The sequence below is a fragment of the Adiantum capillus-veneris genome, unplaced genomic scaffold, assembly GCF_014529385.1.
Source record: "Adiantum capillus-veneris isolate H3 unplaced genomic scaffold, ASM1452938v2 Hic_scaffold_454, whole genome shotgun sequence".
Taxonomy (NCBI): Eukaryota; Viridiplantae; Streptophyta; class Polypodiopsida; order Polypodiales; family Pteridaceae; genus Adiantum; species Adiantum capillus-veneris.
The window spans coordinates 36,800-108,888 of NW_028221540.1; the positions used below are offsets into that span (position 1 = coordinate 36,800).

Sequence of the window (72,089 nt, forward strand, 5' to 3'; positions counted from 1 at the left end):
TTGAATCCAACACCTGCTTTAGTCTCCGTTTGTGGCGACATGAGTTTGTTCCTCCCTATGACTGAAATAGTAAATCTTGTAATGAGGAGATCTGCTCGGCATAGGTAGAGTATTTCGACGTAAGACGTGAGGTGGGTTTGGGAATTCAACCTCCACACAATACGTATACCTGTGAAGAATCCACTTTGGAAATGGAACATTATTATTTTATACCGCGTCCGATGCGGGGTGCAACTAATCATCACGGTTTCCCACATAAACTGCTAAACGAGGGTCATTTCGTTCTACCCCGAGACATTGACTCGGGAATCCGTTCGTGGTTAGACTGGTGCGTGGATTACAAACTAACTAAGGATTGGTCCCCCTTACGTCTGGAAGATCCGGAAAGAGAAAAAACAAATGAACCCATAGTAAAAATTTGCTAGATGGAGCACTAATTTCGCGGGTATTTAGGTCGTGAAAAAACAAAAAACTCTTTTCAATCCCAGACTCCTTTTATCGCTTCATCTTATTTTTTTGTAGACCCATTCCCAAATTGGGGGGGGGGGGGCAAGTAAAGGTAAAATGAGTGGACCTCTATTCTTATCAACGACCAATTGGCGGCGAAATACCACATACTTCTATCGATTCAGCAACTAAATAAAGAATAAAGGAAACACACCGAAACAGTTATGAAAATCAGTTCTCCCCTTTTCGAAATTTCTGAATTGGTGGAAAAAAACGTGGGCTACATCACCCAGATCATTGGACCAGTATTGGATGTAGCTTTTTCCCCTGGGGAAATGCCTAGCATCTACAACTCACTAGTAGTCAAAGGACGAAACTCGGCGGGCCAGGAGATTAATGTTACTTGTGAAGTTCAACAATTGTTAGGTAACAATGAAGTAAGAGCCGTAGCCACGAGTGCCACAGATGGTTTAATGAGAGGTATGGGCGCTGTTGATACGGGAGCTCCTCTAAGTGTTCCCGTTGGTGAAACTACTCTCGGCCGAATATTCAATGTCCTCGGTGAACCCGTAGACAATTTGGGTCCCGTTCAAAATAGTGCAACATTTCCAATTCACAGATCCGCTCCGGCATTTACCCAATTGGATACCAAGCTATCGATTTTTGAAACGGGGATTAAAGTTGTAGATCTTTTGGCCCCCTATCGTCGAGGTGGAAAAATTGGTTTATTTGGCGGAGCCGGAGTTGGGAAGACAGTTCTTATCACGGAATCAATCAACAATATTGCGAAAGCTCATGGAGGTGTATCTGTATTCGGCGGGGTGGGGGAACGTACACGTGAGGGTAATGACCTCTACATGGAAACGAAAGAGTCAAAAGTTATTAATGAACAAAATATATCGGAATCAAAAGTGGCTTTGGTTTATGGTCAGATGAATGAACCACCGGGAGCTCGTATGAGAGTTGGCTCAACTGCTCTAACAATGGCGGAATATTTCCGAGATATCAATAAGCGAGATGTACTTCTGTTCATTGACAACATTTTTCGCTTCGTTCAGGCGGGGTCGGAGGTCTCAGCATTACTTGGTAGAATGCCTTCGGCCGTGGGTTATCAGCCGACCCTTGGGACAGAAATGGGATCTTTACAGGAAAGAATTACTTCTACTAAGGAAGGGTCAATAACTTCCATTCAAGCTGTTTACGTACCTGCAGATGATCTAACTGACCCAGCCCCCGCTACAACATTTGCACATCTAGATGCTACAACTGTGCTTTCGAGGGGCTTAGCGGCAAAAGGTATCTATCCGGCCGTAGATCCGTTAGATTCGACTTCAACTATGTTGCAGCCTTGGATTGTAGGTGAGGAGCATTATGAGACGGCACAAGGGGTTAAGCAAACTTTGCAGCGTTACAAGGAACTTCAAGATATTATAGCTATTCTCGGACTAGACGAGTTATCCGAAGAGGACCGTTTGACTGTAGCTAGAGCTCGAAAAATAGAGCGTTTCCTATCACAACCTTTTTTGTAGCGGAAGTATTCACGGGTTCTCCGGGTAAATATGTTAGTTTACCAGAAACAATTAAGGGATTTCAAATGATTCTTCCTGGAGAGTTGGATAATCTCCCCGAGCAAGCTTTTTATTTAGTTGGCAATATTGATGAAGCCGCCGCAAAAGCCGCGGCTTTGCAAGCGGGGGGTCAATAAGAGGTATGGTATCAAGTCTTTGTGTAATGGCTCCTAATCGAATAGTTTGGAATTCTGAGGTATGGGAAATTATTTTATCCACCAATAGTGGTCAGATTGGCATACTACCTAATCATGCACCCCTCCTTGCAGCTTTGGATATGGGGGTTTTAAAAATACGTAGTGATAAGCAATGGTCTGCAATGGCACCGATGGGTGGCTTCGCCATGATAGATAATAATCGAGTGATAATATTAGTCAACGAGGCAGAGAGAGCTAGCGAAATTGATCCTGAGGAAGCTCGAAAAAGTTTTCAAACGGCTCAAGCCGAGTTAGCTGAAGCAGAAGGCAGGAGAAAGCTAATAGAAGCCAACTTGACATTTAAAAGAGCTAAAGCCAGATTGGAAGCTTCAACTATCGTTTAGTTTGTCTTTTCTTTTGTAAACCTAATATGATATTCCCAATTCGGTGCAAGAATCCCGTATTTTAATAGTGTTACGGTGCTCCGCGTTCAACAAATCTTGCAAACAGTGAAAACTTATCTTATTAGGTACCGACTAATCTTATTAGGTACCGATTCGATGCCTATTTAGTAGTCGCGGTATCTAATAAGTGTTACCTACTATTGGATTCGAACCAATGACTCTCGCCGTATGAAAGCGATACTCTCACCGCTGAGTTAAGTAGGCCGATGTCAAATATCTATGCGTTCAAGTTACGATTTTTGGGTCTGTCACTAGATAGTTTTTTTTTGCATATCTCAGTATCTATACATAGATAGACACATATTCACATGCGTGAATTCATTATACCCGCGAGAAGTGGCTCGAAGCAAGTTCTAGTTCTAGAACTAGAAAAAAAAAATACTGGTTATACACTTTATCGCTTACCGTCCATTAATTTACTTGACAAAGGTGAGTTGTTACAAGTAACATGATTGTTACCCAAGTGGTTTTGTCAAGGGCTATAGCTCAGCGGTAGAGCGCCTCGCTTACACGTGCGCCGACGTTTTTTTGGAAGATTGGTCGAAACCCAACGACTCATGCAAAAACAAGACAATGCATGACCTATCTCTGCCTTACTTTTTTTTTTCCACAAAGGAACAGTAGCATGACAGACAAATCAATTGCAAATCGATTTCAGAAAGTTGATATGGTGGATAATTGGTTTCTCCAATGCTACAAATGGTTGGACAATGTGAGGACCACACGAAATCTCTTCCTCGTTTCACGAACTTTCGGGTGTAGGAGGTTTCGCGAAGCTAGCTTCTCCAAGCGACAGAGACTATTTAGGCTTGCGAGCTGGATTTCTGCCCAGCAGAGACAAACCTGTGTCAACACATAACTTATAATCTTATCAAAATACTTCGGGATTGCTTAATTCAGTTCTTATTCATCATGTAGTTCTTCCCAATTTTCTAATTTGAAGGAATATCTGTAAAAGAAAAGGATTAATCGAGCATCCGGAACCATCTCTCCTCACTTATCTGTGAAACGAAGGTTGGTATATCAGCGCTTGTTTGCCCTCCAATTAGGTTGGGGAACAGTTGGTTAAAGAGCCCGATGCCGCGAAAGTGGCATGTTGGGTTCAACAAGCAGTTTAAGAATTTGTTTTTCTATTCCGATCTGCATAACCGAGAATGTCTACGGTTCAAATCCGTATAGCCCTAATCTGTTTGGAAAGAGAAAAGCTGGGTATAAAGAATGATTGGTAGGTCAGGATCCGCTCAATCAGTTTAAGTTATATGCCTAATTAATTAAATTAATCAACTTCATACATTAAACCAATGTTACCCATAAAGGGTAATTTGGATCAATTCCTGCTTGTAGCAGGTAATTAATTCGATGTGCATGTCACGCAATCGACTCGGAGTACTTACTATACTAATAGTAAGTAGCCTTCATTTTTTTTTTTCAAAAAAAAAAAAAAAAAAGAAAATCGAAATAATGAAACTACATCTCCTGCTTATCTTCAATTTCAATGTGGTAATTACTAGCTCTAGTAGTGACCAACAGAAGCGGACTGTACACCTAACCCACTTCTCTGGAGAGGTTGTAGGTGGTAAACCTGCCTAGATGGATCAAAGAGCGGTAATTATCGGGAAGAAAGGAGTATGTGGATGTTTTTATCTCACCAATATGACTCTTTCCGGATTTTTCTATTAGTCTGTATATCTATTCCACTTTTGGCTTTTTCTATTACCAGGTTTGCCGCCCCCCCCGGGAGGGGCCAGAAAAGTCAACAAGTTACGAGTCAGGTATTGAACCAAAGGGAGACACTTGGATTCGATTTCAGATACGTCATTACATGTTTGCCTTGGTATTTACGGTCTCCGATGTCGAAACCGTATTTCTTTATCCCTGGGCTACATCTTTCGAGGAATTGGGCTTATTTGCATTCGTCGAAGCAATTGTATTCATATTTATACTAATCGTCGGCTTGGTTTATGCTTGGCGAAAAGGAGCATCGGAATGGTGTTAACTTCCGACCATTTAGATAAAAAGAACATAAGGAAAATTGAATACAAAGGTGAAGACTCTTTCTCAAATTCGATGTCAAAGCTGCCTCTTCAGGGGGGTATGTCAGACTCAATTTTTATGGCTAGTATTAGTGATTTTTCTAACTGGTCCAGACTCTCAAGCTTATGGCCCCTTTTATATGGTACCAGTTGTTGCTTCATTGAATTTGCTTCCCTAATAGGTTCGCGATTTGATTTTGACCGGTATGGTCTGGTACCTAGATCTAGTCCTAGACAGGCGGATCTAATTGTCACCGCTGGTACCATAACAATGAAGATGGCCCCATCTCCGATAAGACTTTATGAACAAATGCCCGAACCAAAGTATGTAATTGCTATGGGAGCTTGCACTATTACGGGAGGGATGTTTAGTACGGATTCCTACAGTACCGTTCGCGGGGTAGATAAATTAATTCCTGTCGATATTCATTTGCCGGGTTGCCCGCCCAAACCCGAAGCTATCATGGATGCCGTAACGAAACTCCGCAAGAAAATTGCTCGAAACAGATTTGTGAACCGGGCGTCTCGCCCCATCCGAACGAAGTACTTTAGTATAAGCCACCAACTTAATCTCGTACCGGGCACCTGTGCCGGAAAATACAATTGGGATAGAGAAAATTGTGGTACGAAATTGGCGCCAGCCAATTTTTCGGAAAATTGTCAAAAGTTTGCAAATGAACACGATGAATTAAAATCAGCAATTTAATGATTAATTCTACTCTTTTTGGAGGGATCAGCAGAACATAAAGAGGTGCTAACTAACATGAACACCGTTGATAAAGAGAAGTTTAATCTAAAAACGCGAGGTCGATTATCTGCCTGGTTAACCAAACACAATTTCTCACATCGACCTTTGGGTTACGACTACAGAGGTGTCGAGATTTTGGAAGTCAAGTCGGAAGAGTGGTTGTCTACAGCTGTTGCCCCATATGCTTACGGATTCAACTATCTACGGTCTCAATGTGCTTACGACGCAACGCCGGGGGGGTCTCTAGTTAGTGTGTATCACTTGACTCAGATGCAAGACCAGTCGGATCAACCCGAGGAAATATGTGCAAAAGTCTTTGTTTCAAGAACAAATCCTCAAATACCTTCGGTTTATTGGGTTTGGAAAAGTGCCGAATTCCAGGAACGTGAATCTTATGACATGTTAGGAATAATTTATCAAGGACATCCGTACCTTAGGCGTATACTAATGCCTGAAAGTTGGATTGGCTGGCCGCTCCGTAAGGATTACGTGGTACCCAATTTCTACGAGTTACAAGATGCCTACTAAATTGAATAGAAACGGAGAAACTCAGTATTAAAACTTTTTTCTACCCAACCTATTACGCAATTTCAGGCAAAATTGGAGCTCAAATGATTCATCCAGTTATTCAAAAATATCTCAGTTTCTAACTAGCTTTTCCCAGGAGGATTTCGTTCCTATAATATAGGTTCAAACCAGTTTTCTCAACTTGGGAAAAAAATTCTCTCTTAGTTGCCAAGAACCAGATTTGAACTGGTGACACGAGGATTTTCAGTCCTCTGCTCTACCAACTGAGCTATCCCGGCCAACTTGTATAGGTTTCGTTTTCAAAACAGTTTAGATTAGGCAACTTTGCTTTCGGGTCTTTGCCCAACTCATCAAATTTGCAATTTTGTTTCTGCCGATTTGTTTAACGCTGTCTGTAAGACCCGAAGACTCGGGTTTGATCAAGCCATTCAGGGATTTGAACTGCCTGAATGGCTGATCTGCAAAATGCGTTGATGGGTAAAACAAGCGGGTTTAAATTGATTTCCCAAATTTTGATTGCAATTAGATCAATCGGATTTGATGCTAATGAAAATGAAAAAACCATACGTTTCACTGCTGGGGATAGAGGGAATCGAACCCTCACGGCCAAAGCCAACGGATTTTCCTTCTACTGCAACTTGCGTCACTCCTATATTATAGGTAACTTTGTAGAATGGGGCTCTACCTTTATTCGCGAAAAAAAAAAATTAGATTTGTTGCCGGTTCATCCGTTGAGGGGGGAAGAGTAGTCGTAGAAATGTGATGAGATCTTAGGTAGGACGGGTGGGGGGGAGATGTCAGAACTGGCGGCACCAATATGAGATAGTAGGTATACTTAGTGCTTTTGAGACTGAATATTGGCCCGATTCCGCGTATGACTGCTTTTTTTAAGCTCATTAAAATGAGCTTGCTTCCGAAGACTGAAATCCTTTTTCCCAACTCCACTTCAATCTTTCTATCTGCTTTACCTCATGCGGCCAACCACATCGAACATTTCAATATTTGAAAACTAGTTATTAATAGTTCGCCCGCTAGAATAACCCCCTTCGAGTCTCTGTACCTATCCCGCTTTTTTAGCGATCTGATCACTACTCCACAACGTGGAACGGGATTTGGCTCAGGATTGCCTGCTGAATAATCCCAGGTTTCCCTGAATCTGGGAGTTGCCACTTGATACGTTTCCATACCTAGGCTCAATCCGATTGAGTCCGCTGCGTCTACCATTTCGCCATATCCCCACCTTTAGGCCCCAAGGAACCGCGAAGGAAAATACCTAGATATTTCCTCATTATCGAAAGTTCAAAGTAATTTTGGTGCACTTTCCTTTTATTTGTCAACTTGCTTCCATTCTATCCAGGTGAAAAGTCATCAAGTGGGAAAGATTAGCACATATGTACAAATATGCGCATGTCTAATCTAAACATTCTACTTTTTTCGCTTCTGTTCTACAGCGCTCTTTCCCAACCTTGCCTCCCGTTCGCTAAGAATGGGAATACGCACGAGAAACTCTGTCTATCAATTGGCAACAATTGACTTATCCTCCACTTTTTTTTTTCTCTTCAGCACTAAAGTAAGTATATATGGACACAGTACTCGAAGCAATACACCTGTCACATTACTATATGCAAGTTTCCTTTACAGAATCTTTATGTAAATGTATATGCCATAACGTATTCATCTCATTCAGTACAAATTTTTGTATGCACCAGTAATGAATCTCCGTCTACTCCACCCATCTTTCTATTCAAATACTTTTAACAAGTCGAAGTGGATATTTATCAATTTTTTTAACTATATGTTATGATTTCTACAGATACTATTTTCAATTAACTTCTACCAAATTTGGTGGTGGATATGAATAATATTTCCGTGCCGACCCCATAGTTTTTTTTTTGCCACTTGGAAAACATTCATTTTATTTTATAGAAAAGGAGTTTTTACGTCTCGGTATCGAGGACCTCGTCTAAAATTGATGCGTCGTCTAAAAAATTTGCCAGGACTTACGGGTACGGGTAAGAGTAATACGTCTAACTTGGGGGAATTTCGACTTGCTGTTGACCAATCAACGTCGAGAAAGATTTCTCAATTCTGCGTGCGTTTGGAAGCCAAACAGAGATTACGTCTTAACTATGGATTGACAGAACGCCAATTACTAAGATATGTTCGCATTGCTAGAAGAACTAGGGGTTCGACAGGTCAAGTTCCGTTGCAACTGCTTGAGATGCGTCTGGATAATATTATTTTTCAGTTAGGCATGGCTTCCACAATTCCCGCTGCCCGACAGCTGGTTTGTCACAGACATATTTTGGTAAACCATCGCGTTGTGGATATACCAAGCTATCGATGTAAACCTAGGGATATTATCAGTATTCGGAACCGACCAACTTCTGCCAATGCTCCGAAGAGTGAGTCTCTCAGTGGGAACGAAGTACCAGATCACCTAACTCTGTCTATTTCGAAAACGGGTGAACCAACGGGATTAGTCAACCATCTGGTCAACCGGGAATCCGTCAATTTGGATATCAATGAATTGTTAGTTGTTGAGTATTACTCTCGAAAAGCTTAGTAGAAGAAGCTTTTATTCGATTCAATCAAATACTTTGTAGATATTTGTCCTGAAAATACTTAGTTGGAAAACTCCGAATGATGCAAGTTGGGGGGCGGATTAGCAGAAAGTCATGAAAAGCTATTCCGTCTACCTCTTAATCCTCTAAGTCTTGAAATTTAAAAACCTTCTCTTCTAGTTTCGAGGGTGACGGAATATTTTCCGATTAAAAAAAAAGTTGATTTGGCCCACGACGTTGTTTCCCAGTTATAGTTATGCGCTATTTCGGTCCATTTGATACCGAAGTGAAGAGATAGAGTAGCCCCCATCTATCGTTTTTGTTGAAGTATTCTTTCAACTCCTTTTTATCCGTATCCGGAAACAGATTAAAACTCTTATTCCGACTTCATCTTTTCCAAGATAATTGTTCAACTACATTTCAAGGAATAGACAAAAGTATCCCGAGAAAGTAATAATAGAAATAGGAAAGGGAGGGATTCGAACCCTCGGTAGCTAGAAATCTACATAGCATTTCCGGTGCCACACCTTAAACCACTCGGCCACCTTTCCCCGAGCTGCGATATTTCACCAGTGAAACCTCTGATTTTATTTTATGACTTTAGGCGATGAAGTGGCAAGTAATTTGCGGGTATCCGTTTCACTAAGTACCCCTCGAAATAGGGGTGAAACGTGACGGAAGTTTCCGACACCAATTAAAATCTCATTCCACTTATCACTCGACTACTTCTCTCTTCCAAGTTATTCTCCAAATAGATTTCTTACCTTTCTTCCGTAATTTCAACTGACGGATTAGTAATAGGTGAAGTAATAAAAAGAAAACAAGGAGTAATTTTGATTATGCCTAGGTCGCAGAGAAATGATAATTTTATTGATAAAACTTTCACAATTCTAGCGGATATTCTCATACGAATTCTACCTACTACTAAGAGGGAGAGGGAAGCTTCTATATACTACAGGGATGGTGCGATTCGAGAAGGGAGGTAATTTAGCACTATTCCCACTTAATTGGAGAAAACTCTCAATTTGAAAAGCCCACATTTGAGAAAGGTGTTTTTCGAATGCCGAACAAATCCTTCGGTTGCGTATCCACGATTGATGCAGCCCCGCAAGCTACGGCTCCCGTCTCCCGCGGATCGAGGTATCGAGCAAGCAGGAGGTTAAACCTGTTAATTGGTGATACGTGGAAATCTTAGGAGTAAGCGTGGAGGGGGTATACACCACTAGAGAAATCGGCAATACAAACTCTTCGTCAACCTCTTAATTCAAAAGATGTTATGCGTTTTCGACAACTCCGGAGTCGCGATAACGACTAATTGCGATTGGGGTAACAAGCAACCATCCCGTTTGTATTTTGGATATCCCTTAGATCATCGGAGATTGCCGGGGTGAATAATCCTCTGAGAAACAAAGCGTTGGGAACGAAGAAATTGCCAGGGAGTTTAGCTACCACTAATTCATTGACGGCAACGCAATCGATCCAATAAAAAAAGAAACTCCTTGTAAGAAGGATGGTTAGATACCGATTTTGTCATACACTAACCCCCGCCTGGTTAGAAATCTTATCAAGAGCAGGAGTAATGAAACTTCTCAAATTGCTTCCTCGTAAATTAAATTGGGCAGGAGGAGCCGTATGATACAGAAGTTTCACGTGCGGTTTTGAATCGGGGCTTTTCTGCGTAAGCAACCGTAACGGATGTCGGCCCAATCAGAGGGAGAATATGCAGAAGCTTCGGGAAGTTACTACAAAGCCATGCGTTTGGAGATTGATTCTTACGACCGAAGTTACATACCCCACAATATAGGTCCTATTCATACCAGTAATGGTAACCATGCAAAAGCTTTGGAATACTACTTTCAAGCGTCGGAGCGTAATTCCTTTTTGCCACAAGCTTTTAATAATATGGCTGTGATCTGCCACCACGTGCGACTATCTACACCTCGGGACTCCTCGGTTCATGATCAATCAACCGATAAAAAAAAAGGCTTCCCCCAGCATCTTTCTAGACGGGAGTTGCCACGAGCTGCGGGATTTAGCCCCCTTCCAAACAATCCGAGTTCGGAGGAGGTAACCGGCCTAACCTTCCTATGGATAATTTAACTAAATAAGGGGATGCAGCGTCGTAAGGATTTCTCATTGAAAATCTGGATCGATACAATGAAGCTGGCTCATCAAAGATTTATGCAACTCGTTTCTGTAGAAGAGGCAGTTGAAAAAGCACTAAGTGGCGAGACACGGCGTAGTACCAAATCCCAAAGGAAAAAATTTCTCTCATTTTGAAAGATCCATGTTGAGATAGGGTAGTTAGTGACGGGAGAGATTTTTATTCTCTTCCCAATAGCTGTGAGTACGGAAAAGGTTTTATTTGGAACGAATAGAATTGAAAACCTGGCTATTTTTAGTTTTCCCACACCTCACCTCGGAGTAGGATTCATCCCTCACCCAAAGGGTGGGAGTGCAGTCATATGAGCCGTATGGGGTGGGAAACCCCCAAGTTCGGTTCTGAAGGAGGAGATTACTGGGAAAGGAATCATCCATTCTTGTCGAGGGGAACAGGCCATTTATCAAGGAGATTTAGAAATTTCGGAAGCTTGGTTTGATCAGGCTGCTGAGTATTGGCGACGGGCAATAGCACTTTCCCCCGACAATTATGCCGAAGCACAGAATTGGCTGAAAATTACGGGACGCTTCTCCCCGTCTCATCGGTGGGAGAGTTGGAACAACAGTACGAGAGTAGCGTGACTTCCTAAATAGGGAAGTCAAAGTAAGTAAAACTTTTTGTTTCTCAGACGTCGACCCCCCCCCCCCCCGGGGGGGGGGGGCAATTAGTATTACTTATCAAGTCCATCAGGCGCCGCTAAGCCGTGTAATAATACCACCGAAAGCCTATCCCACATGATCTCTTCACTATAGACGTTCAACTTTCAAATTTGGAGGGAAGTAACAGATTCTTGCATGTTAATGAAACCCCCAATTCTCAGAAATTTTATATCTCCTGTTGGTAGGTTGTTGCTATCCCCTGCTCGAAGAGAGGAGAGTCCCAATGACTATTCGTTCGCCAGAACCAGAAGTCAAAATTATGGTAGAGAAGGATCCTGTAAAAACTTCTTTCGAGAAGTGGGCTCAGCCTGGACATTTCGCAAGAAATTTAGCTAAGGGTCCCAGTACCACTACATGGATTTGGAACCTACACGCCGATGCCCATGATTTTGATAGTCATACCAATGACTTGGAGGATATATCCCGTAAGATATTTAGTGCGCATTTTGGCCAACTAGCTATTATTTTCATTCGGTTGAGCGGGATGTATTTTCATGGAGCCCGTTTTTCCAACTATGAGTCATGGCTGAATGATCCCACACACGTAAAACCCAGTGCCCAAGTTGTTTGGCCAATAGTGGGTCAAGAAATACTTAATGGAGATGTGGGCGGGGGGTTTCAGGGCGTGCAAATAACGTCCGGATTCTTCCAACTATGGCGAGCTTCCGGAATAACTAGCGAGTTACAGCTCTATTGCACAGCCGTGGGTGCTTTAGTTTTTGCTGGATTAATGTTTTTTGCTGGTTGGTTTCACTATCACAAGGCTGCTCCAAAATTAGCTTGGTTTCAAAATGTCGAATCCATGTTGAATCATCACTTGGCCGGTCTATTGGGATTGGGATCGCTAGGATGGGCGGGACATCAAATACACGTATCGCTCCCTATCAATCAGCTCCTAGACGCAGGTGTTGACCCCGAAGAAATACCCCTTCCTCACGAACTCATCCTTAATCGTGATCTTCTAGCTCAGACGTATCCAAGTTTTGCAAAAGGATTAATTCCGTTTTTCACTTTGAACTGGTCGGAATACTCGGATTTTCTAACTTTTCGCGGCGGATTGAACCCGATAACAGGGGGTCTGTGGTTGACTGATACCGCACATCACCATTTGGCCATTGCGGTTCTCTTTTTGGTAGCTGGTCATATGTACAGGACAAATTGGGGTATCGGGCATAGTACGAAGGAAATACTAGAAGCTCATAAAGGACCTTTCACGGGTGAGGGACACAAGGGTATTTACGAGATTTTGACAAGTTCATGGCACGCTCAATTAGCTATTAATCTTGCCACTTTGGGATCCTTAACAATTATTGTCTCTCACCACATGTATGCTATGCCGCCTTATCCCTACTTAGCTACCGACTACGCAACACAACTTTCTTTGTTTACACATCACATGTGGATAGGGGGTTTCTTAATAGTGGGAGCAGCTGCACATGCAGCTATTTTCGTGGTAAGGGATTATGATCCAACTACTCAATACAACAACCTGTTGGATCGTGTCATTCGTCATCGTGATACAATAATTTCACATCTTAACTGGGTCTGCATCTTCCTTGGTTTTCATAGCTTCGGTTTGTATATTCACAACGATACTATGAGTGCCTTGGGGCGTCCTCAAGATATGTTTTCGGATACCGCTATTCAACTGCAACCAATCTTTGCCCAGTGGATCCAGAATACTCACGCCTTGGCTCCTGGATCGACTGCACCTAACGCAACAGCAGGCACCAGCTTGGCCTGGGGTGGGAGCGACTTAGTAGCAGTGGCCGGCAAGGTGGCCTTAGCTCCAATTCCATTAGGCACCGCAGATTTTTTGGTGCACCACATCCACGCATTCACAATTCATGTTACTGTACTAATATTATTGAAAGGCGTCTTATTTGCACGCAGCTCTCGACTAATACCCGACAAAGCAAATCTTGGTTTTCGCTTTCCTTGCGACGGCCCCGGAAGGGGGGCACCTGCCAGGTATCTGCTTGGGATCACGTATTCTTGGGGCTATTTTGGATGTACAACTCTATTTCAGTGGTTATATTTCATTTCAGCTGGAAGATGCAATCGGATGTATGGGGAAGTGTAAGTGAACAGGGAGCAGTGAGCCACATCACTGGAGGAAACTTTGCACAAAGTTCAACGACAATCAATGGATGGCTGCGAGATTTTTTGTGGGCACAGGCTTCTCAAGTCATTCAGTCATATGGTTCTTCATTATCTGCATATGGGCTTCTATTCTTAGGGGCTCATTTTGTCTGGGCCTTTAGCTTAATGTTTCTATTCAGTGGTCGCGGCTATTGGCAAGAACTTATTGAATCTATAGTTTGGGCTCATAACAAATTGAAAGTTGCTCCTGTTACCCAACCCAGAGCTCTGAGTATTATACAGGGACGTGCAGTGGGAGTAACTCATTACCTTCTGGGTGGAATCGCCACAACTTGGGCATTCTTCCTGGCGAGAATCGTTGCAGTGGGATAATGGCTAGGAGGATTTGAGAAACATTATGGTATCAAGATTTCCAAAGTTCAGCCAGGGTCTATCCCAGGACCCAACTACTCGTCGTATCTGGTTTGGCATAGCCACTGCGCATGATTTTGAAAGTCATGACGATACTACCGAAGAACGTCTCTATCAAAAAATATTTGCATCTCACTTTGGTCAGTTAGCTATTATTTTTCTATGGACCTCTGGGAATTTGTTCCACGTAGCTTGGCAGGGCAACTTTGAAACATGGGTACAGGACCCATTACATGTCAGGCCGATTGCCCATGCCATTTGGGATCCTCATTTTGGTCAACCGGCGGTCGAAGCCTATACCCGGGGGGGGTCCGCGGGCCCGGTCAATATTGCCTATTCCGGCGTATATCAGTGGTGGTACACTATTGGTTTACGCAATAACGAAGATCTCTACACCGGAGCCATTTTTCTGCTAGCTGTTGCTGCTTTGTTCCTACTAGCTAGCTGGTTACACCTCCAACCCAAATGGAAACCAAGCATCTCCTGGTTCAAAAATGCTGAATCTCGTCTTAATCATCACCTATCAGGATTATTTGGAGTGAGTTCCCTAGCTTGGACAGGCCACTTGATTCATGTAGCTATTCCCGAAGCAAGGGGCGGGCATGTCAGATGGAACGATTTATTGACTACTGCCCCGCATCCCCAGGGGTTGGGACCTTTTTTTTCGGGTCAATGGAGCGTTTACTCGCAAAATCCTGACTCTAACACCCATTTGTTCAATAGCAACCAAGGAGCAGGAACAGCTATTCCAACTTTTCTGGGGGGATTCCATCCACAAACTCAAAGTTTGTGGCTAACTGATATGGCTCATCACCACCTAGCAATAGCCGTCGTGTTTATAATTGCCGGCCATATGTACAGAACTAACTTTGGTATTGGACACAGCATGAAAGAAATTTTGGATGCTCACATTCCCCCGGAGGTAAGCTGGGACGTGGACACCGGGGACTTTATGATACGGTGAATAATTCTCTCCACTTCCAATTAGGACTTGCTTTAGCTGCTTTGGGAGTCATCACCTCCCTTGTTGCACAACATATGTATTCCTTACCCGCCTATGCTTTTCTAGCGCAGGATTATACGACCCAAGCAGCACTATATACTCACCACCAATACATTGCCGGGTTTATCATGGCAGGAGCTTTTGCACATGGAGCCATCTTCTTTCTTAGAGATTATGATCCCGAGCAGAATAGAGATAATGTGTTGGCAAGAATGTTAGAGCACAAAGAAGCAATTATATCTCACCTAAGTTGGGCTAGTTTATTTCTGGGTTTTCATACGTTAGGTCTTTATGTTCATAACGATGTAATGCTAGCCTTCGGGACTCCGGAAAAACAGATTCTTATTGAACCCGTATTTGCTCAGTGGATTCAATCTGCTCATGGTAAAGTTTCATACGGTTTTGACGTGCTTCTATCTTCAGTAGATAGTCCGGCAAGTAATGCTGGTCGGGGCTTGTGGTTACCTGGCTGGTTAGACGCTGTTAACAGTAGCAATAATTCGTTATTTTTAACGATTGGTCCCGGGGATTTTCTCGTTCACCACGCCATTGCTTTAGGTTTACACACCACTACACTAATTTTGGTGAAAGGTGCTTTAGATGCACGCGGGTCCAAGTTGATGCCGGATAAGAAAGAATTTGGTTATAGTTTTCCTTGCGATGGCCCCGGCCGAGGGGGAACTTGCGACATTTCTGCCTGGGATGCTTTCTACTTAGCTGTCTTTTGGATGCTGAACACAATTGGATGGGTTACCTTCTATTGGCACTGGAAACACATCACTTTATGGCAGGGCAATGCTGCTCAATTCAACGAATCTTCTACGTATCTAATGGGATGGCTAAGAGATTATTTATATGGCTAAATTCCTCGCAGCTTATTAATGGCTATAACCCCTTTGGTATGAACAGCTTATCTGTGTGGGCATGGATGTTTTTGTTTGGGCATCTCGTGTGGGCTACCGGGTTTATGTTTTTGATTTCGTGGCGCGGTTACTGGCAAGAACTCATCGAAACTTTAGCTTGGGCTCATGAAAGAACGCCTCTTGCAAATATGATACGGTGGAAAGATAAACCGGTTGCCCTTTCTATCGTTCAAGCGCGACTGGTTGGATTAGCGCACTTCTCCGTGGGTTATATATTTACCTACGCAGCTTTCTTGATAGCATCTACATCAGGTAAATTTGGCTAGTCTTCATCTTTGTTCAACTACAAAATTGCTTGTTCCCGCGTCAGATTTACCCTCACTATCCTTTCTACTCGGCACACCGACTGCCTACTTGTTTCGTAGTAATAATACAACTCTGCTCACCTACCTACCAATTATGGCAAAAAAAAGTCTTATTGAAAAGGAGAATAGTAAGAAAAAATTGGTGAAAAAATATAATCTTCTTCGCCAATTTTTGAGACGAGAGATTAAGAATAGTTTGCGGATCCAGGATAAACTAATTATTTCCGAAAAATTGCAATCTCTACCACGCAACAGTGCACGCGTTCGTCTCCGTAACCGGTGCTCCCTAACCGGACGACCCAGATCCAATTATCGAGATTTTGGTTTTTCCAGACACGTACCCCGCGAGATGGCACACACCTGTGTCTTGCCTGGAGTGTTGAAATCGAGTTGGTAGAAAAACTACTTACCCCCCCGCCTTATCTACCGCTTGTTTAGAGAATTGAAATCTTATCTATTTATCGATAGATAAATAGATAAGATAGGATGGATAGATAAAATACTGCAATTTACTCATCTTCATCATTTTTGTTTATGCATTATTTATGTCCAATGTAATTCTTTAAGAGATGTATAATACTTACGTTAGAGGCATTAACTACGGGGGTGGAGCAGCTTGGTAGCTCGCGAGGCTCATAACCTCGAGGTCACGGGTTCAAATCCCGTCTCCGCAAAGTCAATTGTCAATTCTTTTTCCAATTTACCGGAAGTTCCTACCGGGGATTAAAGAGAATCAGTTTTTCCTTTCCGTTCTACTGACTTCCCCATGGATGCAGCTTAATTAGTTCAATCGAGGAAATAAAAATTGGGATTCTACCCCATTTTTATCGCCAGTCTATATTTATTCACAGTACATAGGCCCCTTTAACTCAGCGGTAGAGTAACGCCATGGTAAGGCGTAAGCCGTCGGTTCAAATCCGACAAAGGGCTAAAATAGTCATGTAAGATGCTAATAGAGAGAGTAGTTATCCAAAATTTAGATATCCAGTACCATTGGCTAGGAAAAAAAGATACTGGAGTCAACACGAACCCTGTTCGTGGGGGGGGGGGGATCTTAATGTAACTAAGTCATCATGCAAAAAGAATATTGTATTGTCTCCCGCGGTATCGGTAAATCAGTTGGATATACTTTTTTGTACCAGAGACATTTTGGTTATTCTTACCTCGGGAATTAAATGCAAATCTGACGAAAAGACAAACAATAAATAGATTTATCTATTTATTGTTTTATAGATATATATCTTTACATCTGCAGTTGCGAAAGAAGATACAAAAGAAGAATTGTAATTTGGGAAATAGTTTTTCCCTATTCACTGTATTACAAAACAAATTTCAATTACTGAAAAGATTCTTACAAGTCTCTGGTACTCTCCCCTTTTCCACATCTTTCAAACAATTGGAAACCGTTTACACTGCTAGGAGTCTAGATGGAGACATAATTATCCTGTTCGATGCATAAATTTCCGACACACCCTCTGGTTGCTACCTATTTTTGTTAGTCGAGACAAAATATTTTTTTAAGGTTTCCTAGGCATTGGTAGAATAAGTCCCTAAATATCCTCGAAGTAGAGATAGATGCAATAAAAAGCATAAGTTCCGCGTATTCCTATGCATAACATGTGTAAACTCCTTATACTATACTACAAAATTTCGTATTTACCTACCCCGGATTCTCGGAAACAACTCGACTTTCCGTTGGATCAGGTTCGTTGTTGTGTTAAAATGGTTAGCGAAGTCCTGGAAGAAAAGGGGGCTTACCTACTAAATATCTGACGTGGCAGAAGGGATCTCCCAGAGACAAGAAGGGATGATATATTGGAACGACAAGCAGGGAGGAGAAAGAATTGGGCAAAAATGATGAATAGAATAAATTGAAAGAAAAGTGAAAAAAAAATGGAAAAGGGCAAGAAGGCCTTGTGAAAATATTACGATTTTTGATCTCGCACGACAAATTCTGATAAAATGACTTATCAACAATCTGGTAATCTCATATTCAAGAGAACTATACCAACTCCTGGAATATAGAAATAGGAATGAGGGACCTAAAAGTGGTTTGGGTAGCTTAGTGGGAACAGATATGACAATTGCCATTGGAAAATCTTCCAAAGAACCGAAAGACTTATTCGACAGTATGGATGACTGGCTCAGGAGAGATCGTTTTGTATTTGTGGGTTGGTCCGGCTTACTACTATTTCCCACCGCTTACTTCGCCCTGGGGGCTGGTTCACGGGTACGACCTTTGTGACTTCGTGGTATACTCACGGATTAGCAAGTTCTTACTTGGAGGGATGCAATTTCTTGACTGCCGCGGTATCTACCCCTGCTAATAGTTTGGCCCACTCTTTGCTTCTTTTGTGGGGTCCTGAAGCACAGGGGGACTTCACTCGTTGGTGCCAATTGGGGGGTTTATGGACTTTTGTCGCCCTTCATGGTTCTTTCGCCTTAATAGGTTTTATGTTACGCCAATTTGAACTGGCTAGGTCCGTACAATTACGCCCCTACAACGCAGTAGCTTTCTCTGGTCCGATTGCGGTTTTTGTCTCCGTATTTTTGATTTACCCTTTAGGACAATCCGGTTGGTTCTTCGCACCTAGTTTCGGTGTAGCGGCTATCTTCCGATTCATTTTGTTTTTTCAAGGTTTTCATAATTGGACTCTGAATCCATTTCATATGATGGGGGTTGCAGGAGTTCTGGGCGCTGCTCTCCTATGTGCCATTCATGGTGCTACAGTTGAAAATACTCTCTTTGAAGACGGCGACGGTGCAAACACATTTCGGGCGTTCAATCCAACTCAGTCTGAAGAGACTTATTCGATGGTAACTGCAAATCGCTTCTGGTCCCAAATATTTGGTGTCGCTTTTTCCAACAAACGCTGGTTACATTTTTTCATGTTATTTGTGCCAGTGACGGGTTTATGGATGAGTGCTATCGGAGTAGTTGGTCTCGCCTTAAATTTGCGCGCGTATGACTTTGTCTCCCAAGAAATTCGTGCAGCAGAAGATCCCGAGTTCGAGACTTTCTACACAAAGAATATCTTACTAAACGAAGGGATCCGTGCCTGGATGGCAGCTCAGGATCAGCCTCACGAAAATCTTGTATTCCCCGAGGAGGTTTTACCCCGTGGAAACGCTCTTTAATGGAACTCTCTCGCTGGGTGGTCGCGATCAGGAAACCACGGGTTTTGCTTGGTGGGCGGGGAACGCCCGGTTGATTAATTTGTCTGGTAAATTGCTTGGTGCCCACGTAGCTCATGCTGGTCTGATTGTATTTTGGGCTGGAGCTATGAATTTATTTGAAGTAGCTCACTTCGTATCAGAGAAGCCTATGTATGAGCAGGGATTAATTCTACTTCCCCACTTGGCAACCCTGGGTTGGGGGGTAGGTCCTGGCGGGGAAGTGGCCGATACCTTCCCTTACTTTGTTTCCGGAGTGCTACATTTGATTTCTTCCGCAGTTTTGGGTTTTGGAGGCATATATCATGCTTTGATTGGTCCCGAAACTCTGGAAGAATCTTTTCCTTTCTTTGGTTACACTTGGAAGGATAAAAATAAGATGACTACAATTCTCGGTATTCATCTAATATTACTAGGTTTCGGCGCTTTCCTACTGGTTTTCAAAGCACTCTATTTCGGAGGGTTGTATGATACATGGGCACCCGGTGGCGGAGATGTAAGAGAAATTACGAATCTTACTCTAAACCCCAATATTATCTTTGGTTACCTACTAAAGTCTCCGTTTGGCGGAGAGGGATGGATTGCGAGTGTAGATAATCTAGAAGATATTATCGGGGGACATGTGTGGCTCGGATCCATCTGTATTTTCGGCGGGATTTGGCACATATTAACAAAACCGTTTGCCTGGGCTCGTCGAGCTTTTGTGTGGTCCGGGGAGGCTTATTTATCCTACAGCTTGGGAGCTCTAGCCATATTTGGCTTCACTGCCTGCTGTTTCGTCTGGTTCAACAACACAGCATATCCTAGTGAATTTTATGGTCCCACCGGTCCAGAAGCTTCTCAAGCTCAAGCTTTTACCTTCCTCGTTAGAGACCAACGTCTCGGCGCCAACATAGGTTCTGCCCAGGGACCTACTGGGTTAGGAAAATACCTAATGCGTTCCCCCACCGGAGAAATTATTTTTGGGGGCGAAACAATGCGCTTCTGGGATCTTCGTGCTCCTTGGTTAGAACCTCTAAGAGGTCCAAATGGTTTAGATCTTGGTAAGTTGAAAAGGGATATACAGCCATGGCAGGAGCGACGATCTGCGGAATATATGACTCATGCACCCTTAGGCTCCTTAAACTCTGTAGGCGGGGTAGCTACCGAGATTAATGCTGTAAACTATGTATCTCCCCGAAGTTGGTTAGCAACTTCTCACTTTGTTTTGGGATTCTTTTTCTTTGTGGGCCATCTATGGCACGCAGGTAGGGCTCGTGCAGCCGCAGCCGGCTTTGAAAAAGGAATTGACCGCGATACCGAACCCGTTCTTTCTATGACACCCCTTAATTAAAATCCGAAGAATTTGTTTAGATGATGAAAGGGTGATGGCAGAAAAGTAAAATAGGTAAATAATTTCCCACGCGCTAACAAGTGAGGACTTAATAAATTTGCCTCCTCTTCTTTTAATTCATCACATTTATTTAAGATCTATCTATCCAACTGGATAGGTAGATTCCAACTCATCATCTAGTCATATGTTATACACACACAAATAATGGTTTTTTGCAACGTATTGGAGGAGAACCTCTTCGGATCGGAGTAGATCTCAGCTATCACTCTTGCCTCCTTTATGGCTGATCCAAATGTTAGGAGAGAGAGGGATTCGAACCCTCGATGGCATCGAGGTGCCATGCCAGTTTTCAAGACTGGAGCCTTAAACCGCTCGACCATCTCTCCCAAATAGGCGAATTCTTCCTTTGAGATTCGGAGGATAAAAAGTGTAACCCAAGTCTACCAGATGATTGGGGAAGACAATCGAGTTGCGAATGAACCGCAAAAGTTTTTGATTCTAAGATCTATTTGTATAGAGAGAGATTTTTTTTCTACCCTTGCTACGATACAACAGATACGGGGTGAAAATATCGCTACATGAGATAAACATCTTCAATAGCGGGCGGGGTTGAGCTAACTTTTCTAGTTGAGAGGTGTCGTAGGGATTTGATAAATTAGTCTTAGAAATAGACGTTTGTTCCCTACAAATGAAAACTTCGCAGCAGCTCCGTCGGATGCGGATTAAGTGGTACAGAAAATCAATTCCTCATGCGAAAGGAATCGGAATTATGACTACTGCTTTTCAATTTGCTTTATTTGCATTAATTGCTACCTCATTTTTACTAGTTGTTGGTGTGCCTGTGGCGTTTGCGTCTCCCGGAGGATGGTCTGACAACAAAAATATTGTTTTTTCAGGGGCCTCATTATGGATTGGATTAGTTTTTTTGGTAGGTATACCCAATTCCTTCATCTCCTAAAAGTCTGTTTTGGTTCTTCCCCTCGTAACTTACCGTTACGGGTGGGGAATTCAAATGTGAGACGAGATAAATAGATTTTCCACCGCCAGAAAGAAGGATTTGCAATTTGCAATACATAACTCAGTTTAAGTTGATTTCGTAAGAAAAGAAATGAAGTTATGTAGGTAAATTTAATCTTTTCTTATATTAAAAGAAGTGTGTATTAAGGATCTCATTGGCAAAAGATGCAATTTGGTGCGTAAAATAAAATGATGGATTGCGCGGATATAGTTGAGTGGTAAAATTTCTCCTTGCCAAGGAGGTGACGCGGGTTCGATTCCCGCTATCCGCCTACTTTGGGGACAATAAAGAGGTTTGACCCCAAATGAAGAAACATACAAAACTCTTACCTATAGAATAGAAATTTCAAGTTTTTGCAATTCACAATTTCGTTCGAAATTTCGGGGCGAATAACTAGGTTGCAGGTTGTCATTTTCGAAGTGGATGCATATGAAACTAGAAATTTTCATCGGGAGCATAGGGGAAACTACTTGTCAGTTTCTAATCTCAGCACTATACTCACTGGTGAGACATTTCGTCTGACCGGCTGAACGTCCTCGATGGTCTTTTCAAGTCGGCATTAGAATAGAATCTTTGAAACGGGCGATATAGTCAAGCGGTAAGACGTAGGACTGCAAATCCTCAATTCCCCAGTTCGAATCTGGGTATCGCCTGGAAGAAGAAATGGAAAATAACAATTTGGAAGATTAAATTCATCTAATTTTACTCACCCATCTAGGTAGGGTTTTCCGGGGATTGCTTGGTGCGCCGAAATCGGATACAGGTTGAGTTGCTCTATAGCTTGTTATAGCCTAACACATTCCACGTATCTCGACAAATCACGCATCGACAATCCCGAATAAGTATACTACTACTTAGTCAGTAGCAAGTAGGAATTGACAAATCCTACAAAATTATAAAAACTACCCAGTAACATTGGAAAAGACGACTTGGATTTATACATACTCGTTGTTTCTCGCTACTAGGGGGGTATCCTGCAGAAGAAGATATCTGATTCTTATTACGTACTTTGACGCTTCCAAAGATTTAATATGCATCTGAGCTCGAGGCTAGTTAGTTATCGGTAAAATTTGGGGAGTGAAAAGATAGGAATTATAATTACGGATTCAGTCACTATAGCTTGGGCTGCCTTGACGGCAATTTCTACGTTTTCCCTCTCGCTTGTAGTTCGGGGAAGAAGTGGGTTGTGACTTGTGTCGAGTAGCTAATTGATCCTTCGTTAAACGGATCCTTTATCTAGTTAATTTAGGATTAATTTAGGAATTAAATTACACTGCATAGATTTTTTTTTTTTTTTTTTTGCCTATAAGATTTCTTCTCGTATCAAAATCTGGAAATTGAACAAAAAAAGTAAATAGATATATCTATATTATTTGATTCCGGGGAGAAGAAATTCTATGAGGGGTTTTAACAAACCCAAGATCATTATTTTAACCCTTTACTTCATAAATTGGTATAATGGGGTAATCGGTATTTTACTCCACTGGTGGTTCAAGTTGTAGATATTTCTCTGGGTTTATGACTGCACCCGAGGCAAAAAATTAGTTTTTTTTTTCTTGTATTTTCAGTTGATATGCAGCTAAGCTTATAGTTACGAATGTTTCGCTTGATACCGTTTTAGTGACTATCTCTTTCTTTTAGAATAGAAATGTAAGTAGAACAGATTGAGTTTTCAACCCATGGCTGCTCAGTGAGTGGATCTCATTTCCGGGGGATTTGGTAGAATTGCTAGAATTTGATAGATCGATAACTCTATCAATTTCTAGCAATTCAATCTGGAATTACGGGCAAACAACATAGGCAGAAAAATTCTAAAGAAGCGGGGAGGGGGGAGCAATCATTACGATTAGCAGGAGTAAACTTAACCAGGAAACATCGTTGGGCAGTAACAATTTGGTGATGTGGTAGTATAGTAGCAGCCATATAGGTCCGCGATTTACCCCGGAATACCAAATCTTGTTTCACCGCATTTGCTTTGTGAAAACAAAAAAAAAAATAATATTTTTTCATCTCCCCCCCCCAGCTACCCCCATAAATTACTATACTATTAACTTTACTAACTTACCAAGAAATCTACTAAGTTACCAATCAGAGTAATTGATAACTACCCATTATTTTGGGCGGCCGTCTGAATGTAAAGAATGAGTAGAAAAGCTGTCGGAATTAGAATGAAAAGTGCAGTGGCTACAAACGCAAGAATGTTTACTTCCGTATTAGTAGTTCAAATCATTAATTGGGAAATAAATTGAGCGGTCCTATCGAGAGGAACTCTCGGATTCCGTTATGAACCTTCGATTTTTAGTTAGTCGGGTTGACCGAATCAAATATTATTAGTTAATAATAAGGCGTTGAAACCAAATTTCTAATATCGATTATGTAGTATATCACACGATTAGGTATGCAATACAAATAGATACCGGGAATACCTATCTCTAACTTCTACAAGCAGTTTAGATCCGCCGCTTCCGCTTCTAGCTAATCGGTCAGCTGCTACAGGGGAAAGTGATATGTTGATAAATTATTTTCCTTATTAGTTTAATGTCGTTAATAAAAACTATTTCTATGGCATCCTTAATCCCTCCATATTGACAACTCGAGGGAAATAACCTAAGCTTCTAGCAGATAATCTGGCCCCCATCGTCTAGAGGCCCAGGACACCTCTCTTTCACAGAGGCGACGGGGATTCGAATTCCCCTGGGGGTATTCGAGTTTCAATAACTTCTTTGCGCACATAACAAGTCTATTGTTACCCCTCCCGGTAAATTTCGGGACAACTGAAAAGAATCGAATGGAAGCTTTTAAATGAAATTGATTAATCGAGCAACAATTCATGTAATAGAATAGAACCAAAATTCCTTTCCTACGGGTCGATGCCCGAGCGGTTAATGGGGACGGACTGTAAATCCGCTGGCGGTGCCTACGCTGGTTCGAATCCAGCTCGACCCAAGAAGTAAAATAGGAAAATCTAAATCTGGGCATATTCTTTATAAGTGGTATCTTTTAGCATCTATGTAAGATGGGTAATAGAACTCCGATTTGTTTCGTTGCAATTTCCCGTATCGGGATTGACGGGTCTCGAACCCGCAGCTTCCGCCTTGACAGGGCGGTGCTCTAACCAATTGAACTACAACCCCGAGTAGCAATTAGCTCAGTTGGAGTGTACGTAGTAATTGTCCCAGAGTCAATGATTCATAATCTAATTTTTGTTAAAACTCCTGTATGAGGGGGGAAAAAATCTTTTTTTTTTTTTTTTTTTTTGACTTTGCTAGGGAATAAAAGAAAAGAAATCGGTTAGAAAATCTTCAGGTTGTAGGAGGTCTTCAATCTGATCTATTTTTCAGAGGCGTTGGCAATAAATTATCCTAACCCTAAGGCAATCTTTTTACAATCTATCTATATCTATCTACCTATCTACAGATAGAATTTTTTATTTGACAAGTACCTCTATTCATGTTGCCCAGAGTTGGAGACGTCACGGATTGGTGTTGGCAAAATCAGTGGGAAGACATCCTACTTTTCCTTCCACTAGATTTTCTTGACAATTAAAATTGCTGATGTGATATAATTACAAAGGACTTCTTTTCTAGATTCCACGTCTACGCGTCAATCGCTGTTTCGCCCCGGATACTACTAAGTTTTCCCGGCAAAAAATTTATCACAGAAGTGATTTTAAGTTTGTAAAATCTGGATTTTGCTTAGGTTCCCATCTCGTGGATCGTCAAAAAGATTTTTTTTTTTTCGGTGCATAAATCCTCTAAATTCTTTTTGAAATATCAAAATATGTGAATAAGATTTCCTGCAGCTTTCTACCTGCTTTAACGAATTTGTTAGAGGAGGAATAAAGAAAGATAATTCAGTGAAAAAAAAAAGTCTACTCATATCTATTTACTCACACCCACTCATATATTTAGATCTATCTAGATTAGATATTCCTCCACCTTTATATCTATATGTATATATAAATCTTTGTCAAAGGAAGGGGAATTTGCAAATTATATTATTAGAACGATCAGACTGGTCTGTGAAATTTAATTCAGAGGTAGGTCTAGATGTATCACTTCGTTAGGAGGAAGTGGAGGTATGCCCGTACTGCCAGAACTTGCACAAATTCAATTTAAAGGTTTTAGTCGTTTCGTTCATCAAAAATTGCTTAAGGAACTTGAAAATTTCCCAAAAATTGAAGATACAGATAAGGAAGTAGAATTCTGATCTATTGGAAATCAGTACCAATTGACAGAACCTTCTCTCGAAGAGAGAGATGCCGCGTATCAATGTATTACGTATTCCGCTGACCCATATGTACCAGCTTAATTGATTTGTAAGGAAGACCAAATAGTGCAAGAGGAAGATGTACGACTCGGATCTATTCCTTGGATGAATTCCGGAGGAACATTTATTATTAATGGGATCGCTAGAGTTTTAGTCAGTCAAATATTGAGGAGTCCTGGTATTTACTACAATCGGGAGTCGGATCAGAGAGGGATTCTCGCGTATACCAGCACCGCAATTTCAGATCAGGGAGGGAGATTTAAGCTAGAGATAGACGGGAGGAATAGAATATGGGTTCGTATAAGCAAGAAAAAAAAAATATCTATTTTTATTCTACTAGTAGCTATGGGGTTATGCAAAAGAGATATTCTACACAAAACTCCCGTTACCCAAGGATTTTTTCAAATATGTTCAAAAGGCAAAAAGAAAGTATTGAATCTCCAGAGGATGCCATAGCAGAGCTGTACAAACACCTATACTCTGCTACAGACGCAGATGTATTCTTTTCGGAATCCATATTTAGGGAATTATAGAAGAGGTTTTTCCAACATAGATGCGAATTAGGACGAATTGGTAGACGAAACCTAAACATCAAGCTAACTCTTGATGTACCCGAAACGGAGTCTTTTTTGCTACCCCAAGACATATTAGCAGCTGCAGATCACTCAGTAGAAATAAGTTACGGAGAGGGCAAACTCGACGATATAGATCATTTGAAAAATCGACGTGTTCGATCCGTTGCAGATTTGCTTCAGGAACAATTGAAATTAGCTCCAAACCGTTTGGAGAATTTGATTCGATAAAATTTATCTAGAGCCGTTAGGCGCAAACGCGCAATCACTCCCCGGGGTTGGTGACACCCGTGCCAGTAATAGCAGCTTTCAAGGAGTTTTTTGGTTCACACCCCCTTTCGCAATTTTTGGACCAAACAAATCCATTATCTGAAATGGTTCATAAACGAAGATTAAGCTCTGTAGGTCCCGGCGGGTTAACACGTCGAACCGCTAGTTTTCAAGCTAGAGATATTCATTTCAGTCATTATGGTCGCATCTGCCCAATCGAAACATCGGAAGGTATGAATGCTGGCCTGATTTCCTCATTAGCTATTCAGGCAGGAGTTAACACTTCGGGATCTTTGGGGAGCCCTTACCTCGAAATGTCAGATTCGTCTGGGGAGGAGCAGTTAGTCAATTTATCACCCGCAGAAGATGATTATTACCGAGTAGCAAGTGAGAATTTACTATTATCCGAATGGAGAGGTTCGGAGAAGGAAATTATACCAGTGCGATATCAACAAGAGTTTCTCAGCGTTCTCTGGGAACAAGTTGATTTTCGAAGTATTCATCCTCTCCATCATTTTTCCATCGGAGCTTCTCTCATTCCATTCATTGAACATAATGATGCAAACCGTGCTTTGATGGGTTCTACCACGCAACGTCAAGCTGTTCCATTAATTAAGCCCGAAAGATGCATTGTAGGAACTGGGTTGGAAAGTCAAGTAGCTTTGGATTCGGGAAGTGTAGCTATATCCGAACAGGATGGTAAAGTTTGCTATATTGATGGTAATAGAATTGAGCTATCTCTTATCCACGAAGCGAAAAAGAACAAATTGGCTCAACCTACTACAATTGAGGAATTAAAAATATTTGAGCGTTCCAATAATAACACCTGCATGCACCAAAAACCCGCGTTTTCGCTGGGAGAACTCCTGAGAGGCGGAGAAATCGTAGCGGATGGAGCAGCGACTGTCAGGGGGAACTAGCTCTGGGTAAAAATATATTAGTAGCCTACATGCCGTGGGAAGGATACAACTTCGAAGATGCGGTCTTGATTAGTGAACGCCTTATCTATGAAGATATTTTCACATCTCTTCACATCGAAAAACATGAGGTTGAAATTTGTGCAACAAATCAAGGACCTGAGCGGGTTACCAAGCAAATATCTCAATTGGATGGTTATTTACTTCGACACCTCGACGACGATGGGCTCGTAGAATCAGGATCTTGGGTGGAGGCCGGAGACGTTTTGGTAGGTAAACTGACGCCTCAGGAGGGGGCAAGCTCATCACGTGTTCCAGAAGGAAGATCATTACAAGCTATTTTTGGTATACAACTGGTTAATGCAAGAGAAAGTTGTCTAAGAGTACCTATTGGTGGGAGAGGTCGAGTCACTGATGTGAGGTGGGTATACCCCGAAGATGATGCTACAAATGATTTGGAAGTAATTCATATATATATATTGCAAAGACGTAAGATACAAGTGGGTGACAAGATAGCCGGTAGGCATGGAAATAAAGGTATTGTATCAAAGATAGTACCCAGGCAAGATATGCCCTATTTGCAAAATGGTACGCCGGTTGATATGATACTAAGTCCCTTGGAGTACCTTCACGAATGAATGTGGGACAGATTTTCGAATGCTTGCTTGGGTTAGCCGGGGAGTTTTCAGAAACTCATTACCGTGTAGTACCCTTTGATGAAAGATATGAACGGGAAGCTTCCAGAAAACTAGTATTTGCCGAACCTCACGAAGCGGGTGCGCGGACCAATAATCCGTGGCTATTCGAACCCAGCCACCCTGGAAAGAGTCGATTGATCGATGGACGAACGGGTGATCCCTTTGGACAATCTATTACAACTGGGAAAGCTTATATAATGAAACTTATTCATCAGGTTGATGATAAGATTCACGCACGATCTAGTGGTCCCTACGCGCTCGTTACACAGCAACCTCTCAAGGGGAATCGAGACGGGGGGGACAACGAATTGGAGAAATGGAAGTCTGGGCTTCGGAGGGGTTGGGGTGTCCTACACCTTGCAGGAAATGCTTACAACTAAATCAGATCATATTCAGGCTCGCTACAAAGCACTTAGTGCAATTATGACCGGAAAACCAGTTTGCAAACCTAAAACCGTTCCAGAGTCTTTCCGATTGCTAGTTCGGGAGTTACGACGTATGGGCCTAAATTTGGAACGCAATTTCATACCTGAAGAAGATTTGGGAAGGGAATTTGAAAACATTTGATATTTCCTTGAAATTTCTCTCGTGAAAATTAATTGAGAGTTTATTATGATTCATCGAACTAATTATCAACAACTTCGGATTGGACTAGCTTCTCCCGAACAGATTCGCAGTTGGGCCGAAAGGGAGTTACCTAATGGAGATGTCATTGGACAAGTCGATTAACCTTACACATACACATCGCACTATAAGACTCACAAACCAGAGAGAGATGGGTCATCTTGCGAAAGAATATTTGGGCCTACAAAAAGTGGAGTCTGTGCTTGCGAAACTGCCGATCTGTCAATGACGAAGGAGAGTCTTCCAGATTTTGCAAGCATTGCGGAGTCGAGTTTTACTGACTCTCGAGTTCGTAGATATCGGATGGGATACATCAAACTCGCGTGTCCAGTAACTCACGTATGGTTTCTTAAACGAATCCCTAGTTATATTGCAAACCTACTAGCCAAACCTCTTAAAGAATTGGAAAGCCCAGTCTATTGCGATGCGATGACTCGACTTCACATGTTGAACGGCATAGATTTGATACAATCTGTCATTCCATTAGGAATTGGAGGCCTCTAAACCGACCGCGTCCCTCAAACACAAATTAAAGATAGGAAGTCTCGCGCAACTCGGAGACAATATCGCAATCTATTGCGTAGAAACTGAAGAATCCTCCCCATGGTTATTTTTGGTAGAAAGAGAGAGAGAATCTACAAAACTAATTAATCATGCTTCGTGAAAAAAAGAATAATATCTTTCATTCTTTTTCACGAAAGCCTGATTTAATTAGATTGGAGATTCTCTCTCTCTTCACCAAAACTAACCATGGGGAGGCTTCCATCAGTTTCTACGCAATAGATTGGCGTAATTCTCCCGAGTTAGCGCGAGACTTATCCTCATCTATAATTTTGTTGAGGACGCGTCGGTTAGAGGCCTCCAATTCCTACATTCAATACGATTTGAACAAATCTATGCCGATCAACATTGAAGTCGATCACGCATCGCAATAGACTGGGCTTTCCAAATCTTTAAGAGGTTTGGCTAGTAGGTTTGCAATATAACTAGGGATTCGTTTAAGAAACCATCGTGAGTTACTGGACACCGAGTTTGATGTATCCCATCCGATATCTACGAACACGAGAGTCAGTAAACTCGACTCCGCAATCTTGCAAAATCTGGAAGCTCTCCTTCGTCATTGACAGATCGCAGTTTCCGCAAGCACGACTCCACTTTTTGTAGCCCAAATATTCTTTCGCAAGATGACCCATCTCTCTCTGGTTTGTGAGTCTTATAGTGCGATGTGTAAGGTTAATCGACTTGTCCAATGACATCTCCATTAGGTAACTCCCTTTCGGCCCAACTGCGAATCTGTTCGGGAGAAGCAGTCCAATCCGAAGTTGTTGATAATTAGTTCGATGAATCATAATAAACTCTCAATTAATTTTCACGAGAGAAATTTCAAGGAAATATCAATGTTTTCAATTCCCTTCCCAAATCTTCTTCAGGTATGAAATTGCGTTCCAAATTTAGGCCCATACGTCGTAACTCCCGAACTAGCAATCGGAAAGACTCTGGAACGGTTTTAGGTTTGCAAACTGTTTTTCCGGTCATAATTGCACTAAGTGCTTTGTAGCGAGCCTGAATATGATCTGATTTAGTTGTAAGCATTTCCTGCAAGGTGTAGGACACCCCAAACCCTCCGAAGCCCAGACTTCCATTTCTCCAATTCGTTGTCCCCCCCGTCTCGATTTCCCCTTGAGAGGTTGCTGTGTAACGAGCGCGTAGGGACCACTAGATCGTGCGTGAATCTTATCATCAACCTGATGAATAAGTTTCATTATATAAGCTTTCCCAGTTGTAATAGATTGTCCAAAGGGATCACCCGTTCGTCCATCGATCAATCGACTCTTTCCAGGGTGGCTGGGTTCGAATAGCCACGGATTATTGGTCCGCGCACCCGCTTCGTGAGGTTCGGCAAATACTAGTTTTCTGGAAGCTTCCCGTTCATATCTTTCATCAAGGGTACTACACGGTAATGAGTTTCTGAAAACTCCCCGGCTAACCCAAGCAAGCATTCGAAAATCTGTCCCACATTCATTCGTGAAGGTACTCCCAAGGGACTTAGTATCATATCAACCGGCGTACCATTTTGCAAATAGGGCATATCTTGCCTGGGTACTATCTTTGATACAATACCTTTATTTCCATGCCTACCGGCTATCTTGTCACCCACTTGTATCTTACGTCTTTGCAATATATATATATGAATTACTTCCAAATCATTTGTAGCATCATCTTCGGGGTATACCCACCTCACATCAGTGACTCGACCTCTCCCACCAATAGGTACTCTTAGACAACTTTCTCTTGCATTAACCAGTTGTATACCAAAAATAGCTTGTAATGATCTTCCTTCTGGAACACGTGATGAGCTTGCCCCCCTCCTGAGGCGTCAGTTTACCTACCAAAACGTCTCCGGCCTCCACCCAAGATCCTGATTCTACGAGCCCATCGTCGTCGAGGTGTCGAAGTAAATAACCATCCAATTGAGATATTTGCTTGGTAACCCGCTCAGGTCCTTGATTTGTTGCACAAATTTCAACCTCATGTTTTTCGATGTGAAGAGATGTGAAAATATCTTCATAGATAAGGCGTTCACTAATCAAGACCGCATCTTCGAAGTTGTATCCTTCCCACGGCATGTAGGCTACTAATATATTTTTACCCAGAGCTAGTTCCCCCCTGACAGTCGCTGCTCCATCCGCTACGATTTCTCCGCCTCTCAGGAGTTCTCCCAGCGAAACCGCGGTTTTTGGTGCATGCAGGTGTTATTATTGGAACGCTCAAATATTTTTAATTCCTCAATTGTAGTAGGTTGAGCCAATTTGTTCTTTTTCGCTTCGTGGATAAGAGATAGCTCAATTCTATTACCATCAATATAGCAAACTTTACCATCCTGTTCGGATATAGCTACACTTCCCGAATCCAAAGCTACTTGACTTTCCAACCCAGTTCCTACAATGCATCTTTCGGGCTTAATTAATGGAACAGCTTGACGTTGCGTGGTAGAACCCATCAAAGCACGGTTTGCATCATTATGTTCAATGAATGGAATGAGAGAAGCTCCGATGGAAAAATGATGGAGAGGATGAATACTTCGAAAATCAACTTGTTCCCAGAGAACGCTGAGAAACTCTTGTTGATATCGCACTGGTATAATTTCCTTCTCGAACCTCTCCATTCGGATAATAGTAAATTCTCACTTGCTACTCGGTAATAATCATCTTCTGCGGGTGATAAATTGACTAACTGCTCCTCCCCAGACGATCTGACATTTCGAGGTAAGGGCTCCCCAAAGATCCCGAAGTGTTAACTCCTGCCTGAATAGCTAATGAGGAAATCAGGCCAGCATTCATACCTTCCGATGTTTCGATTGGGCAGATGCGACCATAATGACTGAAATGAATATCTCTAGCTTGAAAACTAGCGGTTCGACGTGTTAACCCGCCGGGACCTACAGAGCTTAATCTTCGTTTATGAACCATTTCAGATAATGGATTTGTTTGGTCCAAAAATTGCGAAAGGGGGTGTGAACCAAAAAAACTCCTTGAAAGCTGCTATTACTGGCACGGGTGTCACCAACCCCGGGGAGTGATTGCGCGTTTGCGCCTAACGGCTCTAGATAAATTTTATCGAATCAAATTCTCCAAACGGTTTGGAGCTAATTTCAATTGTTCCTGAAGCAAATCTGCAACGGATCGAACACGTCGATTTTTCAAATGATCTATATCGTCGAGTTTGCCCTCTCCGTAACTTATTTCTACTGAGTGATCTGCAGCTGCTAATATGTCTTGGGGTAGCAAAAAAGACTCCGTTTCGGGTACATCAAGAGTTAGCTTGATGTTTAGGTTTCGTCTACCAATTCGTCCTAATTCGCATCTATGTTGGAAAAACCTCTTCTATAATTCCCTAAATATGGATTCCGAAAAGAATACATCTGCGTCTGTAGCAGAGTATAGGTGTTTGTACAGCTCTGCTATGGCATCCTCTGGAGATTCAATACTTTCTTTTTGCCTTTTGAACATATTTGAAAAAATCCTTGGGTAACGGGAGTTTTGTAGAATATCTCTTTTGCATAACCCCATAGCTACTAGTAGAATAAAAATAGATATTTTTTTTTTTCTGCTTATACGAACCCATATTCTATTCCTCCCGTCTATCTCTAGCTTAAATCTCCCTCCCTGATCTGAAATTGCGGTGCTGGTATACGCGAGAATCCCTCTCTGATCCGACTCCCGATTGTAGTAAATACCAGGACTCCTCAATATTTGACTGACTAAAACTCTAGCGATCCCATTAATAATAAATGTTCCTCCGGAATTCATCCAAGGAATAGATCCGAGTCGTACATCTTCCTCTTGCACTATTTGGTCTTCCTTACAAATCAATTAAGCTGGTACATATGGGTCAGCGGAATACGTAATACATTGATACGCGGCATCTCTCTCTTCGAGAGAAGGTTCTGTCAATTGGTACTGATTTCCAATAGATCAGAATTCTACTTCCTTATCTGTATCTTCAATTTTGGGAAATTTTCAAGTTCCTTAAGCAATTTTTGATGAACGAAACGACTAAAACCTTTAAATTGAATTTGTGCAAGTTCTGGCAGTACGGGCATACCTCCACTTCCTCCTAACGAAGTGATACATCTAGACCTACCTCTGAATTAAATTTCACAGACCAGTCTGATCGTTCTAATAATATAATTTGCAAATTCCCCCTTCCTTTGACAAAGATTTATATATACATATAGATATAAAGGTGGAGGAATATCTAATCTAGATAGATCTAAATATATGAGTGGGTGTGAGTAAATAGATATGAGTAGACTTTTTTTTTTTCACTGAATTATCTTTCTTTATTCCTCCTCTAACAAATTCGTTAAAGCAGGTAGAAAGCTGCAGGAAATCTTATTCACATATTTTGATATTTCAAAAAGAATTTAGAGGATTTATGCACCGAAAAAAAAAAATCTTTTTGACGATCCACGAGATGGGAACCTAAGCAAAATCCAGATTTTACAAACTTAAAATCACTTCTGTGATAAATTTTTTGCCGGAAAACTTAGTAGTATCCGGGGCGAAACAGCGATTGACGCGTAGACGTGGAATCTAGAAAAGAAGTCCTTTGTAATTATATCACATCAGCAATTTTAATTGTCAAGAAAATCTAGTGGAAGGAAAAGTAGGATGTCTTCCCACTGATTTTGCCAACACCAATCCGTGACGTCTCCAACTCTGGGCAACATGAATAGAGGTACTTGTCAAATAAAAAATTCTATCTGTAGATAGGTAGATAGATATAGATAGATTGTAAAAAGATTGCCTTAGGGTTAGGATAATTTATTGCCAACGCCTCTGAAAAATAGATCAGATTGAAGACCTCCTACAACCTGAAGATTTTCTAACCGATTTCTTTTCTTTTATTCCCTAGCAAAGTCAAAAAAAAAAAAAAAAAAAAAGATTTTTTCCCCCCTCATACAGGAGTTTTAACAAAAATTAGATTATGAATCATTGACTCTGGGACAATTACTACGTACACTCCAACTGAGCTAATTGCTACTCGGGGTTGTAGTTCAATTGGTTAGAGCACCGCCCTGTCAAGGCGGAAGCTGCGGGTTCGAGACCCGTCAATCCCGATACGGGAAATTGCAACGAAACAAATCGGAGTTCTATTACCCATCTTACATAGATGCTAAAAGATACCACTTATAAAGAATATGCCCAGATTTAGATTTTCCTATTTTACTTCTTGGGTCGAGCTGGATTCGAACCAGCGTAGGCACCGCCAGCGGATTTACAGTCCGTCCCCATTAACCGCTCGGGCATCGACCCGTAGGAAAGGAATTTTGGTTCTATTCTATTACATGAATTGTTGCTCGATTAATCAATTTCATTTAAAAGCTTCCATTCGATTCTTTTCAGTTGTCCCGAAATTTACCGGGAGGGGTAACAATAGACTTGTTATGTGCGCAAAGAAGTTATTGAAACTCGAATACCCCCAGGGGATTCGAATCCCCGTCGCCTCTGTGAAAGAGAGGTGTCCTGGGCCTCTAGACGATGGGGGCCAGATTATCTGCTAGAAGCTTAGGTTATTTCCCTCGAGTTGTCAATATGGAGGGATTAAGGATGCCATAGAAATAGTTTTTATTAACGACATTAAACTAATAAGGAAAATAATTTATCAACATATCACTTTCCCCTGTAGCAGCTGACCGATTAGCTAGAAGCGGAAGCGGCGGATCTAAACTGCTTGTAGAAGTTAGAGATAGGTATTCCCGGTATCTATTTGTATTGCATACCTAATCGTGTGATATACTACATAATCGATATTAGAAATTTGGTTTCAACGCCTTATTATTAACTAATAATATTTGATTCGGTCAACCCGACTAACTAAAAATCGAAGGTTCATAACGGAATCCGAGAGTTCCTCTCGATAGGACCGCTCAATTTATTTCCCAATTAATGATTTGAACTACTAATACGGAAGTAAACATTCTTGCGTTTGTAGCCACTGCACTTTTCATTCTAATTCCGACAGCTTTTCTACTCATTCTTTACATTCAGACGGCCGCCCAAAATAATGGGTAGTTATCAATTACTCTGATTGGTAACTTAGTAGATTTCTTGGTAAGTTAGTAAAGTTAATAGTATAGTAATTTATGGGGGTAGCTGGGGGGGGAGATGAAAAAATATAATTTTTTTTTTGTTTTCACAAAGCAAATGCGGTGAAACAAGATTTGGTATTCCGGGTAAATCGCGGACCTATATGGCTGCTACTATACTACCACATCACCAAATTGTTACTGCCCAACGATGTTTCCTGGTTAAGTTTACTCCTGCTAATCGTAATGATTGCTCCCCCCTCCCCGCTTCTTTAGAATTTTTCTGCCTATGTTGTTTGCCCGTAATTCCAGATTGAATTGCTAGAAATTGATAGAGTTATCGATCTATCAAATTCTAGCAATTCTACCAAATCCCCGGAAATGAGATCCACTCACTGAGCAGCCATGGTTGAAAACTCAATCTGTTCTACTTACATTTCTATTCTAAAAGAAAGAGATAGTCACTAAAACGGTATCAAGCGAAACATTCGTAACTATAAGCTTAGCTGCATATCAACTGAAAATACAAGAAAAAAAAAACTAATTTTTTGCCTCGGGTGCAGTCATAAACCCAGAGAAATATCTACAACTTGAACCACCAGTGGAGTAAAATACCGATTACCCCATTATACCAATTTATGAAGTAAAGGGTTAAAATAATGATCTTGGGTTTGTTAAAACCCCTCATAGAATTTCTTCTCCCCGGAATCAAATAATATAGATATATCTATTTACTTTTTTGTTCAATTTCCAGATTTTGATACGAGAAGAAATCTTATAGGCAAAAAAAAAAAAAAAAAATCTATGCAGTGTAATTTAATTCCTAAATTAATCCTAAATTAACTAGATAAAGGATCCGTTTAACGAAGGATCAATTAGCTACTCGACACAAGTCACAACCCACTTCTTCCCCGAACTACAAGCGAGAGGGAAAACGTAGAAATTGCCGTCAAGGCAGCCCAAGCTATAGTGACTGAATCCGTAATTATAATTCCTATCTTTTCACTCCCCAAATTTTACCGATAACTAACTAGCCTCGAGCTCAGATGCATATTAAATCTTTGGAAGCGTCAAAGTACGTAATAAGAATCAGATATCTTCTTCTGCAGGATACCCCCCTAGTAGCGAGAAACAACGAGTATGTATAAATCCAAGTCGTCTTTTCCAATGTTACTGGGTAGTTTTTATAATTTTGTAGGATTTGTCAATTCCTACTTGCTACTGACTAAGTAGTAGTATACTTATTCGGGATTGTCGATGCGTGATTTGTCGAGATACGTGGAATGTGTTAGGCTATAACAAGCTATAGAGCAACTCAACCTGTATCCGATTTCGGCGCACCAAGCAATCCCCGGAAAACCCTACCTAGATGGGTGAGTAAAATTAGATGAATTTAATCTTCCAAATTGTTATTTTCCATTTCTTCTTCCAGGCGATACCCAGATTCGAACTGGGGAATTGAGGATTTGCAGTCCTACGTCTTACCGCTTGACTATATCGCCCCGTTTCAAAGATTCTATTCTAATGCCGACTTGAAAAGACCATCGAGGACGTTCAGCCGGTCAGACGAAATGTCTCACCAGTGAGTATAGTGCTGAGATTAGAAACTGACAAGTAGTTTCCCCTATGCTCCCGATGAAAATTTCTAGTTTCATATGCATCCACTTCGAAAATGACAACCTGCAACCTAGTTATTCGCCCCGAAATTTCGAACGAAATTGTGAATTGCAAAAACTTGAAATTTCTATTCTATAGGTAAGAGTTTTGTATGTTTCTTCATTTGGGGTCAACCTCTTATTGTCCCCAAAGTAGGCGGATAGCGGGAATCGAACCCGCGTCACCTCCTTGGCAAGGAGAAATTTTACCACTCAACTATATCCGCGCAATCCATCATTTTATTTTACGCACCAAATTGCATCTTTTGCAATGAGATCCTTAATACACACTTCTTTTAATATAAGAAAAGATTAAATTTACCTACATAACTTCATTTCTTTTCTTACGAAATCAACTTAAACTGAGTTATGTATTGCAAATTGCAAATCCTTCTTTCTGGCGGTGGAAAATCTATTTATCTCGTCTCACATTTGAATTCCCCACCCGTAACGGTAAGTTACGAGGGGAAGAACCAAAACAGACTTTTAGGAGATGAAGGAATTGGGTATACCTACCAAAAAAACTAATCCAATCCATAATGAGGCCCCTGAAAAAACAATATTTTTTGTTGTCAGACCATCCTCCGGGAGACGCAAACGCCACAGGCACACCAACAACTAGTAAAAATGAGGTAGCAATTAATGCAAATAAAGCAAATTGAAAAGCAGTAGTCATAATTCCGATTCCTTTCGCATGAGGAATTGATTTTCTGTACCACTTAATCCGCATCCGACGGAGCTGCTGCGAAGTTTTCATTTGTAGGGAACAAACGTCTATTTCTAAGACTAATTTATCAAATCCCTACGACACCTCTCAACTAGAAAAGTTAGCTCAACCCCGCCCGCTATTGAAGATGTTTATCTCATGTAGCGATATTTTCACCCCGTATCTGTTGTATCGTAGCAAGGGTAGAAAAAAAATCTCTCTCTATACAAATAGATCTTAGAATCAAAAACTTTTGCGGTTCATTCGCAACTCGATTGTCTTCCCCAATCATCTGGTAGACTTGGGTTACACTTTTTATCCTCCGAATCTCAAAGGAAGAATTCGCCTATTTGGGAGAGATGGTCGAGCGGTTTAAGGCTCCAGTCTTGAAAACTGGCATGGCACCTCGATGCCATCGAGGGTTCGAATCCCTCTCTCTCCTAACATTTGGATCAGCCATAAAGGAGGCAAGAGTGATAGCTGAGATCTACTCCGATCCGAAGAGGTTCTCCTCCAATACGTTGCAAAAAACCATTATTTGTTTGTGTATAACATATGACTAGATGATGATTGGAATCTACCTATCCAGTTGGATAGATAGATCTTAAATAAATGTGATGAATTAAAAGAAGAGGAGGCAAATTTATTAAGTCCTCACTTGTTAGCGCGTGGGAAATTATATTACCTATTTTACTTTTCTGCCATCACCCTTTCATCATCTAAACAAATTCTTCGGATTTTAATTAAGGGGTGTCATAGAAAGAACGGGTTCGGTATCGCGGTCAATTCCTTTTTCAAAGCCGGCTGCGGCTGCACGAGCCCTACCTGCGTGCCATAGATGGCCCACAAAGAAAAAGAATCCCAAAACAAAGTGAGAAGTTGCTAACCAACTTCGGGGAGATACATAGTTTACAGCATTAATCTCGGTAGCTACCCCGCCTACAGAGTTTAAGGAGCCTAAGGGTGCATGAGTCATATATTCCGCAGATCGTCGCTCCTGCCATGGCTGTATATCCCTTTTCAACTTACCAAGATCTAAACCATTTGGACCTCTTAGAGGTTCTAACCAAGGAGCACGAAGATCCCAGAAGCGCATTGTTTCGCCCCCAAAAATAATTTCTCCGGTGGGGGAACGCATTAGGTATTTTCCTAACCCAGTAGGTCCCTGGGCAGAACCTATGTTGGCGCCGAGACGTTGGTCTCTAACGAGGAAGGTAAAAGCTTGAGCTTGAGAAGCTTCTGGACCGTGGGACCATAAAATTCACTAGGATATGCTGTGTTGTTGAACCAGACGAAACAGCAGGCAGTGAAGCCAAATATGGCTAGAGCTCCCAAGCTGTAGGATAAATAAGCCTCCCCGGACCACACAAAAGCTCGACGAGCCCAGGCAAACGGTTTTGTTAATATGTGCCAAATCCCGCCGAAAATACAGATGGATCCGAGCCACACATGTCCCCCGATAATATCTCTAGATTATCTACACTCGCAATCCATCCCTCTCCGCCAAACGGAGACTTTAGTAGGTAACCAAAGATAATATTGGGGTTTAGAGTAAGATTCGTAATTTCTCTTACATCTCCGCCACCGGGTGCCCATGTATCATACAACCCTCCGAAATAGAGTGCTTTGAAAACCAGTAGGAAAGCGCCGAAACCTAGTAATATTAGATGAATACCGAGAATTGTAGTCATCTTATTTTTATCCTTCCAAGTGTAACCAAAGAAAGGAAAAGATTCTTCCAGAGTTTCGGGACCAATCAAAGCATGATATATGCCTCCAAAACCCAAAACTGCGGAAGAAATCAAATGTAGCACTCCGGAAACAAAGTAAGGGAAGGTATCGGCCACTTCCCCGCCAGGACCTACCCCCCAACCCAGGGTTGCCAAGTGGGGAAGTAGAATTAATCCCTGCTCATACATAGGCTTCTCTGATACGAAGTGAGCTACTTCAAATAAATTCATAGCTCCAGCCCAAAATACAATCAGACCAGCATGAGCTACGTGGGCACCAAGCAATTTACCAGACAAATTAATCAACCGGGCGTTCCCCGCCCACCAAGCAAAACCCGTGGTTTCCTGATCGCGACCACCCAGCGAGAGAGTTCCATTAAAGAGCGTTTCCACGGGGTAAAACCTCCTCGGGGAATACAAGATTTTCGTGAGGCTGATCCTGAGCTGCCATCCAGGCACGGATCCCTTCGTTTAGTAAGATATTCTTTGTGTAGAAGTCTCGAACTCGGGATCTTCTGCTGCACGAATTTCTTGGGAGACAAAGTCATACGCGCGCAAATTTAAGGCGAGACCAACTACTCCGATAGCACTCATCCATAAACCCGTCACTGGCACAAATAACATGAAAAAATGTAACCAGCGTTTGTTGGAAAAAGCGACACCAAATATTTGGGACCAGAAGCGATTTGCAGTTACCATCGAATAAGTCTCTTCAGACTGAGTTGGATTGAACGCCCGAAATGTGTTTGCACCGTCGCCGTCTTCAAAGAGAGTATTTTCAACTGTAGCACCATGAATGGCACATAGGAGAGCAGCGCCCAGAACTCCTGCAACCCCCATCATATGAAATGGATTCAGAGTCCAATTATGAAAACCTTGAAAAAAAACAAAATGAATCGGAAGATAGCCGCTACACCGAAACTAGGTGCGAAGAACCAACCGGATTGTCCTAAAGGGTAAATCAAAAATACGGAGACAAAAACCGCAATCGGACCAGAGAAAGCTACTGCGTTGTAGGGGCGTAATTGTACGGACCTAGCCAGTTCAAATTGGCGTAACATAAAACCTATTAAGGCGAAAGAACCATGAAGGGCGACAAAAGTCCATAAACCCCCCAATTGGCACCAACGAGTGAAGTCCCCCTGTGCTTCAGGACCCCACAAAAGAAGCAAAGAGTGGGCCAAACTATTAGCAGGGGTAGATACCGCGGCAGTCAAGAAATTGCATCCCTCCAAGTAAGAACTTGCTAATCCGTGAGTATACCACGAAGTCACAAAGGTCGTACCCGTGAACCAGCCCCCCAGGGCGAAGTAAGCGGTGGGAAATAGTAGTAAGCCGGACCAACCCACAAATACAAAACGATCTCTCCTGAGCCAGTCATCCATACTGTCGAATAAGTCTTTCGGTTCTTTGGAAGATTTTCCAATGGCAATTGTCATATCTGTTCCCACTAAGCTACCCAAACCACTTTTAGGTCCCTCATTCCTATTTCTATATTCCAGGAGTTGGTATAGTTCTCTTGAATATGAGATTACCAGATTGTTGATAAGTCATTTTATCAGAATTTGTCGTGCGAGATCAAAAATCGTAATATTTTCACAAGGCCTTCTTGCCCTTTTCCATTTTTTTTTCACTTTTCTTTCAATTTATTCTATTCATCATTTTTGCCCATTCTTTCTCCTCCCTGCTTGTCGTTCCAATATATCATCCCTTCTTGTCTCTGGGAGATCCCTTCTGCCACGTCAGATATTTAGTAGGTAAGCCCCCTTTTCCTTCCAGGACTTCGCTAACCATTTTTAACACAACAACGAACCTGATCCAACGGAAAGTCGAGTTGTTTCCGAGAATCCGGGGTAGGTAAATACGAAATTTTGTAGTATAGTATAAGGAGTTTACACATGTTATGCATAGGAATACCGGAACTTATGCTTTTTATTGCATCTATCTCTACTTCGAGGATATTTAGGGACTTATTCTACCAATGCCTAGGAAACCTTAAAAAAATATTTTTGTCTCGACTAACAAAAATAGGTAGCAACCAGAGGGTGTGTCGGAAATTTATGCATCGAACAGGATAATTATGTCTCCATCTAGACTCCTAGCAGTGTAAACGGTTTCCAATTGTTTGAAAGATGTTGAAAAGGGAAGAGTACCAGAGACTTGTAAGAATCTTTTCAGTAATTGAAATTTGTTTTGTAATACAGTGAATAGGGAAAAACTATTTCCCAAATTACAATTCTTCTTTTGTATCTTCTTTCGCAACTGCAGATGTAAAGATATATATCATAAAACAATAAATAGATAAATCTATTTATTGTTTGTCTTTTCGTCAGATTTGCATTTAATTCCCGAGGTAAGAATAACCAAAATGTCTCTGGTACAAAAAAGTATATCCAACTGATTTACCGATACCGCGGGAGACAATACAATATTCTTTTTGCATGATGACTTAGTTACATTAAGATCCCCCCCCCCCCACGAACAGTGTTCGTGTTGACTCCAGTATCTTTTTTTCCTAGCCAATGGTACTGATATCTAAATTTTGGATAACTACTCTCTCTATTAGCATCTTACATGACTATTTAGCCCTTTGTCGGATTTGAACCGACGGCTTACGCCTTACCATGGCGTTACTCTACCGCTGAGTTAAAGGGCCTATGTACTGTGAATAAATATAGACTGGCGATAAAAATGGGGTAGAATCCCAATTTTTATTTCCTCGATTGAACTAATTAAGCTGCATCCATGGGGAAGTCAGTAGAACGGAAAGGAAAAACTGATTCTCTTTAATCCCCGGTAGGACCTTCCGGTAAATTGGAAAAAGAATTGACAATTGACTTTGCGGAGACGGGATTTGAACCCGTGACCTCGAGGTTATGAGCCTCGCGAGCTACCAAGCTGCTCCACCCCGCCGTAGTTAATGCCTCTAACGTAAGAATTATACATCTCTTAAAGAATAACATTGGACATAAATAAGCATAAACAAAAATGATGAAGATGATTAAATTGCAGTATTTTATCTATCCATCCAATCTTATCTATTTATCTATCGATAATAGATAAGATTTCAATTCTCTAAACAAGCGGTAGATAAGGCGGGGGGTAAGTAGTTTTTCTACCAACTCGATTTCAACACTCCAGGCAAGACACAGGTGTGTGCCATCTCGCGGGGTACGTGTCTGGAAAAACCAAAATCTCGATAATTGGATCTGGGTCGTCCGTTAGGGAGCACCGGTTACGGAGACGAACGCGTGCACTGTTGCGTGTAGAGATTGCAATTTTTCGGAAATAATTAGTTTATCCTGGATCCGCAAACTATTCTTAATCTCTCGTCTCAAAAATTGGCGAGGAAGAAGATTATATTTTTTCACCAATTTTTTCTTACTATTCTCCTTTTCAATAAGACTTTTTTTTGCCATAATTGGTAGGTAGGTGAGCAGAGTTGTATTATTACTACGAAAAACAAGTAGGCAGTCGGTGTGCCGAGTAGAAAGGATAGTGAGGGTAAATCTGACGCGGGAACAAGCAATTTTGTAGTTGAACAAAGATGAAGACTAGCCAAATTTACCTGATGTAGATGCTATCAAGAAAGCTGCGTAGGTAAATATATAACCCACGGAGAAGTGCGCTAATCCAACCAGTCGCGCTTGAACGATAGAAAGGGCAACCGGTTTATCTTTCCACCGTATCATATTTGCAAGAGGCGTTCTTTCATGAGCCCAAGCTAAAGTTTCGATGAGTTCTTGCCAGTAACCGCGCCACGAAATCAAAAACATAAACCCGGTAGCCCACACGAGATGCCCAAACAAAAACATCCATGCCCACACAGATAAGCTGTTCATACCAAAGGGGTTATAGCCATTAATAAGCTGCGAGGAATTTAGCCATAAATAATCTCTTAGCCATCCCATTAGATACGTAGAAGATTCGTTGAATTGAGCAGCATTGCCCTGCCATAAAGTGATGTGTTTCCAGTGCCAATAGAAGGTAACCCATCCAATTGTGTTCAGCATCCAAAAGACAGCTAAGTAGAAAGCATCCCAGGCAGAAATGTCGCAAGTTCCCCCTCGGCCGGGGCCATCGCAAGGAAAACTATAACCAAATTCTTTCTTATCCGGCATCAACTTGGACCCGCGTGCATCTAAAGCACCTTTCACCAAAATTAGTGTAGTGGTGTGTAAACCTAAAGCAATGGCGTGGTGAACGAGAAAATCCCCGGGACCAATCGTTAAAAATAACGAATTATTGCTACTGTTAACAGCGTCTAACCAGCCAGGTAACCACAAGCCCCGACCAGCATTACTTGCCGGACTATCTACTGAAGATAGAAGCACGTCAAAACCGTATGAAACTTTACCATGAGCAGATTGAATCCACTGAGCAAATACGGGTTCAATAAGAATCTGTTTTTCCGGAGTCCCGAAGGCTAGCATTACATCGTTATGAACATAAAGACCTAACGTATGAAAACCCAGAAATAAACTAGCCCAACTTAGGTGAGATATAATTGCTTCTTTGTGCTCTAACATTCTTGCCAACACATTATCTCTATTCTGCTCGGGATCATAATCTCTAAGAAAGAAGATGGCTCCATGTGCAAAAGCTCCTGCCATGATAAACCCGGCAATGTATTGGTGGTGAGTATATAGTGCTGCTTGGGTCGTATAATCCTGCGCTAGAAAAGCATAGGCGGGTAAGGAATACATATGTTGTGCAACAAGGGAGGTGATGACTCCCAAAGCAGCTAAAGCAAGTCCTAATTGGAAGTGGAGAGAATTATTCACCGTATCATAAAGTCCCCGGTGTCCACGTCCCAGCTTACCTCCGGGGGAATGTGAGCATCCAAAATTTCTTTCATGCTGTGTCCAATACCAAAGTTAGTTCTGTACATATGGCCGGCAATTATAAACACGACGGCTATTGCTAGGTGGTGATGAGCCATATCAGTTAGCCACAAACTTTGAGTTTGTGGATGGAATCCCCCCAGAAAAGTTGGAATAGCTGTTCCTGCTCCTTGGTTGCTATTGAACAAATGGGTGTTAGAGTCAGGATTTTGCGAGTAAACGCTCCATTGACCCGAAAAAAAAGGTCCCAACCCCTGGGGATGCGGGGCAGTAGTCAATAAATCGTTCCATCTGACATGCCCGCCCCTTGCTTCGGGAATAGCTACATGAATCAAGTGGCCTGTCCAAGCTAGGGAACTCACTCCAAATAATCCTGATAGGTGATGATTAAGACGAGATTCAGCATTTTTGAACCAGGAGATGCTTGGTTTCCATTTGGGTTGGAGGTGTAACCAGCTAGCTAGTAGGAACAAAGCAGCAACAGCTAGCAGAAAAATGGCTCCGGTGTAGAGATCTTCGTTATTGCGTAAACCAATAGTGTACCACCACTGATATACGCCGGAATAGGCAATATTGACCGGGCCCGCGGACCCCCCCCGGGTATAGGCTTCGACCGCCGGTTGACCAAAATGAGGATCCCAAATGGCATGGGCAATCGGCCTGACATGTAATGGGTCCTGTACCCATGTTTCAAAGTTGCCCTGCCAAGCTACGTGGAACAAATTCCCAGAGGTCCATAGAAAAATAATAGCTAACTGACCAAAGTGAGATGCAAATATTTTTTGATAGAGACGTTCTTCGGTAGTATCGTCATGACTTTCAAAATCATGCGCAGTGGCTATGCCAAACCAGATACGACGAGTAGTTGGGTCCTGGGATAGACCCTGGCTGAACTTTGGAAATCTTGATACCATAATGTTTCTCAAATCCTCCTAGCCATTATCCCACTGCAACGATTCTCGCCAGGAAGAATGCCCAAGTTGTGGCGATTCCACCCAGAAGGTAATGAGTTACTCCCACTGCACGTCCCTGTATAATACTCAGAGCTCTGGGTTGGGTAACAGGAGCAACTTTCAATTTGTTATGAGCCCAAACTATAGATTCAATAAGTTCTTGCCAATAGCCGCGACCACTGAATAGAAACATTAAGCTAAAGGCCCAGACAAAATGAGCCCCTAAGAATAGAAGCCCATATGCAGATAATGAAGAACCATATGACTGAATGACTTGAGAAGCCTGTGCCCACAAAAAATCTCGCAGCCATCCATTGATTGTCGTTGAACTTTGTGCAAAGTTTCCTCCAGTGATGTGGCTCACTGCTCCCTGTTCACTTACACTTCCCCATACATCCGATTGCATCTTCCAGCTGAAATGAAATATAACCACTGAAATAGAGTTGTACATCCAAAATAGCCCCAAGAATACGTGATCCCAAGCAGATACCTGGCAGGTGCCCCCCCTTCCGGGGCCGTCGCAAGGAAAGCGAAAACCAAGATTTGCTTTGTCGGGTATTAGTCGAGAGCTGCGTGCAAATAAGACGCCTTTCAATAATATTAGTACAGTAACATGAATTGTGAATGCGTGGATGTGGTGCACCAAAAAATCTGCGGTGCCTAATGGAATTGGAGCTAAGGCCACCTTGCCGGCCACTGCTACTAAGTCGCTCCCACCCCAGGCCAAGCTGGTGCCTGCTGTTGCGTTAGGTGCAGTCGATCCAGGAGCCAAGGCGTGAGTGAGTATTCTGGATCCACTGGGCAAAGATTGGTTGCAGTTGAATAGCGGTATCCGAAAACATATCTTGAGGACGCCCCAAGGCACTCATAGTATCGTTGTGAATATACAAACCGAAGCTATGAAAACCAAGGAAGATGCAGACCCAGTTAAGATGTGAAATTATTGTATCACGATGACGAATGACACGATCCAACAGGTTGTTGTATTGAGTAGTTGGATCATAATCCCTTACCACGAAAATAGCTGCATGTGCAGCTGCTCCCACTATTAAGAAACCCCCTATCCACATGTGATGTGTAAACAAAGAAAGTTGTGTTGCGTAGTCGGTAGCTAAGTAGGGATAAGGCGGCATAGCATACATGTGGTGAGAGACAATAATTGTTAAGGATCCCAAAGTGGCAAGATTAATAGCTAATTGAGCGTGCCATGAACTTGTCAAAATCTCGTAAATACCCTTGTGTCCCTCACCCGTGAAAGGTCCTTTATGAGCTTCTAGTATTTCCTTCGTACTATGCCCGATACCCCAATTTGTCCTGTACATATGACCAGCTACCAAAAAGAGAACCGCAATGGCCAAATGGTGATGTGCGGTATCAGTCAACCACAGACCCCCTGTTATCGGGTTCAATCCGCCGCGAAAAGTTAGAAAATCCGAGTATTCCGACCAGTTCAAAGTGAAAAACGGAATTAATCCTTTTGCAAAACTTGGATACGTCTGAGCTAGAAGATCACGATTAAGGATGAGTTCGTGAGGAAGGGGTATTTCTTCGGGGTCAACACCTGCGTCTAGGAGCTGATTGATAGGGAGCGATACGTGTATTTGATGTCCCGCCCATCCTAGCGATCCCAATCCCAATAGACCGGCCAAGTGATGATTCAACATGGATTCGACATTTTGAAACCAAGCTAATTTTGGAGCAGCCTTGTGATAGTGAAACCAACCAGCAAAAAACATTAATCCAGCAAAAACTAAAGCACCCACGGCTGTGCAATAGAGCTGTAACTCGCTAGTTATTCCGGAAGCTCGCCATAGTTGGAAGAATCCGGACGTTATTTGCACGCCCTGAAACCCCCCGCCCACATCTCCATTAAGTATTTCTTGACCCACTATTGGCCAAACAACTTGGGCACTGGGTTTTACGTGTGTGGGATCATTCAGCCATGACTCATAGTTGGAAAAACGGGCTCCATGAAAATACATCCCGCTCAACCGAATGAAAATAATAGCTAGTTGGCCAAAATGCGCACTAAATATCTTACGGGATATATCCTCCAAGTCATTGGTATGACTATCAAAATCATGGGCATCGGCGTGTAGGTTCCAAATCCATGTAGTGGTACTGGGACCCTTAGCTAAATTTCTTGCGAAATGTCCAGGCTGAGCCCACTTCTCGAAAGAAGTTTTTACAGGATCCTTCTCTACCATAATTTTGACTTCTGGTTCTGGCGAACGAATAGTCATTGGGACTCTCCTCTCTTCGAGCAGGGGATAGCAACAACCTACCAACAGGAGATATAAAATTTCTGAGAATTGGGGGTTTCATTAACATGCAAGAATCTGTTACTTCCCTCCAAATTTGAAAGTTGAACGTCTATAGTGAAGAGATCATGTGGGATAGGCTTTCGGTGGTATTATTACACGGCTTAGCGGCGCCTGATGGACTTGATAAGTAATACTAATTGCCCCCCCCCCCCGGGGGGGGGGGGGTCGACGTCTGAGAAACAAAAAGTTTTACTTACTTTGACTTCCCTATTTAGGAAGTCACGCTACTCTCGTACTGTTGTTCCAACTCTCCCACCGATGAGACGGGGAGAAGCGTCCCGTAATTTTCAGCCAATTCTGTGCTTCGGCATAATTGTCGGGGAAAGTGCTATTGCCCGTCGCCAATACTCAGCAGCCTGATCAAACCAAGCTTCCGAAATTTCTAAATCTCCTTGATAAATGGCCTGTTCCCCTCGACAAGAATGGATGATTCCTTTCCCAGTAATCTCCTCCTTCAGAACCGAACTTGGGGGTTTCCCACCCCATACGGCTCATATGACTGCACTCCCACCCTTTGGGTGAGGGATGAATCCTACTCCCGAGGTGAGGTGTGGGAAAACTAAAAATAGCCAGGTTTTCAATTCTATTCGTTCCAAATAAAACCTTTTCCGTACTCACAGCTATTGGGAAGAGAATAAAAATCTCTCCCGTCACTAACTACCCTATCTCAACATGGATCTTTCAAAATGAGAGAAATTTTTTCCTTTGGGATTTGGTACTACGCCGTGTCTCGCCACTTAGTGCTTTTTCAACTGCCTCTTCTACAGAAACGAGTTGCATAAATCTTTGATGAGCCAGCTTCATTGTATCGATCCAGATTTTCAATGAGAAATCCTTACGACGCTGCATCCCCTTATTTAGTTAAATTATCCATAGGAAGGTTAGGCCGGTTACCTCCTCCGAACTCGGATTGTTTGGAAGGGGGCTAAATCCCGCAGCTCGTGGCAACTCCCGTCTAGAAAGATGCTTGGGGGAAGCCTTTTTTTTTATCGGTTGATTGATCATGAACCGAGGAGTCCCGAGGTGTAGATAGTCGCACGTGGTGGCAGATCACAGCCATATTATTAAAAGCTTGTGGCAAAAAGGAATTACGCTCCGACGCTTGAAAGTAGTATTCCAAAGCTTTTGCATGGTTACCATTACTGGTATGAATAGGACCTATATTGTGGGGTATGTAACTTCGGTCGTAAGAATCAATCTCCAAACGCATGGCTTTGTAGTAACTTCCCGAAGCTTCTGCATATTCTCCCTCTGATTGGGCCGACATCCGTTACGGTTGCTTACGCAGAAAAGCCCCGATTCAAAACCGCACGTGAAACTTCTGTATCATACGGCTCCTCCTGCCCAATTTAATTTACGAGGAAGCAATTTGAGAAGTTTCATTACTCCTGCTCTTGATAAGATTTCTAACCAGGCGGGGTTAGTGTATGACAAAATCGGTATCTAACCATCCTTCTTACAAGGAGTTTTCTTTTTTTATTGGATCGATTGCGTTGCCGTCAATGAATTAGTGGTAGCTAAACTCCCTGGCAATTTCTTCGTTCCCAACGCTTTGTTTCTCAGAGGATTATTCACCCCGGCAATCTCCGATGATCTAAGGGATATCCAAAATACAAACGGGATGGTTGCTTGTTACCCCAATCGCAATTAGTCGTTATCGCGACTCCGGAGTTGTCGAAAACGCATAACATCTTTTGAATTAAGAGGTTGACGAAGAGTTTGTATTGCCGATTTCTCTAGTGGTGTATACCCCCTCCACGCTTACTCCTAAGATTTCCACGTATCACCAATTAACAGGTTTAACCTCCTGCTTGCTCGATACCTCGATCCGCGGGAGACGGGAGCCGTAGCTTGCGGGGCTGCATCAATCGTGGATACGCAACCGAAGGATTTGTTCGGCATTCGAAAAACACCTTTCTCAAATGTGGGCTTTTCAAATTGAGAGTTTTCTCCAATTAAGTGGGAATAGTGCTAAATTACCTCCCTTCTCGAATCGCACCATCCCTGTAGTATATAGAAGCTTCCCTCTCCCTCTTAGTAGTAGGTAGAATTCGTATGAGAATATCCGCTAGAATTGTGAAAGTTTTATCAATAAAATTATCATTTCTCTGCGACCTAGGCATAATCAAAATTACTCCTTGTTTTCTTTTTATTACTTCACCTATTACTAATCCGTCAGTTGAAATTACGGAAGAAAGGTAAGAAATCTATTTGGAGAATAACTTGGAAGAGAGAAGTAGTCGAGTGATAAGTGGAATGAGATTTTAATTGGTGTCGGAAACTTCCGTCACGTTTCACCCCTATTTCGAGGGGTACTTAGTGAAACGGATACCCGCAAATTACTTGCCACTTCATCGCCTAAAGTCATAAAATAAAATCAGAGGTTTCACTGGTGAAATATCGCAGCTCGGGAAAGGTGGCCGAGTGGTTTAAGGTGTGGCCGGAAATGCTATGTAGATTTCTAGCTACCGAGGGTTCGAATCCCTCCCTTTCCTATTTCTATTATTACTTTCTCGGGATACTTTTGTCTATTCCTTGAAATGTAGTTGAACAATTATCTTGGAAAAGATGAAGTCGGAATAAGAGTTTTAATCTGTTTCCGGATACGGATAAAAAGGAGTTGAAAGAATACTTCAACAAAAACGATAGATGGGGGCTACTCTATCTCTTCACTTCGGTATCAAATGGACCGAAATAGCGCATAACTATAACTGGGAAACAACGTCGTGGGCCAAATCAACTTTTTTTTTAATCGGAAAATATTCCGTCACCCTCGAAACTAGAAGAGAAGGTTTTTAAATTTCAAGACTTAGAGGATTAAGAGGTAGACGGAATAGCTTTTCATGACTTTCTGCTAATCCGCCCCCCAACTTGCATCATTCGGAGTTTTCCAACTAAGTATTTTCAGGACAAATATCTACAAAGTATTTGATTGAATCGAATAAAAGCTTCTTCTACTAAGCTTTTCGAGAGTAATACTCAACAACTAACAATTCATTGATATCCAAATTGACGGATTCCCGGTTGACCAGATGGTTGACTAATCCCGTTGGTTCACCCGTTTTCGAAATAGACAGAGTTAGGTGATCTGGTACTTCGTTCCCACTGAGAGACTCACTCTTCGGAGCATTGGCAGAAGTTGGTCGGTTCCGAATACTGATAATATCCCTAGGTTTACATCGATAGCTTGGTATATCCACAACGCGATGGTTTACCAAAATATGTCTGTGACAAACCAGCTGTCGGGCAGCGGGAATTGTGGAAGCCATGCCTAACTGAAAAATAATATTATCCAGACGCATCTCAAGCAGTTGCAACGGAACTTGACCTGTCGAACCCCTAGTTCTTCTAGCAATGCGAACATATCTTAGTAATTGGCGTTCTGTCAATCCATAGTTAAGACGTAATCTCTGTTTGGCTTCCAAACGCACGCAGAATTGAGAAATCTTTCTCGACGTTGATTGGTCAACAGCAAGTCGAAATTCCCCCAAGTTAGACGTATTACTCTTACCCGTACCCGTAAGTCCTGGCAAATTTTTTAGACGACGCATCAATTTTAGACGAGGTCCTCGATACCGAGACGTAAAAACTCCTTTTCTATAAAATAAAATGAATGTTTTCCAAGTGGCAAAAAAAAAACTATGGGGTCGGCACGGAAATATTATTCATATCCACCACCAAATTTGGTAGAAGTTAATTGAAAATAGTATCTGTAGAAATCATAACATATAGTTAAAAAAATTGATAAATATCCACTTCGACTTGTTAAAAGTATTTGAATAGAAAGATGGGTGGAGTAGACGGAGATTCATTACTGGTGCATACAAAAATTTGTACTGAATGAGATGAATACGTTATGGCATATACATTTACATAAAGATTCTGTAAAGGAAACTTGCATATAGTAATGTGACAGGTGTATTGCTTCGAGTACTGTGTCCATATATACTTACTTTAGTGCTGAAGAGAAAAAAAAAAGTGGAGGATAAGTCAATTGTTGCCAATTGATAGACAGAGTTTCTCGTGCGTATTCCCATTCTTAGCGAACGGGAGGCAAGGTTGGGAAAGAGCGCTGTAGAACAGAAGCGAAAAAAGTAGAATGTTTAGATTAGACATGCGCATATTTGTACATATGTGCTAATCTTTCCCACTTGATGACTTTTCACCTGGATAGAATGGAAGCAAGTTGACAAATAAAAGGAAAGTGCACCAAAATTACTTTGAACTTTCGATAATGAGGAAATATCTAGGTATTTTCCTTCGCGGTTCCTTGGGGCCTAAAGGTGGGGATATGGCGAAATGGTAGACGCAGCGGACTCAATCGGATTGAGCCTAGGTATGGAAACGTATCAAGTGGCAACTCCCAGATTCAGGGAAACCTGGGATTATTCAGCAGGCAATCCTGAGCCAAATCCCGTTCCACGTTGTGGAGTAGTGATCAGATCGCTAAAAAAGCGGGATAGGTACAGAGACTCGAAGGGGGTTATTCTAGCGGGCGAACTATTAATAACTAGTTTTCAAATATTGAAATGTTCGATGTGGTTGGCCGCATGAGGTAAAGCAGATAGAAAGATTGAAGTGGAGTTGGGAAAAAGGATTTCAGTCTTCGGAAGCAAGCTCATTTTAATGAGCTTAAAAAAAAGCAGTCATACGCGGAATCGGGCCAATATTCAGTCTCAAAAGCACTAAGTATACCTACTATCTCATATTGGTGCCGCCAGTTCTGACATCTCCCCCCCACCCGTCCTACCTAAGATCTCATCACATTTCTACGACTACTCTTCCCCCCTCAACGGATGAACCGGCAACAAATCTAATTTTTTTTTTTCGCGAATAAAGGTAGAGCCCCATTCTACAAAGTTACCTATAATATAGGAGTGACGCAAGTTGCAGTAGAAGGAAAATCCGTTGGCTTTGGCCGTGAGGGTTCGATTCCCTCTATCCCCAGCAGTGAAACGTATTGGTTTTTTCATTTTCATTAGCATCAAATCCGATTGATCTAATTGCAATCAAAATTTGGGAAATCAATTTAAACCCGCTTGTTTTACCCATCAACGCATTTTGCAGATCAGCCATTCAGGCAGTTCAAATCCCTGAATGGCTTGATCAAACCCGAGTCTTCGGGTCTTACAGACAGCGTTAAACAAATCGGCAGAAACAAAATTGCAAATTTGATGAGTTGGGCAAAGACCCGAAAGCAAAGTTGCCTAATCTAAACTGTTTTGAAAACGAAACCTATACAAGTTGGCCGGGATAGCTCAGTTGGTAGAGCAGAGGACTGAAAATCCTCGTGTCACCAGTTCAAATCTGGTTCTTGGCAACTAAGAGAGAATTTTTTTCCCAAGTTGAGAAAACTGGTTTGAACCTATATTATAGGAACGAAATCCTCCTGGGAAAAGCTAGTTAGAAACTGAGATATTTTTGAATAACTGGATGAATCATTTGAGCTCCAATTTTGCCTGAAATTGCGTAATAGGTTGGGTAGAAAAAAGTTTTAATACTGAGTTTCTCCGTTTCTATTCAATTTAGTAGGCATCTTGTAACTCGTAGAAATTGGGTACCACGTAATCCTTACGGAGCGGCCAGCCAATCCAACTTTCAGGCATTAGTATACGCCTAAGGTACGGATGTCCTTGATAAATTATTCCTAACATGTCATAAGATTCACGTTCCTGGAATTCGGCACTTTTCCAAACCCAATAAACCGAAGGTATTTGAGGATTTGTTCTTGAAACAAAGACTTTTGCACATATTTCCTCGGGTTGATCCGACTGGTCTTGCATCTGAGTCAAGTGATACACACTAACTAGAGACCCCCCCGGCGTTGCGTCGTAAGCACATTGAGACCGTAGATAGTTGAATCCGTAAGCATATGGGGCAACAGCTGTAGACAACCACTCTTCCGACTTGACTTCCAAAATCTCGACACCTCTGTAGTCGTAACCCAAAGGTCGATGTGAGAAATTGTGTTTGGTTAACCAGGCAGATAATCGACCTCGCGTTTTTAGATTAAACTTCTCTTTATCAACGGTGTTCATGTTAGTTAGCACCTCTTTATGTTCTGCTGATCCCTCCAAAAAGAGTAGAATTAATCATTAAATTGCTGATTTTAATTCATCGTGTTCATTTGCAAACTTTTGACAATTTTCCGAAAAATTGGCTGGCGCCAATTTCGTACCACAATTTTCTCTATCCCAATTGTATTTTCCGGCACAGGTGCCCGGTACGAGATTAAGTTGGTGGCTTATACTAAAGTACTTCGTTCGGATGGGGCGAGACGCCCGGTTCACAAATCTGTTTCGAGCAATTTTCTTGCGGAGTTTCGTTACGGCATCCATGATAGCTTCGGGTTTGGGCGGGCAACCCGGCAAATGAATATCGACAGGAATTAATTTATCTACCCCGCGAACGGTACTGTAGGAATCCGTACTAAACATCCCTCCCGTAATAGTGCAAGCTCCCATAGCAATTACATACTTTGGTTCGGGCATTTGTTCATAAAGTCTTATCGGAGATGGGGCCATCTTCATTGTTATGGTACCAGCGGTGACAATTAGATCCGCCTGTCTAGGACTAGATCTAGGTACCAGACCATACCGGTCAAAATCAAATCGCGAACCTATTAGGGAAGCAAATTCAATGAAGCAACAACTGGTACCATATAAAAGGGGCCATAAGCTTGAGAGTCTGGACCAGTTAGAAAAATCACTAATACTAGCCATAAAAATTGAGTCTGACATACCCCCCTGAAGAGGCAGCTTTGACATCGAATTTGAGAAAGAGTCTTCACCTTTGTATTCAATTTTCCTTATGTTCTTTTTATCTAAATGGTCGGAAGTTAACACCATTCCGATGCTCCTTTTCGCCAAGCATAAACCAAGCCGACGATTAGTATAAATATGAATACAATTGCTTCGACGAATGCAAATAAGCCCAATTCCTCGAAAGATGTAGCCCAGGGATAAAGAAATACGGTTTCGACATCGGAGACCGTAAATACCAAGGCAAACATGTAATGACGTATCTGAAATCGAATCCAAGTGTCTCCCTTTGGTTCAATACCTGACTCGTAACTTGTTGACTTTTCTGGCCCCTCCCGGGGGGGGCGGCAAACCTGGTAATAGAAAAAGCCAAAAGTGGAATAGATATACAGACTAATAGAAAAATCCGGAAAGAGTCATATTGGTGAGATAAAAACATCCACATACTCCTTTCTTCCCGATAATTACCGCTCTTTGATCCATCTAGGCAGGTTTACCACCTACAACCTCTCCAGAGAAGTGGGTTAGGTGTACAGTCCGCTTCTGTTGGTCACTACTAGAGCTAGTAATTACCACATTGAAATTGAAGATAAGCAGGAGATGTAGTTTCATTATTTCGATTTTTTTTTTTTTTTTTTTTTTTTTGAAAAAAAAAAATGAAGGCTACTTACTATTAGTATAGTAAGTACTCCGAGTCGATTGCGTGACATGCACATCGAATTAATTACCTGCTACAAGCAGGAATTGATCCAAATTACCCTTTATGGGTAACATTGGTTTAATGTATGAAGTTGATTAATTTAATTAATTAGGCATATAACTTAAACTGATTGAGCGGATCCTGACCTACCAATCATTCTTTATACCCAGCTTTTCTCTTTCCAAACAGATTAGGGCTATACGGATTTGAACCGTAGACATTCTCGGTTATGCAGATCGGAATAGAAAAACAAATTCTTAAACTGCTTGTTGAACCCAACATGCCACTTTCGCGGCATCGGGCTCTTTAACCAACTGTTCCCCAACCTAATTGGAGGGCAAACAAGCGCTGATATACCAACCTTCGTTTCACAGATAAGTGAGGAGAGATGGTTCCGGATGCTCGATTAATCCTTTTCTTTTACAGATATTCCTTCAAATTAGAAAATTGGGAAGAACTACATGATGAATAAGAACTGAATTAAGCAATCCCGAAGTATTTTGATAAGATTATAAGTTATGTGTTGACACAGGTTTGTCTCTGCTGGGCAGAAATCCAGCTCGCAAGCCTAAATAGTCTCTGTCGCTTGGAGAAGCTAGCTTCGCGAAACCTCCTACACCCGAAAGTTCGTGAAACGAGGAAGAGATTTCGTGTGGTCCTCACATTGTCCAACCATTTGTAGCATTGGAGAAACCAATTATCCACCATATCAACTTTCTGAAATCGATTTGCAATTGATTTGTCTGTCATGCTACTGTTCCTTTGTGGAAAAAAAAAAGTAAGGCAGAGATAGGTCATGCATTGTCTTGTTTTTGCATGAGTCGTTGGGTTTCGACCAATCTTCCAAAAAAACGTCGGCGCACGTGTAAGCGAGGCGCTCTACCGCTGAGCTATAGCCCTTGACAAAACCACTTGGGTAACAATCATGTTACTTGTAACAACTCACCTTTGTCAAGTAAATTAATGGACGGTAAGCGATAAAGTGTATAACCAGTATTTTTTTTTTTCTAGTTCTAGAACTAGAACTTGCTTCGAGCCACTTCTCGCGGGTATAATGAATTCACGCATGTGAATATGTGTCTATCTATGTATAGATACTGAGATATGCAAAAAAAAACTATCTAGTGACAGACCCAAAAATCGTAACTTGAACGCATAGATATTTGACATCGGCCTACTTAACTCAGCGGTGAGAGTATCGCTTTCATACGGCGAGAGTCATTGGTTCGAATCCAATAGTAGGTAACACTTATTAGATACCGCGACTACTAAATAGGCATCGAATCGGTACCTAATAAGATTAGTCGGTACCTAATAAGATAAGTTTTCACTGTTTGCAAGATTTGTTGAACGCGGAGCACCGTAACACTATTAAAATACGGGATTCTTGCACCGAATTGGGAATATCATATTAGGTTTACAAAAGAAAAGACAAACTAAACGATAGTTGAAGCTTCCAATCTGGCTTTAGCTCTTTTAAATGTCAAGTTGGCTTCTATTAGCTTTCTCCTGCCTTCTGCTTCAGCTAACTCGGCTTGAGCCGTTTGAAAACTTTTTCGAGCTTCCTCAGGATCAATTTCGCTAGCTCTCTCTGCCTCGTTGACTAATATTATCACTCGATTATTATCTATCATGGCGAAGCCACCCATCGGTGCCATTGCAGACCATTGCTTATCACTACGTATTTTTAAAACCCCCATATCCAAAGCTGCAAGGAGGGGTGCATGATTAGGTAGTATGCCAATCTGACCACTATTGGTGGATAAAATAATTTCCCATACCTCAGAATTCCAAACTATTCGATTAGGAGCCATTACACAAAGACTTGATACCATACCTCTTATTGACCCCCCGCTTGCAAAGCCGCGGCTTTTGCGGCGGCTTCATCAATATTGCCAACTAAATAAAAAGCTTGCTCGGGGAGATTATCCAACTCTCCAGGAAGAATCATTTGAAATCCCTTAATTGTTTCTGGTAAACTAACATATTTACCCGGAGAACCCGTGAATACTTCCGCTACAAAAAAAGGGTGTGTGATAGGAAACGCTCTATTTTTCGAGCTCTAGCTACAGTCAAACGGTCCTCTTCGGATAACTCGTCTAGTCCGAGAATAGCTATAATATCTTGAAGTTCCTTGTAACGCTGCAAAGTTTGCTTAACCCCTTGTGCCGTCTCATAATGCTCCTCACCTACAATCCAAGGCTGCAACATAGTTGAAGTCGAATCTAACGGATCTACGGCCGGATAGATACCTTTTGCCGCTAAGCCCCTCGAAAGCACAGTTGTAGCATCTAGATGTGCAAATGTTGTAGCGGGGGCTGGGTCAGTTAGATCATCTGCAGGTACGTAAACAGCTTGAATGGAAGTTATTGACCCTTCCTTAGTAGAAGTAATTCTTTCCTGTAAAGATCCCATTTCTGTCCCAAGGGTCGGCTGATAACCCACGGCCGAAGGCATTCTACCAAGTAATGCTGAGACCTCCGACCCCGCCTGAACGAAGCGAAAAATGTTGTCAATGAACAGAAGTACATCTCGCTTATTGATATCTCGGAAATATTCCGCCATTGTTAGAGCAGTTGAGCCAACTCTCATACGAGCTCCCGGTGGTTCATTCATCTGACCATAAACCAAAGCCACTTTTGATTCCGATATATTTTGTTCATTAATAACTTTTGACTCTTTCGTTTCCATGTAGAGGTCATTACCCTCACGTGTACGTTCCCCCACCCCGCCGAATACAGATACACCTCCATGAGCTTTCGCAATATTGTTGATTGATTCCGTGATAAGAACTGTCTTCCCAACTCCGGCTCCGCCAAATAAACCAATTTTTCCACCTCGACGATAGGGGGCCAAAAGATCTACAACTTTAATCCCCGTTTCAAAAATCGATAGCTTGGTATCCAATTGGGTAAATGCCGGAGCGGATCTGTGAATTGGAAATGTTGCACTATTTTGAACGGGACCCAAATTGTCTACGGGTTCACCGAGGACATTGAATATTCGGCGAGAGTAGTTTCACCAACGGGAACACTTAGAGGAGCTCCCGTATCAACAGCGCCCATACCTCTCATTAAACCATCTGTGGCACTCGTGGCTACGGCTCTTACTTCATTGTTACCTAACAATTGTTGAACTTCACAAGTAACATTAATCTCCTGGCCCGCCGAGTTTCGTCCTTTGACTACTAGTGAGTTGTAGATGCTAGGCATTTCCCCAGGGGAAAAGCTACATCCAATACTGGTCCAATGATCTGGGTGATGTAGCCCACGTTTTTTTCCACCAATTCAGAAATTTCGAAAAGGGGAGAACTGATTTTCATAACTGTTTCGGTGTGTTTCCTTTATTCTTTATTTAGTTGCTGAATCGATAGAAGTATGTGGTATTTCGCCGCCAATTGGTCGTTGATAAGAATAGAGGTCCACTCATTTTACCTTTACTTGCCCCCCCCCCCCAATTTGGGAATGGGTCTACAAAAAAATAAGATGAAGCGATAAAAGGAGTCTGGGATTGAAAAGAGTTTTTTGTTTTTTCACGACCTAAATACCCGCGAATTAGTGCTCCATCTAGCAAATTTTTACTATGGGTTCATTTGTTTTTTCTCTTTCCGGATCTTCCAGACGTAAGGGGGACCAATCCTTAGTTAGTTTGTAATCCACGCACCAGTCTAACCACGAACGGATTCCCGAGTCAATGTCTCGGGGTAGAACGAAATGACCCTCGTTTAGCAGTTTATGTGGGAAACCGTGATGATTAGTTGCACCCCGCATCGGACGCGGTATAAAATAATAATGTTCCATTTCCAAAGTGGATTCTTCACAGGTATACGTATTGTGTGGAGGTTGAATTCCCAAACCCACCTCACGTCTTACGTCGAAATACTCTACCTATGCCGAGCAGATCTCCTCATTACAAGATTTACTATTTCAGTCATAGGGAGGAACAAACTCATGTCGCCACAAACGGAGACTAAAGCAGGTGTTGGATTCAAAGCTGGTGTCAAAGATTACCGATTGACCTATTACACTCCCGAATACAAGACCAAAGACACTGATATCTTAGCGGCTTTCCGAATGACTCCACAACCTGGAGTACCGCCGGAAGAAGCCGGAGCTGCAGTAGCTGCAGAATCTTCAACGGGTACATGGACTACGGTATGGACAGACGGACTTACTAGTCTTGATCGCTACAAGGGCCGGTGCTACGATATCGAACCCGTAGCTGGAGAGGAGAATCAGTATATTGCATATGTAGCTTATCCCCTGGATTTATTTGAGGAAGGTTCCGTCACTAATATGTTGACTTCTATTGTAGGAAATGTCTTTGGCTTTAAGGCCCTACGCGCCTTGCGTCTGGAAGACTTACGAATTCCTCCCGCTTATTCCAAAACTTTTCTAGGCCCCCCTCACGGTATTCAGGTGGAAAGGGATAAACTAAATAAATATGGACGTCCCCTATTGGGATGTACAATCAAGCCAAAATTGGGCTTGTCCGCCAAGAATTATGGTAGAGCCGTTTATGAGTGCCTCCGCGGTGGACTTGATTTTACAAAAGATGATGAAAACGTGAATTCCCAACCGTTTATGCGATGGAGAGATCGATTCTTATTTGTAGCAGAAGCTCTCTTCAAATCCCAGGCCGAAACCGGCGAAATCAAGGGACATTACTTGAATGCCACTGCGGGTACGTGTGAAGAGATGATGAAAAGAGCTGTTTTTGCTAGAGAATTGGGTGCACCAATTGTCATGCATGACTACCTGACGGGGGGGTTTACTGCAAATACCAGCTTAGCCTTCTACTGCAGAGACAATGGGCTACTTCTGCACATCCACAGGGCGATGCATGCTGTCATCGATAGACAGAAAAATCACGGTATACATTTTCGTGTATTAGCCAAGGCATTACGCATGTCCGGTGGAGATCACATCCATGCTGGAACTGTAGTGGGCAAATTGGAAGGCGAACGAGAAGTTACCCTAGGATTTGTCGACTTACTCCGCGACGATTACATTGAAAAGGATCGTAGCCGTGGCATCTATTTTACCCAAGATTGGGTATCCATGCCAGGTGTATTCCCGTAGCTTCGGGAGGTATCCACGTTTGGCACATGCCTGCCTTAACCGAAATTTTGGGGATGACTCCGTCCTACAATTTGGCGGGGGAACATTGGGACACCCTGGGGAAATGCACCCGGTGCCGTAGCTAACCGAGTTGCATTAGAGGCTTGCGTACAGGCCCATAATGAAGGCCGCGACCTCGCCCGCGAAGGTAACGAAAATCATCCGTGAAGCTGTAAGCTTCTTTTCCACAACTAGCTCTAAAACATGCTCAATATGGAAAGCAATCAAATTTGTCTTTTGGTAGACAATTGATACTTTGTAAATTAACACACACTCCAAATTTTTCATTTTCTTGGGTACTACCACAATGTCCGGAAAGAGAAATGATTATAGACATACTAGGAGTTTCAGGAAATAATTTTCTTACTGACATTTTCATTATACGTGTAAGGTCTCTGTCTACTTGGTTTTGCATCATCTCTCATGGGTATGGTATGTTGACAGATTTCTGGATCAACACCCTTGAGATCCTTGTAAGACCAAGCGAAGATATCTGGGTATTCCTTTAACAAGCTCAACAAGAGCTCTTCTTCTTCTTCTGTTACGTCATTCGCAATGTAAGCCGGTCTAGGCTCTTCTCCTGGTTCAGCCAAGTCTATCATTTTAGCGTTTTCAGGCCCTTCGTAAGACTCACCTTGTTTCCGTAGTTCTCTAACAGGTTGTTCAACTATAATTTTTCGATCTTGGAGAGTATACTTTTTGTAATGGGATGAAACATGCATTACATCCTTACCATCCTCTTTCATGGTTTCCATTTTGGTTGTGTATATCTCCTTTAAAGCCTTTTTTAACTCTTGATATTTCTTTTTCTACTGACTCGGGTCATGAGTGGTTTTTTATCCAGTGATTTTTCTTGAGTACCCTTCCTTGTTTTTCTCGATGTCTGAGACATTTCTGAGTTTTTGTTTGAAGGATATCTGCTAGTGATTTTGTCCTTGACACAATCATTTGCATTTATCTGCATCAGGAATTGTGTTTTACTGAAGACTAATGGCATAGGCCGTGTTTTCACAATTCTGGTGTTTCTCTTTCATCTATACCATTTTTGTCTTCTTGATTTCTGGTTTGGAAAGTCAATTTTTTTTTCCTCCCCTCCTTTTAAAAGTAGCTTAGCTCTGATATGCTCTTTTTCTGACTCCAAATCTTTTGAGGTAGTTGAGTGTTCATCTAACTCATCAGTTGCATCGTAATAGAGGTCTGAAAAGACTTGTTGAGCTTTCATTAAGTCCTTGGGCTCCTCACCTTCGTCTTCAATGTTGAGGATTGAAATCGTTTGGATGGGAATTATGTCATAGCCATCCTCATTGCAAAATTGAGTAGGCATAGACGTATTCACACATACATGCATTGTCGATAAAATTTGAGTCCACTCAAATGGCTCAAAAAAATGCTCTGGAAAAGGCTCAGGTACATAGGCTTCATCTGTGCAGTCCCTTTCTAGGATACATTCTTCTCGTCTTAAGCTTCCGTTTTCTGAAGCTCCACACATCTAGATAGGAGTGTCTTTGTTTAACCAGGATGGGAGTTTAGTTTCAGCCGAAGAGACTAAATCAAACTCTTGGATGGGTGTTTTCAAGACATCTCTATAAGTGTGATCTTTTAGATTTACTCTTGTTATAGATCCCACTTGCTTCAAGTACATATAGTTGTTTCTCCAATCTTAGATAAGTTGTATCTGTCGCATGAAAGGTCTTCCCAATATGATTTCATAGTTGAGTTTTTTCCCAAAGTCTACTATGGCAAAAGTGTGTTGATATTCAATTCCACATGAATTGACTATCACTTTTTCAAGTAGCCCTAATGGTCTCTCAATGTGTCCGTCAGCCAATTGCAATTTCATTCGAGTTTGTCTAATGGCTGGCTGTCCCCAGGATTCCCATACTGCTTTTGTGGCTATGGCTATGCCAGGTCCACTATCCAGTCTCGCCATGGTTTCAATGTCATTATATTTCACTGGGAGGGTGGTGTTTCCTTCTTCCCCTTCATAATATTCTCCGACTTTGCTCATGGGAAATGATCGAATCTCTTTGTTGTCCATTTTATTTTTCAATTTTCCCAATTTTTTTGAGATTAACCCCGTTATCCCCATTGTCATAAAATCTAATATCTAACCAACCCAAATGATTTTCTCATATTAAATTGATCACTTAATGTGGGAGAATAAATGGGAACAAGTGTTAAGATATAGATATGTGCTTATTTAAGAATATGTACAAGTGCTTGCATGTCAAATATGAACTTTTCTTGGTTTCTCTATCGGTGAAATCAGGGCATGTGTAGTAGGGCTATAAAATTTTCGGTGGAGGAGCTGTTTTTTGTTCTATGTTATGGTCCACCGCAGAACAATGAATAACATGGCTGGAACAGAACCAAAACAATTGCCTAAGTAGTCCATTGTGATGTTTTATAGGTTAAGGAGTCCCTTTGCTTCATGCCACTATATCTTCTTCCACCACTAGCTGTGCCACTACATCTTACACAACTATCAAAAAGAGTTCAAATTGCTCACATAGCTTCATTGATCCTTCGTTCCAAAACACAAACCTTTACCTTGTCTTTAAAACTCTGAATCCCATCTTCAATCCCTGAATTCTCCCTGAAATTGAATTACCTCGGTCTACCACGGAATGTATAGTTTCATATTTTGCATTGTACTTTGTCATATGCATAGAATCATCCTCGACATCAATCACAATCGACGGCCCTTGCTTCTATCGAAAAGTTTCTTTGTCTCCTTGAAAAGATGTGTGAGCTCTATACATGGGTGTTCCGGAGGTAGCTTCATTGACTCCCTTATCACTTGCGCAGGACTAAGGGAATCTCTCTCCTTGAGTCTCTCAAATGAAGAACCCTTACCAATCTATTTACCTTGAGAGTAAGCAACTACCTTTGTGTTTTGTAGTATATCATTAGCCATATTTGAAGTACATGCATCATATAATGATATTTTTCCTTTGAATCCCCTGTCTTCGAGCTAGCTCCCATGCTTCCTCTCATCCAAGTTTGTTCTTGGAGTGTTTTCTCTATCACTACTTCTCTCCACTGATATCCTTATACTCCGCCAATGTGCAGTACTATGCACCTCTTGCCAAATAAACCAAGAGTCCGTTGCGGGGATGTTCTTATCCATGCAATGCCCATTGTGCCACCATTATCGAAGGAGACGAGCCTCTGATGCTAGTACATTTCTAAAGGGGACGAAGTGCCGATTTTCACACATTTCTATGAGTCTTTTGAGATAAATAAACAATGTGCTTTGTTGTATGTTCCACCATGCTTTGTGTCCAATGGAAAAGGCAAGATAGCTTTAGACCTTGTAGAACATAGTCTTTCCTACTATTGAGCACATTGTGAATTGCATTCCAATTGGCTTGTGCTTTGTTGGCCATGAATCTATGGAATGTGCTTTCTCACATCCATGCCCCTCCATAACTTCATTTATGCACTCCCAAAAAAGAACTCATGCTTCCAAGTCCTCCTCTTTCATTTCACAAGTTGCAATATTGAGGAGGTCTTGCATGTTGTAATGAAAGAAATTCATATTATATTTACATTAATAGTCGTTCCTTAAGAAATGTCAAACTTGAAACATATGTTGTTAAAAAATAAAACCTTGGATCATATACATGGTATCCCATGGTCACCTAGTCTGCCACCCTGTCCAAGCATGTCGAAGATTTGTAGTTCCACTACGTCTCATCTAATTGACCAAATTCAATCCAAAGGTGAAGCCAAATCATAGATATTTTGAACACAAAGCACTGATCTCCTACCACTCCTTGCCTAAGAAATCTGCTCTTGTGAAAAAAATCATATTCTACACCATAGTTCTCTTTTGTAGTGAGTCTTTTCAACATACCATGCGTCATGTCGTATTGGTGACTTCCTTGATGCACCATCAATCTACTCGCGCTTTCATCCCTTGGCATGGCATAATATACAAAGCAATCACATGTACGCAAACAAATGGGTGGTTGTCCACAATAGTGACAAGTAAGCTTGCCCCCAAGTCCATCCCATAACTCATCCATAGATGGTAATTTAAGCATGCTACCATTAAAATGTGTGGTGTTCTACTGACCAAAATTAGCTAATTTTGGACATAATTCATTGAGATATTTCAGGGCACCTATAGAGTGGCTTTCGTGACACACTTCAGGAAATGCAATATTTGAGGTTTGCAGTGTGGTCCAATAGTGTGGGTTGTAGTTATGTTCCTTAACATCCATTGGATGAACCCTTCCTAGGGTCGATGAAAACCCAAACATCATGTTACCATTGTACATTTTTGAAATTTCTTGTACTTGTTTGGTTTCCACTATCTTTGAAAGAAGCTTTGTGAAGTGTTTGGCTTTGTCATTCTGCTAAAAAAAGATAAAATACTATTTGTTCCCCTTACCTCAATAGAGTTTTTCAATGTTTTCTTCCCATAAGGTTGTTCCTTCATTGGGCTAGGAAGGTCTATGTAGGGAGCATCCACATGAGGGGAAGCCATCCCATTGGAATTTGAGACAATGGTATCTTCAACCACCACCATGAACTTTGTACAAAGAGATTCGTTTAGAACATAAAATTCCTCTCCTAAATGATTGTTGCTAGTTTCCTCTAGTGGCAATGTCAACTCTTCACTCCCAACCATGACAATGGCATGTAAACTCACTCAATGTTTGTAGTGCAACATGCACTTGTAGGTATCTAACCCCAAAAAAATTATTCCCGTTGGTAAAGAGAAGAGCTCTCTCGAAGGAGGGGAAGACTACAATGCATGAGATGGTAGTAGAGTTTAAGAAATTAACATTAGATTGGGAAATGAGAGTGACAGTGCATAACGTTTGTAGGAGAGTTATGCAGTTTATTATGTTAACCCTAAAAGTTATTTGTTTTTTAATGATTTGTTGGAATCAATATTCTTTTAAGTGAGAGGATGTGTTGGTGGCCTGATGTCATTGTTCACAAGTATATACTTGTGGCTACTACTTATAGATAGATTTTGAAATTGGAAGTTGCATGGTACAAAAAGGATGTTGGTAGTATGGATCCAAAAGAAACCATTACAAATATAGAAATTCGAGTATTATGATAGAAATTATCCAAAGATAGTATTTAAAGCATAATTAAAATTGATTATCAAACCAAGTATCTATAATTCACTTGGTTTAATGACCTAACAGTTGACAAGCTTTCTGTCCATGGTGGCTAAGACCACAAATCTTGGCCAACAATATGAAGTGTTCTATTGATATCATTGAGTTAATAATTTTGCTCCTTGTTGAACCAGCAAGATATCAACCCTCATAGAAGCTTACCTGTCACATAATTGGTTGCATTCAGGTGAGACCCTAGAGAACTGCCATGAGGATTCTCCACCCTACCACCCTTTATATAGGCCCTTGACCATCAGATTTAGAATCCCCTATCCACACCTAGCAGCAGCCCCTTGGCCTGGGTCTGTGACCCCCCTGTGTTTGCCCTTGGCATAAATTACTCCCCCCTTGGAGAAGCGTTTTCGTCCTCAAAAACAAAAGTGGTGATATCTTCATAAGAACACTAATGTTTTCTGCAGTGGCATCCTTCATGGATTCATCTGTCCGTTTGGCCATAATACGGTTCAATAGGAGGTTCAATGAAATCAAGAAGAACATCTTAATTTTCTACATTGTTGTCCATTTGCAATCGTCGTGTGATATCCAACATAGCGTATATACTCCATTTAGAACTCACTTGAGTATGCTAAATGAGTTATCACAACTAAGATGTATTAAAAGAGTACCTCTTTTCACTTTCCATGAAACTGGCTGACATAACTCATTAGCAAAGTATAAGTCCTTGACTTGTTTATCAATCTTCATCAGTGAACAACCCCACCATAACCGGTGTTTAAGGTTGAGAACACGATTAAGAGGTTAAACTTAGTCTTGCAACATGCTTTGCCTCGTGGTAAGCAAATTCCAACTAGAGAGATAACCTTTTCAATTGGATTGCTTGGTGCTAATTTATGCGCTTAGCATATCCTTTAGCACAAGATTAAAACTTGTAAACTACCTATTGAGATAACTGATAGTATTGAGGTGTGTTTTTCCCGTTTCCCACAGTTTACAAATAGTGAGGTGATCTACAAGCAGCCAAACCAAGCCATGACCTCTATTGGTGATTAGTAGATCTATGATTAATCTTATAGGGATATTGCACATATAGTGCAAAATGTTTTAGAAGCTACTAATGTCATGAATGTGCATGCCGCTCCAAATCAGCCTTTGCTAAACACTAGGGCCCATAACACCTAGTGTGCATGTATTTAGCAAAAACAGATCCGAACTTGCATATCCATAACCGTACTTGACAATGCTTATGGCTAATGTTATGCTCACAAATTACCGAAAAAGAATTAATTATCTACCACGTGAAAATCATGCTAACACATTTGGATCATAATAGAATGTCAAAATCCATCACATCTAGGTACCAAATGAACTTGTTCATTAACAGAACATAAGTTTTCTACGTGTATAAACAACCATCCGTTAAAGTTTTTTAACAATACCTGTAACCTTAACAAGTCTTTCTAAGCATCCGACAATTTTTGGCCAATATTGAAATCGTTCCTAATACAATGTGCTCAAAATGGTAAAATAAACGATTTTTTTTGGGGACTTTGTCGCAACACATAATTGAAATAACGGGCGCCAGTGTCAATCCCAGAGACTCATATTCTCCACATGTGGAATATGTCTCATATAAAAATGTCTCACAAAATGACATCCTTCAAGTACGAAAGATACTTATGTGTGGAGATAACTATAAACACTTAGCGACATGAGTGAGAGGGACCCTCATTATCCTTGCTCTACACTGGTTAAATTGAACTCCTTGAGTTCCTTGACCATGTTGCTCCTCTTGTGACAACATGTGCCAAACAAAACCCTACATGTAGGTCGATAACTGCATACTTCAAAAATGTACCTCAGACACTATGACCCAAAATACTTTGCTCCTACATGACCGTGTCATGTCTTTGAAGAGCAAAATGGACGAAAGCATAGAAGCGTATACATCCTACTTGGTAAAATCAAGAAAAAAATTTTAAAAAATTAGATAAAACCAAATCAGATGTGTAATTGGAGGTTGAACATAGCATTCACTTACCCGTAGTCAAATGCACATGACCAAATCTCCTATCTAAAAAGGTATAATAACACTAATTGAAAGAATAATGAAAATCAAGCAGTATTGTACTAGTAACCATGGGTGTTTCCTTTGCAATCCAAAGCCCTTGGTTAAAATCTAGAATGTTAAACCCCTTGGTTAGACTCTGTATGAAAACTGCTGAAACTAGTTGCCAATGGTGACCAACATGGTCTACCATGTCTAATAGTGATTGCAATTAGCTTGGGAATTTAACTTCTCCACTACCCCTTGGTAGATTGCGGAATTCTTTCCTTACAAGTACATATGTGATGAAATCAAACTGCAATGATCAACACCTATGGAGTGATTATATAGTATTCGGGTCATACCCCTAAAAATACCACTCCTAGAGACATAATCAATGCTAGAAGTAAGCAACAACTCTTCTCAAGTTAAAATCTTATTCACAATTGGATTTCCAAATAATCATATCTCGCCACGAACATGAGAGAATGATTCCTAACACACAATAGAAAGTAGTCATACTAGATTTTCTTGGGTTTGTAACAAGAGATTACCTACTTTAAGGCTCTCTTAGTCTATTCATGTTGTTCCCTGAATTATTTGCGTGATAGCGAGGCCGTGTCTACTTGTTATCCATATCTAAAGCATCATTTATATTGCTAGCACCTTGTGCAGAGAAATTGCTTGTCATTGTAATCATATACAACGATCACAAGAAATTATACTAGCCTCAACTCTTTCTAAATAGAGTAGCTGATGTTATAGCAGAAGCGTAGACCGTGCTTTAGCGAAATGAGTCCACAATATTGGCATGACATGCATGCATATAAGAAAAATAGTGTGATAAGCCCTTGGCTTCAATGACGACCCCCACAATGTGAGCAAATACTATACGTGCCTTGCATGATGTGTACTGGCATGGATACATCACAGTTGGTCATTGCAAACCATAATTGTGAGCTTATATCCTCTTATTGCCAAACCTGTGTGCCATTATCCTTGATCCTAAGTCAATGGATAGTATTGTGGCAAGTAATAGAAGCCTTGCTTTTTAGTAAATCTATCAAAGCATGTTGCTTTGAATAGCAAAGAAATTCTTTTCAAATGAAATGCTAAAGACCAAAATACAAGTAGAACTGAAATTGTCTAACCTTGTCACCCATCTGAGAGCAGTTGTGTTTGCTAGAATGGGGCTTGTAGCCATGTATGGTGAGAAATTTAGAGCTATCAGATGTGCCTTGTATGCCCTTGGGGGTTGGTTCATACGGACCTCCAATTAAAAACAGGTAGACATGTTGCCAAGTTTTCCCAAGTTTGTATGCTAATAGCATATTCCAAACTTTGGAAACTCGGATGGAGCGGATGTTCATATCTAACAACTTCTCCTACTAACAAACCTATGTCAATGCAAAAAAAAATCGACCTTGTCAAGTTTTCACAGAGAAAACCCGAATCGTGCATCTTATTAAGAATCCTTAGATTACCCAATACTGAAAGAGATAGCTCATGAAGCTTAAATATCAAAGGTATCAAACTGCCAAACTCTGCTTGACCAAAGCAATGTTTGCTTGTCGAGTTGACATTGTAGAAAGTCCTACAAAATGGAATAAGTTTAAAATTGAAGCTTAAATTTAAGGTTCTTGCCAATTTTTTGTGACATGATTGTGTTTCAATGTACTTCGTGTACTTATTTTGCATGCACTCTGGCAAGCTATAGTTTCTTTGAAGTAACCATGCCCCCGATGCATAAATATAGGTAGGGAGTCATGCTCCTAAAAGCCCTGTTATTCCCCTTCACTTAATAGCACAAAGAGGATTCATCAAACAAAAGCTGGCCGACATAACACACAAGCTAGTTTCTTGAGTATCTTTATATGGATCCTTGCTCCTGTGATGCATCTTATGGTATTGTCATACTCAAGACAAGCAAAAGAAAGTAAACCATGGCTATTGTCGACCTTGTCAAGTGATATACCGGATTAAAAACTTAAAACATCTACAACAATTGCAAAAACAATGCGTACATGGGTTTGCCCAATACTGATGGCATTTATGCTTGAAATCCCGTTGGATCTGTCTTATCGACAATGAGTTGAGCATGAGCATTTTTGACTTTGTCTTACGAGTCATCCGCCATGCTTGACTCACTTTTACTATTAGGCAACATTGCCTTGTCATTAAAATCCCTAGATGGGTTATCCTTGTTGGAGCCTTGCTCCTTAATCCAGACATACTCACATGCCTTGCACGGATAAACTTTCAAGGGAAAAGTTATGACAGTTATACGCCATACAAACTTACCGTGCGGGCTTGATTGTGTTGATGATCAACAAATAATTGACCTTGTCAAGCTCTAATTTCCCAATGCCAAGAGAAAATATCTCAATATAATTTATGATCATGCTTTCCCTGAGACCACAAAACCTCACTGGACATAATAAACATTTGCTTGTCATGCTTGTATTGTGGAAAGATCTGCAAGATTTAATGAGTTCGTAATGGAAATTTTTTAAATTCAACTTGCTTACCGAGTCTCATGAACCCTCTAATGAGCGTGTTCTATTGAGATACTCGAGAGAAGCCATGCTTCTGATCGAGATTTTTTGTACACAAGCCGTGCTTGATTTGGGTTTCAAGCATCATTGGTCTCGGCTTAACTTGCCATGATGCCGATCACGTGCATGTTGCATGACCATGCATGCCAAGATTTTTGTAGCCTTGCCGATGTTTCCTGCTGAAGCTCACGCATTGCTCGATTGCTTTGCTAAACATCATCTCTTCAATCTTTGGAAATTCCCCAATTTTTTTGTAACTTTCTAATTTTGTAGAGATTAGACAGTCTCCAACTTCCCACGCACGTACTTTTCTCGTGCAAGCATGGATTTCACCTCATGAGGACTTGGCTAGGTCGGTTACACTATGGGATGGGGCCCTTGGGCACTTTAATGGACACCGTGGGGCTCCCAGATTGGCTTTAAAAAAAAATATCAAATATGAAATGCTTCTTTGCCTGGTGATGGCAGAATAGCGCCGATGACAACGGGGGAGATGTCTGCTGTTGTGATACTCCAAATCGACCACGTCGTAAACAAAATTTCCTCCTTGCTCCCTTGCACTCCCACCAAGCCCAGCTATGCCGATTTTTATGCAGGTTGATCTCGCCACTGTCATGTGCGCAAGCGGTTGTTCTCGCGGCCCTCTTCTCTCGGCTCTGTAGGGGAAGTTGTCCACGACCATGCCTTGAAGCGATCCATACCCAAGAGACAGAGTAAGCTAGAGCGTAATAGATTAGAAAAACCATGCATAGCCATGCAAGGCTACTTCCTATTGACTTCCCCTCCTCCATAGCTCCCTTTCCACTGAGCTCTGATTGTAATGTGAGAATCCAGGAAGCTGCCATGAGGATTCTCTACCCTACCACCTTTTATACAGGCCCTTGGCCATTAAATTTAGAAATAATGGATGCCTCTGCTGACAAAAAATGTCAAGACAAAAGAAAATTGACCTTGTCGAGCTTCCATAGAGAGTCGACCTTGTCGAATTGTATGCCTTATTTAGAATCATAAAAATACCGTAGATTACCCAATATTAAAAGGAGATAGCTCAAGAAACTTAGTTATCAAATCTCCTTTGACTACAAAAATCTTCTTGCACAAAGCAAATTTTGCTTGCCAAGGTGGCTTTAGAGAAAATTTTGCAAGATTTAATAAGTGCAAAATTGTAAAGTATAAATTTAATTTGCTTACGGTCTTGCTTGAATTACCACCCTTGGCATCAAAATTTGTATCACCCCTTGGTGTGGTTTGCTTATGCAGGATGCCACATATGTATAGAAGCCTTGCTTCACTGTAATGGAAATGGCCTATGAACTTTGAAAATAGTGGAATTAAGAGAATTAGAGTGAGCATTTTCATGAGACTACTTTGCAAAATAGAGGGTGAACTTAATTAGCGGTAGCAACATAACCATAATAATTAATTAACTTGGCATGAAAAATACTTTTGCCAGAGAGAGAGTTAGATAACTTGACAACAATTGAGGATTAGATTTATGTGGAGCCGGTCCCCCCTCCAATAGGCTTTTGTATTATAGATTCTCCCATCAAGAGAGACTTGGTACAATACAATTTTTGTGTTCCTTGTGACCTAGGTGATGCAATGAAGATGGAAAGATTCATGCATCACGAGCATAACATAATCTTGTAAAAGAATTAACCATCTCTGGACTCATTCCCAAGGCCTCAAACACCTTCAAAGGTGGAGAGAGCTAGCAGGGAATGAGGATAGGGAAGAGGAAAAAGAAGTAACATACGAGAAAGAGATAGTTACTCACATATCATCACTCTTCTTGCATAGCATAGCATAATATCATAATAATGACGATGAGGAAGATGGCAAGCTTAAGCAGTGAATCACCAATCTTGGTTGGATTTGCATTCCATAGCCAAGAGTGTTAGTGTAGGCTCTTACTTCTCAACAAGCTTGGAGAAGGAGATGGAGCTCTTGCACTTTGCACCTCACACAATGAGTATATGTGTGTGTGTGGGAGATTATACCCCCCAACCTAGCCCCTAGCTTCCTTGTTCGACCCCCCCTTGTAGCTCATGCTGGAAGTTGATTGGACCCC

The 72,089-nt window shown here is 41.5% G+C and overlaps 1 protein-coding gene and 12 non-coding genes across 13 annotated transcripts; 6 read left to right on the plus strand and 7 right to left on the minus strand.

The window, feature by feature from the left end:
* Positions 1–6,130: 6,130 nt before the first annotated feature.
* On the minus strand, positions 6,131–6,203 carry TRNAF-GAA (transfer RNA phenylalanine (anticodon GAA)). Its single transcript has one exon. It is a non-coding gene; the product is annotated as a tRNA-Phe (tRNA).
* Positions 6,204–8,953: 2,750 nt separating this feature from the next.
* TRNAS-GGA (transfer RNA serine (anticodon GGA)) lies at positions 8,954–9,040 on the minus strand. Its single transcript has one exon. It is a non-coding gene; the product is annotated as a tRNA-Ser (tRNA).
* An 8,768-nt stretch (positions 9,041–17,808) lies between these two features.
* LOC147416831 (photosystem II CP43 reaction center protein-like) lies at positions 17,809–21,525 on the plus strand. The gene is made up of 2 exons (XM_086508030.1): positions 17,809–19,175; positions 19,225–21,525. Exons 1-2 carry the CDS (start codon positions 18,509–18,511, stop codon positions 20,559–20,561), a joined length of 2,004 nt encoding a protein of 667 aa, XP_086364156.1. The 5' UTR covers positions 17,809–18,508; the 3' UTR covers positions 20,562–21,525.
* Positions 20,859–20,947, minus strand: TRNAS-UGA (transfer RNA serine (anticodon UGA)). Its single transcript has one exon. It is a non-coding gene; the product is annotated as a tRNA-Ser (tRNA).
* Positions 21,526–21,779: 254 nt separating the features above from the next.
* On the plus strand, positions 21,780–21,850 carry TRNAG-GCC (transfer RNA glycine (anticodon GCC)). The gene has a single exon. It is a non-coding gene; the product is annotated as a tRNA-Gly (tRNA).
* A 310-nt stretch (positions 21,851–22,160) lies between these two features.
* TRNAC-GCA (transfer RNA cysteine (anticodon GCA)) lies at positions 22,161–22,232 on the plus strand. Its single transcript has one exon. It is a non-coding gene; the product is annotated as a tRNA-Cys (tRNA).
* Positions 22,233–24,443: 2,211 nt separating this feature from the next.
* On the plus strand, positions 24,444–24,525 carry TRNAY-GUA (transfer RNA tyrosine (anticodon GUA)). The gene has a single exon. It is a non-coding gene; the product is annotated as a tRNA-Tyr (tRNA).
* A 10,141-nt stretch (positions 24,526–34,666) lies between these two features.
* TRNAY-GUA (transfer RNA tyrosine (anticodon GUA)) lies at positions 34,667–34,748 on the minus strand. Its single transcript has one exon. It is a non-coding gene; the product is annotated as a tRNA-Tyr (tRNA).
* A 2,203-nt stretch (positions 34,749–36,951) lies between these two features.
* TRNAC-GCA (transfer RNA cysteine (anticodon GCA)) lies at positions 36,952–37,023 on the minus strand. The gene has a single exon. It is a non-coding gene; the product is annotated as a tRNA-Cys (tRNA).
* Positions 37,024–37,332: 309 nt separating this feature from the next.
* Positions 37,333–37,403, minus strand: TRNAG-GCC (transfer RNA glycine (anticodon GCC)). Its single transcript has one exon. It is a non-coding gene; the product is annotated as a tRNA-Gly (tRNA).
* Positions 37,404–38,235: 832 nt separating this feature from the next.
* TRNAS-UGA (transfer RNA serine (anticodon UGA)) lies at positions 38,236–38,324 on the plus strand. The gene has a single exon. It is a non-coding gene; the product is annotated as a tRNA-Ser (tRNA).
* A 4,127-nt stretch (positions 38,325–42,451) lies between these two features.
* Positions 42,452–42,525, minus strand: TRNAM-CAU (transfer RNA methionine (anticodon CAU)). The gene has a single exon. It is a non-coding gene; the product is annotated as a tRNA-Met (tRNA).
* Positions 42,526–52,980: 10,455 nt separating this feature from the next.
* TRNAF-GAA (transfer RNA phenylalanine (anticodon GAA)) lies at positions 52,981–53,053 on the plus strand. Its single transcript has one exon. It is a non-coding gene; the product is annotated as a tRNA-Phe (tRNA).
* Positions 53,054–72,089: the final 19,036 nt, after the last annotated feature.

What these genes read in the sequence shown, in the direction of transcription:
- LOC147416831 (XM_086508030.1), top strand. Translation starts at nt 18,509, where the DNA reads ATGTTACGCCAATTTGAACTGGCTAGGTCCGTACAATTACGCCCCTAC. An exon ending in CCCCGAGGAGGTTTTACCCC is followed by an intron (nt 19,176 to 19,224) that starts GTGGAAACGCTC and finishes GTCGCGATCAGG; the next exon opens with AAACCACGGGTTTTGCTTGG.